The sequence below is a fragment of the Athene cunicularia genome, assembly GCF_003259725.1.
Source record: "Athene cunicularia isolate RWA chromosome Z unlocalized genomic scaffold, athCun1 chrZ_part1, whole genome shotgun sequence".
Classification (NCBI taxonomy): domain Eukaryota; kingdom Metazoa; phylum Chordata; class Aves; order Strigiformes; family Strigidae; genus Athene; species Athene cunicularia.
This window is the reverse complement of record NW_020799142.1, coordinates 20362314-20434402: the sequence shown is the minus strand read 5'-3', so window position 1 is coordinate 20434402 and position 72089 is coordinate 20362314. Positions and strand designations below refer to the sequence as shown.

The following is a 72089-nucleotide window of genomic DNA, read 5'->3' as shown; positions in this document are numbered from 1 at the left end:
CTGGTGAATTATACGTTTCAGTGAATAATCAGAATAATGTTTCAGGTCAGACACAGCATGATTGTAAATCTTTGTTATGAGTAAAGTGTATGTACACTGAAAAGTTGATGTCATGTAAACAAAGTCAAAAAGAGTGTGAAATTTTCTCTTGATTTAAAAACAAACTAACCAACCTTAGGGAGTTCTTGTTTAAGTGATGTTAAAAGCATATCAAAGGAACCTGGCAATTTTTCCCTTTAAAACTTTTTTGCTATAAAGCATGTTTCTCAAAATAATTTTTGTGTTGATTTTTTGAATATGAACGGTGTTCATATTTTGAACATTTGGGAGCACACATGTGACAATGTTTCTGCCATAATGCACATAGCTTTGAAGAATGGCTGCTGTTGTGAATCAAGAGATTTTATTGGACAAGTTGTGAGCCATCAAGGATTTTAGCTATTTCTTTTCCATGCTTACCTGAATTCTGTTTTCTGTTGGAAAGGCTATTGTCACTCCAAATATGTGTAGATCATATCTTGTGAAAGAATGGAAGCCTTAGAGAAACACATATTTTTAATGATTTCTTCTAACACATTTGCACATCCAGTTTCAAGACGTACTGGCAGGCTACTCTCATATTTGGTTAACAGGCTCTTAAAAAGCAGTCTTCTGGGAGTCACTTCAATATTTGTCTAAAAAGCTTTTGTATGAGCAGCTTTCTCAAACTTTGTGAATACACAGTATGTGGTTTCAAGCAGAATCTGTAAGAAGTCTCTAACTACTGATGGTTGATGCCATAACTGCCTGAATGAAGATAATTTGTCCCTTTCTTTTCTTCTTTCTTTGCCTTTTGCCAGGAATGGTGAAGTCAAAGGTGAATCTCTTGGCAGCTTAAGTTTTGTATAAGATTGTATGTGTATACAGTATTTAACAGAAACCTCACAAGCATTTTGTTTTGTGTATTGCCAAAGCAGCTTTTGGTCACAAAGATGCTCAAATAATTTAATTAGAAACAAAAGAGAATTTTGTTGGAAAATCTGTTTTCACTGCCAGAGGAGTGATGGGTTTTCTCAAGTGTACTTCAGAATAAGAGTTGTACTACTGTACTGTAAGTGATTGAATTTGGTACACTTAAGGACTGGCTGTGTACTAATCATAAGTTTGTCCTGTATATTTTCTCTCCCTTTTCTGATTCTAGCTATTATCCTTTGCAACAAGATCCCAAATGTTAACTAGCTGAATACAAATGCTTTGCGGAGTAAAAATCTGTCTGGGTGGCCGGGCCCAAAGAGTTGTGGTGAATGGAGTTAAATCCAGTTGGTGGCCGGTCACAAGTGGCGTCCCCCAGGGCTTGGTTTTGGGGCCACTCCTGTTTAACATCTTTATTGATGATCTAGACGAGGGGATCGAGCGCACCCTCAGTCAGTTTGCAGATGACCCCAGTTGGGTGGGAGTGTTGATCTGCTCGAGGGTGGGGAGGCTCTGCAGAGAGACCTGGACAGGCTGGAGCCATGGGCTGAGCCCAACTGGAGGAGTTTCACTAAGGGCAAATGCCGGGGGCTGCCCTTGGGCCACAACAACCCCCAGCAGTGCTACAGGCTTGGGGAGGAGTGGCTGGAGAGCTGCCAGTCAGAGAGGGACCAGGGGATGTTGATTGACAGCCCGATGAACAGGAGCCAGCAGTGTGCCCAGGTGGGCAAGAAGGCCAATGGCATCCTGGCTTGTGTCAGCAACAGCGTGGCCAGCAGGGACAGGGAAGGGATCTCACCCCTGTACTGGGCACTGGTGAGGCCGCCCCTCGATTCCTGTGTTCAGTTTTGGGCCCCTCACTCCAAAAAGGACATTGAATGACTGGAGCGTGTCCAGAGAAGGGCAACGGAGCTGGTGCAGGGTCTGGAGCACAGGTCGTACGGGGAGTGGCTGAGTGAACTGGGGGTGTTTAGTCTGGAGAAGAGGAGGCTGAGGGGAGACCTCATCGCCCTCTACAGCTCCCTGAAAGGAGGGTGCAGAGAGCTGGGGATGAGTCTTTTTAACCAAATAATAACCGACAGGACGAGGGAATGGCCTCAAGTTGCACCAGGGAAGGTTTAGACTGGATATTAGGAAGCATTTCTTTACAGAAGGAGTTGTTGGGCATTGGAGTGGTCTGCCCAGGGCAGTGGTGGAGTCCCCATCCCTGGAGGAGTTTGAGTTGGGTTGACACAGTGCCGCAGGATCTGGTGTAGTTGGGAACTGTCACTGTTAGGTTAATGGTTGGACTGGATGATCTGCAAGGTCTTTTTCAACCTAGATGATTCTGTGATTCTGTAATCTGTTATCTTTGTTTCTTTAAAAGCAGTCCTTTAAAAATGAGCTTTTATCCTGCTGTTTGACCTAGAACTTAAAATTGTAGTATATCTAGTGTTATGTGGATTAGTCATATGTCCTTAATTTTGTTGCTGGAGTTCCAGTTGTCTCATCTTTGTATTGTCTTAATGTTTTGTTGATGGAGCACTCAGTTGCCCTTTTAAGGATGTATTTCTACAGTGTTAAATTCAGAAGCAATCTGTGTTGACTGGACTATGACTTGTGGACTGTCACTTATGTGTTACCCACTTCTATTGCAATGACATTGAAAACACAAATATGTGACAATCCATCTGTCATGGCAAGTTGATTTATCAGTCTTTCCCTCCTTTCTGAAGAAGTCTGCAGTCATTTTATTGCATTCCTGACTCCCTTGGATTTCTGCTCAGAAATTAAAGCATTTATAGTTTTCTCTTGGGTATTTTCTGTCTCTTCCAAAATACATGTAGGCTTCCTCATTAAACATGTAACTTCAGCCATACATGACTTTCATCTGAAGCATTTCTGGTGTGCTTGAGTCAGTACTACATTTGATGATAGCTCCAGAGCTGGAAAGACAGAATATGCCAAGCACAGTAGACATTAATATTCCTAGTTTATGCAGGGCCTGTAGATGAGCAGAAGAGTACAATGTGCCCACAAGAAATAGTTTTGTATTTAACCAAAAGATGTTTTGGGGATTTGCAGATAAACCAGTTTAACATCTGAATTTTGACAGGATTTTACTCTTACAGAACTGCATGCTTGTCTTAGCATGCTGCTACCCTGTGTGTCTGTCTGAATTTTTAGTAATTCATAAGCAGTGTATTTTCTCTAAGTTGGTTTTGAGCTGTTCTGAAAACATTTCTTAAATTGTTATGCTTAAACTGCTATAGCTTCTTAGCTTTCCACCTTCTCACTCCCATTCCTTTTTTTTTTTTTTGTTTTTTTTGTTTTTTTTCCTTCTAAGACCAGTCATAAGAAGTGTTAATTCAGCAAAGCATTGTCTTGTGATTGAGGTTGAATCCCTGCTTATTTTTCTGTTGGATTGGAGTGTTAGACCATGCATACTCTAGAGATACCTGAATCAATAAGGTCATTTGCCAAGGGCTTTTCTGGGTTTAGGAGTGGTTTTTACTTCAGAAAGGCTGCACAGTCTTTTGGCATTTTCATGAAGAGTGTTACGTTGTTGCAAATTCATTTTCTCTGTCATGCTTTCACTTTTCAGTGATGTAAGGGATCTCCAGTGCATATTAATGTGGGTGGTGGTTTTGCAGCCAAAAAACTTATTAATGAAAAACTAAAGGTATCTGTCACATGGTTTTAAATACTGTACTGCTTGGAAGGTGGATGCAAATACTTAGTGTGTGATGTGGCTCAGACAGATAATTGTGGTCAGACAAAATGATAAAATAGTCCTATTACTTTCAAAAGTAATTGAAGAAAAGCTTATCGGTATAAGCTATTACTGGGTGGAAAATTTACTCTTATTGGTCTGTTTGCAGTGATGTGTTCCAGGCATTTCCGGCCATGAGTTCCGTGTTGTTACTAGAAATGTCCAGCATGCTCTCCAAAGCCACTTTGCAGGTGCAACAACTTTCTGAAAGAGTCGTCTTATTATGGATTGAAAATATATTCCTACTTATTTAGTTTTACTGGGAAATGAACATACTCTTTTCCGTACCTGCTGTGTCAGTCATACTTTTAACTTTGCAGGACAGGTGAAGTCAAGTCTACGGGCCTTCTTCCCTTTCACAATCAGTTCCCTGCAACACTGAAAAAGTAATTAAGTTATTCTTAAGGTTTAACCATTTCATTTTATTAATTTACATGTGGGCTTATACTTAAGAACTTCTCAGCTGTGTAGATCACAGGTGGCAATTTTAGTGTATAAAACAGAGTGGTCAGTACTTATTAATGGGGTTGGACTTTTTTTCCTGGTTTAGGTTTGGTATTCACCCTGTCGCTGGCCGTATGCCTGGTCAACTGAACGTACTCCTAGCGGAGGCTGGTGTTCCCTATGATATTGTACTGGAAATGGATGAGATCAACGAAGACTTTCCAGGTTAGTATGTGAGCTATAAGTTTCCAGTAGATCGGATATTATCTTGTCAGGTTTTTATTTGATTCTGTTTTTACATTACACAAGGATTTTAAAAATAGAAAATCTCAGTCAGGCTATTTAGTTTCAGTTTGTACCTGTTAACACTGTAGGTAAGTAAAAGTCTTTTTTTTTTTTGCACTTCTAAGTGCTCTCCCAGCTGATAGCAAGTGAGCACAGAGGAATATGAGAAGTAGCTTGACTCAGAAGCAGAAAACTGAGAAGCAGAGAGTACAGACAGGGAACTGTAGAAAACAGGAAATACTGGATGCAGGGGTACAGAAAACAGTAGATATTGAAGGGAGGTTAAACAAGCCTGTAAAACTTGTTTTCACCAGAACCAAGAGAACAGGTTGGGTTTTTAACCGCTTGTAGCTGTGAAATAAATTACAAATGTTGTGTCTTTTTTGTCCCTGTTACTGCTCTGTACATGGAAGATCTCTGTTACTTAGGTCAGATGTTGGGATGATTTGATCATGCAAACTAGTATAGCATTGTACAGACAACTTCTTGCTTTCTCCCATCTTTATTTAAAAATCAGAAAGGTACTGGTAAAAGGTGTTTTGAAAAAAAAGCCAGACAAATAAATTTGAAAGTGATGATACTATGTGTGCATGAAACTGCAATTACATATCAAAGGATTTAACTTTTGTGTGGCACAGTGGTCTAACCACTTGGAGTGGGGTTGTGGATGCTTGCAGTTTGCTAGAGCTAGTTGGTAGCACACTTGGACTCTCACATACAAGTTGTCTGATAAATTTGTGAAGTATTTGTGAATGAAGTCCCCATAAATGTTTATAGAGTGCTTAACGTAAGGGGTGGTTCTGCCTGTAAAGATGAGATTTAACACAAATTTATATCAGCCTCGCTGTTCAGATTTCAGGTAATTTTTCATCAGTTTTATTTTCTATGTCTTGCTGCAGAAACTGACTTGGTCCTTGTAATTGGTGCAAATGATACAGTTAATTCAGCAGCTCAGGAAGATCCAAACTCTATCATAGCTGGGATGCCAGTCCTTGAGGTCTGGAAGTCGAAACAGGTGAGGTTAACAGAGTTGTGTTAAGCACCTACCTTAGGTAGCATGCTTTTAAAAACATGGTTTATAGGGTAAGCTAACAAGATTCTCCTACTCTTCTGGTTTCCATGAGAAACTTTTCTGCAAGTTGTCCAACAAAACAGTCAATACTTTGCAAGTGTTATGCACTGTTCGTGATTTTATAATCATCAGCAAGTGCTTTAGTGAGACTAATGATGACTGCAGTAAAAAAAAAAAAAAACTAGTGAAAGTGCTTCTGCTAAAAAATGTGATTAGAATAAATTATGTTCTGCTCACATCTGCAGCCCAGAAGCATTTCTGCACAAATACATGCTTTTTAAAATTTATAGGAAAATTATTTAGAACTGTAAAATTAAGGTGAAAATACAAAAACTTAACATGCTTAAAAAAAAAAGTGACTGGGTTGACTAGAGAGCTTAGTCTGTCCAGATGGAATTGGCAATTTAGTTACGTCACCACTTTTACTCTTTGAAAGCAACATTGTCTGATCTAAAGTACATATACTTCCTTGATGTAGAATCTTTGCTATCTTGTTCTGAACCCAGTCGTAGCCTCAGTTCTTCTGTGGGTTAGGCATTCAAGTACTCAAGAGCCATAGGCACATTCATTTATCAGTGTTTGTGCATAGCTGTGTTGCTGTTTGAGAAATACAGATGTACATGTTAAAGTTGGTAAAGCTTCATGGTTTCTCTGCTGAAGGTGCCATGGTTAACAACATGACGTGTAATACCTAAAACTGGCTGAAATGTATTTTAGGATATTTTTTCAAATCCCATGTATGAAGTAATACAGAATAATAAATAGTCTGGAGAAATACCAGATAGCATTGCACCAAGTATTGATGTGAATGCTCATATGAATTGTGATGCTGTCAGGGAATTGGGTTCTTAAAACAGTTCAAAACTAAAAAAACTTCAAAAACCTTATAAGTTATAATCATCAGTGCCCATCTTGCTTTGACTTTATTACATGGATTAAATTAAGAGCATATATATGTGTACTGTCTATGGTCTCTTCATCTGACATGTAATATGTGCTGACCAATAAAATGCTTCTGAAACTGGTCAAGATATCGGATTGTTTGCTATATTAAAAATTGACATACAGTTTTGTTGCACTGAGCACCCTTTTTTTACCAGGGATTTCCCTTCCTCTCCTTTAATTTATTGAGGTTGGTTGTATGTTGACTTTCTGTCGGGGGGGGATGGTGGTTGATTTTTGCTGTTTCAAACATGAACTCTTTATGTGCAGGTCATTGTAATGAAGAGATCTTTGGGAGTTGGTTATGCAGCGGTGGACAATCCGATCTTCTATAAACCCAATACTGCCATGTTGTTGGGAGATGCTAAGAAGACTTGTGATGCCCTACAGGCCAAAGTCAGGGAGTCGTATCAAAGCTAAATACTGAGTTATGTTCCAGCCATGATTGAGACTACAATTCTGTTACAGAAGTCATGGAAAACAAGAGTTAGAAGAATCTGTCACTGTCATAATGCAGCTGACATTTGGAGAAGACTGCATTGACTCCTAGGAGATATAGTTCAGTCAGGGAATGTAGGCTTTTATGAAAGGATGGGCACATTAGCCCTTCAAACTAAATCTCCCATGAGGCAATGCATTAAAGAATGAATATGCGCTTTTTAAGGTTAATATTACACTGTTAAAAGCAGGAACTAATAACTTGCGGTCATCTTTAAGTAGTTATTGGTTTCCTACTCCTTACTGTCTGTACTGTCATGGAAATTCACTAAAAAATACTGTGCCAAAATTCTATCTTATCATTAAAGTTGTTCTTTGGCCAGTATGCACAAAACAATTATTTCATCAAAATTTAAAGTAAGATTACAACAGATGCAAGCAGATGCAGATAGATGCTTATATGACTTGAGATTCTAAACATAATGTTCTATTTCTTTTATGGATTGTATAGATGCTGCAAATAATCAGGAACATTTAGGAAAGATAGTTCTCTTTAAAATACAGTTCCACTTTTTTTGTAGTGCCCACTTACATTGTATAAAACAAAACACAAGATTTCAGGGACCTACCAAGTGATCTTCAAGCCTGACAAGGACTTGCACTGCTTAATCATTTTAAGCAGCTGCTAAATTCTTCGTCTTTTTCAGTTGTTGCCTTTTTAAGTGTCTGAGGAAAAATGTGATCCAATTCTGTACTGACAAAACACATACCTGATGTGTTCATGGAATTTTGACCACAGTGTTTCAGTTTATATTCACTTAGACTTTTAACTATATTTGCTACTTTAAAGTTTAGTGATGCTTTCTTAATTAACATTTATGTGATGCTGGAAAAAGGCACTTTTGAACATATTTAAGATTCTGGAGTTGATTAGAATGTTTCTAAATAAATAAGCTATTGTTTGGACAGGACAGAAGCATACCAAACTTAAAATCTAGTGTTTAGATTATTTGACTTCTCCCTAACCTAATTAAAAGCACTGCTAAATTTCCATAATAAGTTCAGCAAAGAATTGAATTATGACACAGATTGCTGTTTTGTTTTTATTAAGTGTACTTCAGTGGAACTCAAATATTTTCCTAATAAAATGAATTTATCATGTTGCTATAAGGATGTAGCAACTGTCCATAGTGATGAAGGCTAAATAGAAATAGCTGTACTTGTATTAGAAAGCATTCATATCTGGGGAGGACAAACTATTATGAAGTCTTGAAATTAATCCATGTTGATTGGTAGAACAAACATTTTTCATTACTGTATAGACACCTCATAAAATAAAGTATTTCTACTTAGCTACCTCTGTTTTTATGTGAAGATCACTTAAAACACAGATTTTTTGAACAAGTAATGCATTAAGAAATTAAATAAGTGTATGAAAGAAGCTACATTTTCTGCAAATCTCTTTCATATAATTTGAAATAAAAATTATCATGTAATCATTAATATGTTGTACACTGCAGGAAAAGACTTGTAACTAAATTTTAAAGCATCGTGGCAGCTATAGTTGAATGTAGCTTGTATGGCCTCTTGATTTCATTGTATTCAGCTTTTCTTTTAGGTCTGCAAAAAATAGGAGGGAAATGGGAGAAGGGGAAAGAAAAGGAAATAATTCTCTTTCTCCCTCCCAACTAAACAAAAAGGGGATTTGAAGGGATTTAGTATCCCAAAGCATTAATTTTTGTCTTGTCAGACTTGAAGTATCTAATAAGGTATGCAACGTGTTCTCTGCTTATAAGTAGCTAATATAAGACTTAGCTTTTCTTAAAAAAAAACCAGAACAAACAATGGGGATATGGAACAGTTTTCTTTTTTCCTTTGTATATGGGGAAAAAAAACCATACTGTCATGTTGGATCAGAGGTACCAGTGTTATCTTTAAAACTGTGCTTTACCATGGAACACCAGGCAATTGTTGAAGTGCTAATAAAAAGTCGATTATTTTTCTTTATTGATCACCGTTTCTTTGCTCTCCTGTTGTGTTTCGTGAGTAGGTAAGTAGTCTGAGGTTCTTTCTGGGAAAGAACCTGACCCTGCCAACTTCACTACAAGCTTTTCTAGTAAGTTAGACAACTGAGAGCAGCTGATCCCAGTGTGTGTTGCCTTTTTGGCTTAAAAAAAAATAATTCTCACTGCTTTTTCTTTTCCTTGCTTAACTTGGCTGAGTACTTAATTTTCCATTGGCTGAGGTGTGAGATGAATCCTATCCCTCTGAGCCTGATACCATGTAAGTTTGCTTCAGTTCTTAGTTACTTAGTTCTACAATATGGTCAGGCTGATAGTTGTGATGATTTCAGTTTTTACCAGCAAAGTTAATGATAAATGAATAATTTTTGCCATCTGATGGTCTGTTCAGTTGTATCATTGCACAAGTCTGACATGCAACTTTCATATTTTCTTCAAGCTTTGGTCAAGCTGAGAGCTGTGGTCTCTTTTCAGAGGCTGCAGGCTGGTGTTGATTCATGAGGTAACCTCTCATCCCTCATGATTGAGCAGCCCACCTGGAAAGCATATACCCACAGTGTATGAATTATAGTCTGACAAAACCAACTGAACAGAGATTAGCATCCTTCGTCCTCTCCTTTTTTTCTGCACTGCTTTGCCTCACCCAAGAGGTATTTTACTCTAGCCTGCTTCAAGCAGGCTATGAAAATCTGATCAGATCATGGCAAAGCAGTTCAGCAAGAACAAAAGGAGAGGATGAAAGACACTAATGTCTGTTCAGTTGGTGGAATTCTTCCATTTTGAAGTGTGTGTTCATGGCTGTGAGACATCTTGGATCTTTGTTTTTAATACAAGTTGCTACACTACTGTAATTACAGAGGAATTTCGTTGGAAGAGATGATTTGGTCCAGTCTACTGCTGAGAATAGATCCAGTTTGACCTGATTGCTACAGGCTTTGATTTCAACATTGGCTGGAGATTCCACAGCCATTCTGTTCCTCTATTCCAGTGCTTGATTCTTCCCTTTGTGAACAATTTTTTAAAAATATCTGATTGCAATTTCCTTTGTTGCAGCTTGTGTGCATTACCTAGCTTAGTCCTGTTGCTGTGTTCCTCTGAGAAGAATGTTTTTCATTACTGTCTCATGGAAAACAACAGGAAGATTCTGCCCTTAGAAGGATAAGGCTGACAAATCCAGTTCTTTGTTTCAGTTTGTATGCCATGTGTGAATGGTGGCTCCCTCTTTAGCTCACTGCAGTATGTCAATGGCTTCTTGTACTGGACACACTCATCCAGGCGCAGGGGAATCATCGCTTTCCTTAGCTGCAGGTGATGTGTTTACTGATGTTGCCCAATACGCAGTTGACATTTGCTGGAAGGTTGTTCTGCTGTTTCATGTTCCGTGATAGTCTAGTAGGACCATCTTCTTGTTTTCTGCAGAGCTGTTTTTCTAGCTAGTCAGCTCCCACTTGGTACTGTTGTATGGGGTTATTCCCCCCTGAGTAATGGGCTTCGCATTTGCCTTGGAACTTAATGATATTCCTGTCAACCTGTTTCTTAGCCTGCTGAGGTCCTTCTGGTAGTCATGCTCTACAGTATATAATTTGTTTCTGTGATTGATTAAAATCTGTGAGCTTGTTGTGAGTGCTTTCCTTCTAATTGTCCAGGCCAGTAATAAGGATATTAAAGAGTGTTGACTTCAGCACTGATGCTCTCATGAATGCTGCTTCTACTTCATCAGTAGCTGGGTGTCGTGCTGCGATCACAGCCATTTGAGTCTGTTTAATACTTTGCCTAGTTGATACTTTGCCTGTGCAAACTGTATGTCACTAATGTGCCCACATACTGTGGGAAACGTTGTCAAAGGCCTTGCTAAAAATCAAGTATGCAACATCCATTGCTCTTCCTGTGTCCACAGGGTCAGCCATCTCACTGTAGAAGGGAGGTTGGTCAGGCTTGATTTGCCTCTGGTAAAATTGTGCTGCCAGTTCCTAGTCACCTTGTCTGTAATGAAGTTTCCAGGGGAGTTGGCGACATAACCTTCCTAGGGTCATGGTTAGGCTGCCTGGCCTATTGTTTCCTTGTCCTCTCACTTGCTCTTCTTGAGCCAGTGACTTACCGCTGAGATCAGAAATTAAATTAGAACTTTGTAAAAGCTGCTGTTTCTAGCAAATACACTTTAATTTCTATCATGAGAAGTATGAAGTTTAGTGCTGGTAAATTTGCTTTGTAATTTCTTCTAAGTAGGAGAATTTCACTTATTGCAAAATGATGAGTTTGCAGTTATGTGATCTATTAATCCCTCAACCTGTTTCTCATGCTTGCTTTAGTCTAGAATTTTAGAAACTGTGTCATAACCTAAAGAGTCATACATGTCCTGCTATGTTGGTTCCTTGTAGCAAGCACGTAATTCTTGTCCATTCAAGTAGGTAAATCGAGGACTTGTACCTACTTTTGTGATACAGTTTGAATAAAAAAATGGGTTTTGCAGTGAATCACAGTTTCTTCTCCTTGCTAAGTTTTGGTTTCTCTTGCAGAGCAGCAGCACAAAAACTTGGATTCTTTTGAAACCAAACTAGAAGATGCATTAGAACTGTGAATGAACATTCAGTCTCTAGGATCAGATTAGAGATAGTCTGCATTAAAATCCCTCAGACATACAGCAGTGGATTTCATATCTTCAGCACTGAGTACCTTATTTGCCAGGTTTGATTCTGTTCTGCTGAAATAATTGCTAAGGTAGACTTCCAGATCTCCAGAGTGTAAGAGAGAAAGAGACTGTAGTTCACTTCATTCCATTCTAAGGCTTAATTATATGTAATAAATTAACTTAAAATTTAAGTTCAAAACAAAAAAAGCTTTTTGCTCCTCTAGCACATGTATACTTCGCTGTCAGCTTTCAAATTCTGTAGGAAAACTTTACAAGAAAGAATTTGAATACTGGAAGATCTGGCACTGTTCTGTGCCTAATCAGGGCAGTTCAAGTACTCATTTCATAAGACTTGCAGTGAGTGGTGTTCTAACAATATCACTAATGTGGGTTTTTTTTGGTTTGGTTTTTTTTTTTTTTGTTTGTTTTTAAAAAATCCCAAATTACAAAGGGTAATAAAGGCCAATGGCATCCTGGCTTGTGTCAGCACTAGCGTGGCCAGCAGGGACAGGGAAGGGATCTGACCCCTGTACTCGGCACTGGGGAGGCCGCCCCTCGATTCCTGTGTTCAGTTTTGGGCCCCTCACTCCAAAAAGGACATTGAATGACTCGAGAAGGGCAACGGAGCTGGTGCAGGGTCTGGAGCAACGGTCGTACGGGGAGTGGCTGAGTGAACTGGGGGTGTTTAGTCTGGAGAAGAGGAGGCTGAGGGGAGACCTCATCGCCCTCTACAGCTCCCTGAAAGGAGGGTGCAGAGAGCTGGGGATGAGTCTTTTTAACCAAATAATAACCGACAGGACGAGGGAATGGCCTCAAGTTGCACCAGGGAAGGTTTAGACTGGATATTAGGAAGCATTTCTTTCCAGAAGGGGTTGTTAGGCATTGGAAAAGGCTTCCCAGGCAGTGATGGAGTCCCCATCCCTGGAGGTGTTTAAGAGTTGACATAGCACTGAGGGATATGGTGTAGCTGGGAACTGTCAGGTTAAGGATTGGACTAGGTGATCTTCAAGGTCTTTTCCTCTTTTCCAACCTAGATGATTCTGTGATACTTGCATAATACATCTACTCTGTAGCTGCCCAGAGGATATATTCTATAACTGTTAGACTAATGTGATACATTTTAATACATATATCCTGAGTGGAAGATACATACTTTCACATTTTCATAAATGGGCTTAGAAACATTCAAAGCTCCAAGTTCCAAAAAGGTGATGGTTTGAAGTAGAAAAAACAGTACTAAAACATTAATTTAAAGTATTACTTGAGGAATTAGGGGTCTAATTTATAGTCTTTATTCAATGTGATCATCACATAACTTTTAAGGAAAGAACTTTTTCTCCTGTTGCAAGGATAATGAGACATGTTAGCTAATAAGAGAGCGAATGGAAAGAAGTGTTAAAGGAAACATAACTATTTTGCTTTCTTTGTTACACTTTTGCCTGGAGACATTTTCCCTGAGAATGAGAGGGATCATATGTGCTTTAATTGCACATATGCATAAGGTAGTTTGTGTTCTTCCCTTAATGACAGTTGATCAGTTTTATTTTTCCCTATAGACTCCCAAAACTGCATGAAGTCCTGTACATCACTGAAACCTGGCAGTCCACAGTCCAATTTTCTGCACAGCATATATAAATTAATACCTGTTTTACTTATCTGTTGTAGAATGGCTCTCTGAATTCTACATTGCTGATTTTTTTAGTTCACAACTCTTGACTCTTGAACTCTGCAGGTTGTACTTCTGCAAAGCAATTTCAGTTAGACAAGGATAGGTAAAATAACTCTTAATCCTTATTTACCAACTACCGCTGTCTTTGGAATATTATGTGAGCAAGGCTTACAAAATGTGTCTGTTACACTGTTTGAATATAGGGTCAAAGTGTGTCAGACAATATGGGGAAGAAATTATATGTCAGAAGTAAAGTAGTCATGCTGCAAAAATCAGACCTTTACTTCATATGTCAGTATAGCTTTGAAAATGAGGTTATACTTGATGCAGTTAGATGTGCTGAATATGACATTTACTAATAGTGTGATATTTTGCAATTAGGCATGTGACCAGGAAAAGGCCCTGTGTGTCTCTTGACCACCTTTCCTGTTCCTTGCTGACAAAACCCATAAAACTGATTATTATCCAAACTTCCCTATTGAAGGAAGGAGGCAACAAAGGAACTGGAGGACAAAAGGGCTGAGGGGGCTTCACACTCAGTAAGAAGTGCCTTCTGAAAGAAGGTTGTGGTTGAACTCTAGCCCAGCATGAAATGAAGTTGTTCTATTACATGGTCAGTCTAACCCATAATTTAAAAAATCCCTAGCAGAATGGAAACTAACAGCTAGCGAACATAAAATGCTCAACCAGATGTTAAAGCTGTCTCATGTAGTAATAACTAGCAGTTGCCCATACTCCCTATTAAAATATTACAGATGTGGATAGAAAAAACCATTTGGCTTTCTGATTTTACATTCTCAGAAGCTCATTGTTGTCATAGTCCATGGTACAATGAACTTTTCAAGTGTTTTATAGTGGATTTGTTAATGTGTGGACACAACACAGGAAGTTGTCCCTTGAATTTATAGGCACATCAACAATCCTTATTTTTCACCAGTGTTCTGTCTCAAATGTATCCATTGAATGTTAGTTTAGCAAACCATATAATATGAGGTCATCTAATTATATTTGATTTTTAAAACCATAGAAGTGTAATCAACTTAGTGCGATGTGCTAAGTATTGACATAATTTTCATGTTACATTTCTGATGTAACTGACTTATTTTTTTAAACTTTCAGAGATATCATAAACTACATTTTCTACCTGGTCAATTTGATCTGTGAAAAAACAGAGTTAGTTACCCATGGAGCTGCTGAATTTTGTCTGTAGACCTCAGAATCAATTTTTTTCTGCAGGGTGACAGAACAAGAAGTATATGTTACCTTTTAACCTACTTATGTCTTTTTTGGTTTGTGAAATCATTATAGCATTTGTATTTGACTGCTAACTCTGTCTGGGGGATCTAATTTCTGTTGTCCTCCTCCAGAGGTAGTTACCTTTGCATTTTTTGTGGAGTTGATCTTAGGAAACCATAGAGTAGCCCACCTTACTCTCCTGTATCACTAACTCTATTGCCGAGCTAGAAATAAGCTTTCCATCTCTGCTGTAGACTGACCATTGTGGTTGGTCCTAAAATGTTACTTGCTGCTCTAATATTTATTTTCAAATATAAATATGCTCAGTTTTCTTCAGTGTGAGGGTGGTGAGACACTGGCACAGGTTGCCCAGAGAAGCTGTGGCTGCCCCCTCCCTGGCAGTGTCCAAGGCCAGGCTGGACGGGGCTTTGAGCAACCTGGTCTAGTGGAAGGTGTCCCTGCCCATGGCAGGGGGCTGGGACTAGATGGTCTTTAAGGTCCCTTACAACCCAAAACATTCTATGACTCTGATGCATTTGGTCTTTAAGGAAGCTGTAAATCCCTCATGTTCATTAAAGATCTGAATATCATGAATATTGAATGGGAGGTGATAGAAAAGAAACTTCAGTTTTAGTTTGACAACATACCCTAGTGTATTACCTTGAGATTACCATAGTCCTCGTGTTTGACACACATTGAGATTCCTCAGACTTACTAAAATGCATTTTATTAAAAGGTTAAGCAAAACAATGTTGGGATGAAGCTGAGGTGACAGTGAAGACCAAAATACAGTTTGAAGAGCTCAGTGTTAGTGTAACATTGGAGGTAAAAAGACTTGTGTTGGTTGTCCTGTAGTTGTGCTGGATTGGTCTCCCAGATCAATTACAGGTATCCCTCTGGATAAGGAGGAGGCATCTGAAATTTTATGTCCTTTGTTGATGACATGGCAAATGAGAAAATTTTCAAGAGGTGGTGAGTTTGGCTTTTGTAACAATCAATTCTCTTTCATTCTATTTAGGGACCAGCTCTGTCACTTTGGGCTGAACAGATCAGTCTCAGTGTTTGAATGGGTATGATATTCTTCCATCTAAGAACATGTACAGTGGCTTACAAACAGCAATTTTTCAATAAAATAATTAGTAATCTTAGCAACACATTGTTTCTGTGCATACATTCTTCTCAAAACGGGCCAAAACAACCCCCAGCAGCGCTACAGGCTTGGGGAGGAGTGGCTGGAGAGCTGCCAGTCAGAGAGGGACCTGGGGGTATTGATTGACAGCCAGCTGAACAGGAGCCAGCAGTGTGCCCAGGTGGGCAAGAAGGCCAATGGCATCCTGGCTTGTGTCAGCACTGGCGTGGCCAGCAGGGACAGGGAAGGGATCTGACCCCTGTACTCGGCACTGGTGAGGCCGCCCCTCGATTCCCGTGTTCAGTTTTGGGCCCCTCACTACAAAAAGGACATTGAATGACTGGAGCGTGTCCAGAGAAGGGCAACGGAGCTGGTGCAGGATCTGGAGCACAGGTCGAACGGGGAGCGGCTGAGGGAACTGGCGGTGTTTAGTCTGGAGAAGAGGAGGCTGAGGGGAGACCTCATCGTCCTCTACAGCTCCCTGAAAGGAGGGTGCAGAGAGCTGGGGATGAGTCTCTTTAACCAAGTAACAAGCGACAGGACGAGGGAATGGTCTCAAGTTGCACCAGGGAAAGTTCAGACTAGATGTTAGGAATCATTTCTTTACAGAAGAGGTTGGAATGGGCTGCCCAGGGCAGTGGTGGAGTCCCCATCCCTGGAGGTGTTTAAGAGTCACGTTCACATAGCGCTGAGGAATCTGGTGTAGTTGGGAACTGTCAGTGTTATTTTAATGGTTGGACTGGATGATCTTCAAGGTCTTTTCTAATCTAGATGATTCTGTGATTCTGTGAAAATAATTGTCTTCAAAATTGTCATCTCTTAAGAAGAAAGATGGATTTTTTTTTATCAACCAGAACCTGGAACACATATAGCCTCCAGATTTCTCCTGTGTTGTTTTTGTGTTTGTTAGATGCTTTTCTGCCATTAGTTTTCAATAAACACAGCAAATCCTTCCATATAAGATAACCTCATTGTTATCTGTAAATAGTTGTAAAAGCATTTTAACCTGCTTGTCTCTTTAATTCAGAAATAAGTTACAGTATTTGGAAGACATTTCTTTGAGATGTTCTATTAGAATTGTTCCTGCAAGCAATGCTTTTTTTCCTAAAAAAAAAGTGTGTTGGTGAGGTGCAAAAGATTGTATTTGAACCTTAGTTTTCAACCAGTATCTCTTTTATTTTATCTTCAAAATATACCGATTTGACTCTCAGCCAGACTTACCAAATAATATATTAGGTTAGAACAGGGAAGAAGCTCAGGTTTTGATCAGTTTGACATTAAGTTTACTGTACCTGAAGACTTATGTTCTTTGCAGGAAATACCGAAGCATTCTGCCAGAGTTTAAATACATTGATGTTTTTCCATTTCCAAGCAGAGGTAATATCAACTCCCTTTTGTCCATTTAGCTCCAAAAATTGCTTTCCTTATGGCTTTTACTTTTAAGAATAGCTGTAACTGGTTTGGGAATTACTCTAATGAACTTGAATTATAACTTATATTGGATTCATTTTGTCAGTGAAAATTAGTTTCAGTTATTTTCTTAATTGTCTGCATTTTGTGTGGGAGGTGGTTAATGGGAATGGAAACACAAGAATGAATTACCATGGTTTGCAAGCATTAAATTGTGTTAAATACAAAGATAATAGGAAAGGAGCAGAGACAAACAGGAGTTGGGCACCTAAAGCAGCTTAAAAAAAGTTTAAAAAAATTAGGTTTTGTATATGAAAGTTTCATCAAAATAAAGACAGAAGTTGATAATTAATGTAGTCTGCATCTGATGTTCTATCCACAAATTTCAGTGCTCCTAATAGGAATTATTTGTGATTTATGTCAGTATTCACAAGCTGTCAAAATAGAAGCATTTAAGAAAAATAAATGTTGAGATTTTTATCTTTGAAATACAAAATTCATGGTTTTTTGATTAAAGTATAGATAAAACAGACCATTATCCCCTTACTGGATTGTATTTCTTGTGTTTAAAATGTTTTTGGGCAGTCCAAAATAGGAATGGTTGAAAAGCAAGCCACGTAAAGAAAGAACAGTATAATTCAGACCATTGTGCTCCAGTGAAGGTTTGATACTCAGGGGAGTCCCAGTTTGCCTCACGCCTACCGTGTGCCATTGATACCTCTACAAGAGTAGTTGCGATCTTTGTCACCCCAAGCACTACGGAAGTGTTCAGATTGTGGAATATGAGTTGCCACAAAATAAGCACATCTTTTAAGGCTAGTATTTTGCTATAATTTATTAAAAATCCTGTAGGGAATAAATACTGCTGTGGTCCAAGCAATAGGGGTAAAGCTCTGTTTGTATGTGTTGATGTATATAAATGTCAGTTTTCAAAATGTGGGTTTCTGCTGATACTTATCTATACAGACACATTTTGCTTGAACACTTAAGACTTCTATGTACGCTGCTACCTGGTTACACATTTAGAGATTTTTTTTTTTTTTGAAAGTTTGTGCCAGAGATGTCAAAGTTAGCTAGCTCTCTGGCTTCGTTTGTGTTCCCATTGCCATTAAGAAATAGTCCTCATGCAGAATGTGTAATGGAGCAGCTATGACATCATCTTCTGAAATAGACCTTTCCTCCTTTGGAAGATGGTTGTTGCTATTGTTTGGTGGCCTGTTGTTGTCATAACAGACTAGAAATGGAAAGGGAGAGTTGACATCTTTTATTAGGCAACTGATGTAGTTGGGAAAAGAATAGACACATTTTTCAGACCTCATATGCTTCTAGTCGGAAATGGCCTTGTACTCAGTTCTGAAGGCTGCATTAGCCTGAAAACTTGTCCTGTTATTTTCCCAGATACATTGTTTTGTTTTACATTATTGCTTCTCACAAAACTTGTTTCCTTTGGTATTAAAGCTATCTGATCTGTTTTTCTGGCGTTTATGATTAAATGTCATTGCCCATTTTCCTTTTTCTTTACCAGCAGTTTAACTTCTTTTTAAATGCTAAAATCTTGAGAATTTTTAGATAAGAACTTAAAATAGAATGCACATGTGTTTTGCCAGTTATCAGGCCTAGCATAAAGGGCACAACCAGCATAAAGATGAACCAGTAACCAAATTGTATTTGATACAAAAGGGTCAGTACATGGGTGAACACTGGGGGTACAAACAAGTCAGTCAGATTATACATAATTGACATCAATCCCCCTGACCCCAACACCACCACACAACCAACAATGGGTGGAATAAATGGTGAAATGCAGTCTCTCATAGAAGCAACAGAAGACAACCGAGTCAACAAGCCAAACACATAAGGCCAAGGAAACCACACACTGAATCTCTACAGAACTCATGTTTACAAAGGCCAGACCTGACTGGGGCCCAGTCCCAGGGAGGCAGAAGCTCCTTCCCCAACAGGCAACTCTGCAAAGTGCCTCCACCTCACAGACAGACACTGCCCCTTCCTGCAAGTGGTCCCAGCTTTTATCCCTCAGTGGGACACCTGACCCTTGTTTACTGAATGCAGACACCTGTGGCTCATTTACCCAATGGCTCTCCCTGCCAGGCTGCCGCACCCTGGAGGGAAGCCTAAAGGCAAAATCACCCCCTCTTTGGGAAGGGCTGTGGGAATCACCCATAGGTCAACCTTAAGTTGGGGCTTAGGGTTGAAACCCCAGCATTTCAACATGTTACTATTAACACAGCATAAGAATTAAGTATTTTATTGTAAGTAACCTACAGCAAATTAAAGGTGTGCATACATGGTGAATAGGTATGCAGGAGATTTCAAGATAGGAAAAAAAGAGAAAAGTTTTTAAAATACTATATTGTGTTTTCTATTTTTTGATGTCTTTCAGAGCAGAGTACTTGATTTGAAATTGTTATCAAATAATTCTTTAAAATTAGCTAAAATAGTTCAGTCTGTTACAGAAATACATAGTTAATAGCATTCTCTTACTATTTAACTGGACTCCAGCCTGTGTCTTGCTCACTGGTAATTAAATAATGTAAAATCAAGTGCCTGCTATCCCAAAGCTGTTTGATAATTATGCAATGTATTCATTATAGCAGTTTTCATGACACAAATGATCAGTGGCTTTTGATGGGACCCCAGCTTCTTTTCTGTGCTGTGTCCTTTTTTAGTTGAGTTCTGGTATCAGTAGTAAAAACAGCATCAACATCTGTTAAGTCCCTGATGCTGTGACTGGGCTTTATGTTTGAGACTGTTGTAGGGGATCTCCCATTTTCTTGTTCATTCTAGATTGTCCAGGTTGGAGATCTACCCAGCCCCATTTTCCCTGGTGTATAAATTCTGCCCATATGATGTTTTTGTGAGAAGCGTTCAGTAAAAACAGATTAAAGAGACGGTTTCCTAGGTCTTTTTGTAACATCACCTATGCTGAGCCAGTTAGTTTGTAAAGTTATGAGCTTATAAAAATGAGGTTCAATATAGTTTTATAAGTATGAAAGTACCTTTGGATATCAGATATTTGTAACAGTATTACTCACACAAAATGTCTAATGCTGCTTCTGTGTTCCCTTTACCAGTCCTAGCAGTCTCTTACTGGGATTTTTCAGAAACAATTTCTAAATACACCTATTCAAATAAGCTGTTAATATATGCTTTTTGAGAGTATTCTGTGTAGCACTTTAAGATTTGTTGTGTATCACAGGTAGCAGATTTCACTGGAGTATCTTTAGGAAATCAATTTTCATCTTGCTTTTTTGAGGATTAAAACAAGCTTCAACATAAATGGCTTTGCAATCAAATGTCAAACCTCAGCATCAAAATTCTCATTTGAATGTGATCTGGGCTTCCTGTCTACCTCCCTAATCCTTGTTCCATTCTTCCTGTGATTTTTTTCAGTGAGGGACAGAAAAACTGGTTGACTTGCTATGGACACTTGGAGTAAACAGGGAACAGAAGGGAGGGAGAAAGAAACTGGATGCTGGAGCACCTGTCTTGAGAGTTGAATAGTAATTGACTGTACCAGCCACTGGATGTCACTTGTTCCACATAAATATCTGTAAGAAGTTAATAGTCTGACATCAGAAGAAATAGTTTGCACGTCTGTTGTGAACACGGAAATGGTGGTTAGGTGAGCAGAGCCAGCAGAATTTTTCTTTCTCTGCCTTGTCTTTTTTGCATCTGAAAATCAAGAGAGGTTATTTTGAAGTGACATCTTGTTACCTTGGATCACAAGATGCTTGCAGCTGTATTTTTGCCTATGTTACCCTATAATGCTTCTTAAGTGAGGTTTAGATATTGGGTTTTCCTATGACATATAACCATGAGACAGTGATCAGGAAGGTCCTATTTCTGCCACTACTATGCCGATTTTCATCCCCTCTGTAGCACTAGCACTGACTTGCACCATGGGTCTGAGTCAACAGGAATGTGGTTTTCACAACAGTGCTTTTGATCTGTGCATTGGTAGGCTTGTCTTAAAGACAAAAATATGGATGTAGAGAAAGATACATCTTTCAGATGTATCAATTGATTTGCAGAAAAAGGAAATTTAGGAACAAAAACTAGACCTTACGAAATAAAAACAGGGAGAGAAAGAGAAAAAGAAGGAACAAAACCCAAGAGGAAGCATTCTCTTCTTTGGGTAGTGACCACTCACTGCAGAATATCTAGCTAAGGAAGTTCACATCTTGAAAAAATGTGTGGGCAACGTCAACATCAGTCAAATTCTAACTGGCATTCTGTGTACTGACATAGGTAGTTTTGGTCATGGGTTGTGCAAAAAGAATTGTGCCTATATATACAGCCTGTCTGTTATGTCAGTCCTGAGGGCAGCATCTGACAGCAGCATCAAAAGCCTGGAATAGACGGAAGAAGGGTCTTCTCTTGACTAAGCCACAGAGAACCGTGGAAGTCTTTTTCACTTATGAGTCAATGCCTATACAGGCAACCCACACTGTGCTATCACTTACTTTCTGTTTGGGGCTAAATTTTCATCTAGTAAGTATGTAAAATACTACAATATAACTAATATTCTAAAATAAATTTAAATAAAATATAATATAAAATATGTAAAATAAATAGCATATAAAATGCATAAGCAATATATATGCTAAATATCCCATAATTAATGAGTTAATATCATTGTCTTCTTTACAATATTAATCATACAGACTTTCTGTAGTGTCGCAATGTTCTTTTTCTACTGAAATGATTCCTGTCTTGGTGTCAGCTCTTAAAAATTTTACTGGTAATTAGGATGTAGAATGACATGTTGTCCTTATTGAAGTGAGGTGTACTTCTTTCAACGACTTTGTGTTGAGGCGGTTTTTCCCATATCTACTTAGTTGTTCTGAAGGGCTATGGCATTCTGACCAAAAAAAAAAAAAAAAAAGAAGAAAAGAGCCCAAACAATGTTCTCTGTCATCTGAGAAACAACGTTTAAAAAATCGTCCAAAGAAAAATCAGTTTTGATTTTTATTTCTAACCAAAATTTTTGTTCAAAATTAAAATACATGTTTTTCATCTTGCAAAATTCTGTATATTTAGGCTTGAAGAACAGAAGTTCAAGCATGGATCCAATGTAAAAACCAGCAATTATTATTAACAATTTTCTCCTACTTGTCATTCCCCTGAAACTTATGGCATAAACACTTAAGTGATAGCATTTTTGCAGGGAACATTTATACATTTTAAAAATATGTTTGTATTCGTAAATTTTTATTATGTTTCACTTATTTGTAGTAAATTACTGTCTTAAAGTTTTATTTAGTGCTCTGGAAAACTTTTTACAGTAATAGCTCGTTAGTATGCTTAAAACTGAAATGGTCTTTTTTTCCCTTTTAGTTGCATTTTCATCATCGGATATCATCTGCTATTAAAACTCAAGTACAGGTCACTACCTGGTAGGGTCTGAGGTGCCTGCTGGTTACCAACTCTACAGGCATTTTTGTTAAAGAATGGTCTCTTTCCAAGGATCTTTTAGTCAATCCAAGTGTTTTCATGTCTGGTTTTTGATCTCATCTTTTTTACAAAGACATTTTTGTCTGTTCAGTTCTTTTATATCTTAAAACTCTACAGTGAAGTTTTCAGTCCCAATTTTTCACTACTCTATATAGTATTAATTTGCCAACAGGATAGGCTGCCTCTGGTTATCATAAAACCGTATTAGATACCAATGGAGACTACAGAGCTTGTTTACTCTTAATTATATACAATTCAAGCAGTGTATAATACAAACCTTTCCTAATTTTGTTTTAACAGTTAAATGTATTGGTCAAATTTGGTAAATGATGCCCCAAAGGACTGTGATACAGATTACGTGAACTGAAGCAGTTTGTCAGCTGCTTTCTGGTACTCAGTATTTTAATTAAAAGTATGAGTGGATCTTTTGTAATCATACACATGTGAGGAATGAAAAAATGAAGAGAAATAAAAAATTGACCTTTAACTTATTGTGCACTTCACATCCTGTTTTCCCCATTTACCTTCTCTCCTTTGAGCTGTGTGTATTTCACCACAAGCAAGCCATTTCAAGTAGTTGTATTTTAGGGTTTTTTGCAACTTTTTTGTTTCACATGATGAGGATTTCAAGAAGAAGAATAGAGGTGGTGTCAGGGTTAGTGGTTAGTTTGTTGTGGAGACTTTACCTTTCTCTTGCTTTGCTGGATAACTAAGTGAGGGAGACCTTGCTGGTTGTTTTTATTCATGTATGTGTCTAGGAGTCCTGTGGTTCTTTTTGTTCTAGGGAATTATCTAGTTCTAAATTACATATGAGTAGACACAATCAGATTAATGTTAGGCTGCTTCCTTAGCTTGAATTGTATCAGCTTCTTCTAAATGAACTCTTCTACAAATTTCATAGAATGTCTCCTATGTTTGATATATAAGGTTTAAAACATACTCTAAGGAAACATTTGCTAGCTTTAAATTCATGATATGTGAAGTCACAAAGAATAGTATCCAAGAGAAACCTGTGTGTATAATGGTACCAAAAGTATAGCAGATTCTCAGGGCAGTAGTATTATTAATCATACAAGACCCCAGTGCTGTAAATTTTACTGCAGTCAGGTTGCAGGCACTGAAAGTGATGAAATGAAACAGTACCTACTAGAGTTCCTCTTCCTGCAAACATTTCAAACAAGCTGAGGCACAATGAATAATGCATGCATTAGTGTTACGTAGGGTGATACATTCATTAATTCTTTTAAAATGTATGGTGGACCTAGTTGTGAATCATGAGAAAAGATTAAGTAGTTCCAACCTCCTGAGTGTCAAAATCTACCTAAAAATGGTAGAAAAAGTTTTGTTTTGTTTTGTTTTTTTTTTTTGAAAGCTTGTGTATCTGTATACTTTATGCTTCTGTTAGGCTATAAACAAAATATTTTTTTTTTCTTTTTTGGTACAGCAAATAATGAAACAGGTCTGCCACTGACAACTCACAAAATAAGTAGAGAGAAAAAAAATCCAGGTAAAATAGTGTAGGTAGAAGTAATTTTATTAAAAGAAAATAGGCAAGAAGATGTGGCTTTTTTGCTGAGTTCTAGCAAGTGGCAAAATGACTCATGGTTTAACAGTGGGTACATTTGTGCTCCATGTTCACACCCAGGAGAAGCCCTGGGTTCCATGCTCTGATAGACTCACCATTAAATTAGAAAAAAAGTATTTGGAGTATAAGCAACCACTTTCTGAGTCTTAAAATGATCCAGGTTGGTGAGACGATCACAGTGTAAAAGGGCAACATGTTGCCTGAGCTGAGCTGAGTTCTCCCCACCCTTCTCCTTACAGTGAGACAGGTTTTGGCATCAACTCTATGATGTTTGTATGATGGACCCCTTTCCAGTAGAAAATATTTATGACTCTGGGCTCAACAGAGCAGGTCCAACCAAGAGCTTCAACCTGGCATTAACATACAATATTAACATGGGTAGTATGCTACTGCATAGAGTTAGTCCATAGCTGAACAGCATCTCAGAAGCACAGAAATCCTGCGCTTTGAGCTCAAGAGGAATTTCTGTACAAATAGCTGCTACGATTTGGAGAGGCTTCATTCCTCCCCAGGTCAGCCAATAGGGAAGGACCTGTTTGCTCACAGTTTGCGAAAGGCAGGCATTCCTTCTAGTGAAACTGCGTAACAAGACACTCAAATGAAGACATTTCAATAGGCAAGTCATGTGTAGTGTTTTCTGTAATTAGAAAATATTTACATGACTAATTTCTTAGGAAAATGGGGAAAAAACTATCAATTTTCCCACACTTCAAACTCTAAAATTGTGACCGCAATAGGAGAGTTACCTTTGCCAGCAGATTTCTTTTCATGAGCAATACTCTGGTTTGACATTTGAAACTTGTGCCGAAACCATTGAGGTCAAAAGGTAGAATTAAAAATCTCACACCCCCCCTTTTTTTTTTTTTTTTAATAAAGGCACAGGTATGTGTGTCTATACAGAAGATAGAGAGATGGAGTCTTGCCTTTCAAAAAGGTACTTATTCACTTGAAGTTTTACAGAAGAAAAAGTTATTTACATGCTGGTCAAATATGTTCTGTTTATCTGCCAAGACAATTCTTGCACCACAGTCATTCCTTTCTGAAGAAACAAATGTCCCCTTTCACATTACAGCTATGGACAGTTTACATGAATTTTTCCAGGACTCCACTTTAGAAAAACTGCAGTAACACTTACATGTTTTTCTTTTCCCTCGTGTAAGCTGTGACCTTTTTAGCATGGGCCCATGCTTATACAAGCCAAGGCACTAGTAGGTGACAACCTGTAGGTGTTATGAAAAGTACTCTGCTAAACTGGAGGGCTGCAAGTTTTGTCAAGGAAAATAAAGTTTTACAACATCCGTGTTAGAAGGGCAGACCAAAACAGGATTTAGGAGCTCAGGCTTGATGTGAATGTGGGACTGTCTGATCCATGAAACACATCCAGCCTTGATTGTTTCCCTTCTTTTGGGTCTCAAAATATTTGAGAAAAAAATATTTTCATGTTTGTTGTGCCAAGAATTCTATTATTGCCTACCAATAAATTCTTTAAATAGAATAACTTTTAAAGCTCACCCACTTCAGCTAATAAAAAACAAACAACCAACAAACAAAACAAAAAACACCAACTCCTGCTGAACAGGGGTTATAACACTTCCATAGATTCCTTTACCTTTGTGGCACATCTGACGGTTACCAGGAAGATGTGGAGTTAGGTATAGATTCAGAGTTACAGAGCATCCTTTGACCTAACAGTTGATGGTATTGTTAATTATATTACAATACCTGGAATGGACTCTTTGTGCTGTTGTCCCTCATTTAGAGACGCAAGACTAGCAACAGGGAACCAAATTTGAAGGTAGTGCAAGCTAAATCCTAAATAACCCTATTTAGCTGCTACCTAATACTAGAAATGCCTAATCTCATAAGAGACTGCATTTTTTAAACATAAAAGTCTGAGCTTTTTTTTTTTTTTTTTTTTTTTAAATCAGTGTGAAAATTAACACCTATCTCCTTCTGAGGGGTCTTGAGCCTGGACTGAGTGATGCCTGATTCCCCTTGGATGCCAGTCCACTGGGAAGTCTCCCAGGGCACTTAACCCCACGGGCCCAATGAAACCAGATACCTCTGGAAATACAGTTATACAGATGCTGTGTTTGAAAACAAGATCAGCACACAGAATGTCAGCAAATAGCCTGCATAAAATAATCTGCTGCTCGGAGCACAAGCTCTGGAAGTAGAGGCTGTAAGCCATGAGGAGACATCTTCCTCCTCGGAAGACTAAGGCATGTCTCCAAGGAATTTCCTAAACTATGGACTTAAGAAAATCTTAGACGTTTTTCTGTTTTACTTAATTTTGACTGTAACAGCAGCAGGCACAGACTTCTAGAAAAGAGGTGGAAAAGTTTGAGTTGTGAAGGAGGGAATTGGATCCTCTTCTCCTTTGGTGAATGTAGTGCTGTAATCACATGTATTGCTTCTGCTGGCCACGTCTGGAGATAGCCCAGACCGATTCAGCACAAATAAACATCTAGAAGGGCAGAGTCTCTAAAGGGACTAGGCTAGAGAAACACCAGTCTGGAAGTCAGACTTTTAATTTTTAAGTACTTTTTAACCATATGGGTACCTGTAAGTATAAATCCATCTAGAGACAGACTGGATTTAGTGCCATAAAAATCTTCCTTGAAGATCTAAATTGTAGCCGTTTGCCTGAGGTAACTCAGTGTGTGGTGCAGCAGCGGAGAGGGCTTCCTTAAGCTATGTCCTCCATGGGTGTCTTGCACTAGTAGGACCCTATAGCTCTGCAACCATTCTCCTTTAATACCTTGCTGTGCAGAGCTCCAGGCAGGAGGTCTGTTTATCACTACTGGTTGCCTAAAGGGACAACGTTCGTTTCCTCCTAGAAGAACAGAACCCTCCTGCCAATTTCGACGGTTGCAGTGGGTGCTGAAGGCAGTTTCTGAGGCTGCAGCACATGACCAAGGAAAGCACCTCAAGCTGCCCCTGCTACCCATCCTTCCAGGAGTCAGACCTCTCTGGCCTGATGAGTGGTTGCAATAAAGTTGTTATTGCTGGACTAACATCCCACAGGTGCATCACTTCCACCAAGAATTCTCAATAAAATCCAAGAAGCATTTTTTTAAAAACTCATAACTGCTCAGATATTCACAATGGCAAATCTTTAAAATATTTTGCATATCACTGGGATTAAGTGTTTTTTGCTTTGAGTTACCCATGCCTTGGAGGTTAACAGTTACAGGTTTGCTTGTACTCTTGATAGTGCCTTTATTGAAAAACTGGGGTTTTTTTTGCTAGTAAGTTCCTCTTCTATTGGAACTGATGTATCATGTCATTCACAAAAGACCTGTGACATTATTTATGTGATATATAAGACATCATTCACAGAAAACCTTTATAGGTGTTAGCTGTGTAGGGTAATATTATCTTGATAAGCTGCATTTTCTAAACACCTTGTGGAATTTGTAACTTTCCTATGTTGTCCTATGTTTTAAAAGCAAGCTAAACATAAACAGAAATTAAATGTACAACACAAGTTTTATGCAGTGAGTTCAAATGGAGATATTTCCTGTAACAAATATGTGCCATTTTAAAAACATATTTCCTTTTATCCTGGAGAAGAATTTGGTCAATATTTCCTGTATTTTAAGACTCTTGATGTATTTGCTATGACTGGTCATAGGAAAAGTAGTTAGACCTTTGGCTAGTGGAAATGGAAGGTATATTACTGTTTTCATTACCAATTGTAACTGAAGTGTTAGGACAAAGGCATGTATTTTCTTTTAAAGGGCTGTTGGTTACCAGGTTTTAAGTGCTGTAATAAAAACTGATATCTGTATGGTGTATGATTAATATACGATAAAGCATTAAAAATGAAAATTCCAAATATTTTTTTTTTTCCTTTGCATTTTTCTCTGCTTAGGCAGTGAGACCAGGACAAAGTGTTGGACTTTAAAAAAATCTATTCAGCTTCACTTACTAGCTTTTATAGAGTGAGACATTTCTTAGAAATGCAACAACATTAGGGGCCTCTTAAAATATGAACTGCTCTTTTTGCTGAGACAGTTTAAAATCATCTTAAATTTTGTATTAACTTTATGTTTTTGTTTAAAAGTTTTTATTAAATCCAGAATTTAGGCCTAAGTTATTCTGACACCATCCCTTTAAGAAAATGTCAGCATATAGTAAGCACTCTGGGTGCACTTCAAATTTTATTATTGTAGAGGTTTTTGGGGGGGAGGGGGAGGCAGGGGGGATGTTGGACAATTCAGAGCAAAGGGGAAGAAAACCTAACAAATTCTTGGGTAGTGTCCAATTCCTGAGCTAAGCCATGAACTCCATATTTGGCTTGAAATAAGGAATTTTGTCCTCAACAGCTGTCCCTGGAGTCAATATAAACTGTTCTAAAATATTTAGTTACCAGCAGAGAGATACTACAGGAGACACTAAAACAAACTGTTTTGAAGCACTGGCCATTGTAAGGGAGCCCTGATTCATAGACTGTACTGTACATTGCATAATGGTGCAGCTATTCCCCTACATGTTTTCAGTGTTACAGCACGTTACATAATGAGAGGGCTTCCAAGGCACCAAAGTAGCTCTTTCAGGAGGAATGGCACAAAGGTCAATAATGATGTTTTTTGTGAGGAAGGAATGCAAATCCAGGCATGACGGTAGAGGCTGAATTACCTTTCCTTTATTCCCTATAAGACTTTTAGAAAGAACATAGTGTTCAATTCTTTGCCTGTCCTTTGTACTTTTTAAACACTTACTGCTCTAATAAATGATGATTTTGGAAACAATACTTCCTGATAATGGAAGAAAGCCAAAACCCCCTTAAAACCTAACTGCAGCATCAGAAATAAAAGTACCCTTTGAGTAAAATGTTACCATTTTGAATGAACTATGTATTCAATCAAAGTCTTGAAATGCTACTTAAAATGAAGCCTTATGAAAGACATTATTTTTCTTCTTTCATTTATAAATCATCATAAAAGCAGGATAAAAAGTTCTTTGTACAATGCTGCTTGACTCCTCAGCTGCTGAACTGAAATCCTATGGTAATCCAGTGTATGCAACTGAATAATGAACAGAGACTGAGATTACCTTCTCTAGGTTGTACACTTATACTCCTACAAAAGCGGCAATCTTACTGTATATTTAAACAATGTATAAAAGGGATTGCATGCAAATAAAGAATGTCAGGTAGATATAAACCAGAACTGGCTAGAGTAAGGGGGCTGTGGTGCTATATCTTTTCTTATAGAACATTTTGCAGTCTGCTAAGGACCCTGTGTGTTTTATCATCATCACGAATGATGACTGTTGTTGAAATCTGAAGTATCAACATAGAAAGTTTGGATGTAACTTCTGCAGAGAAAGTACTACCAGACTGCATCACAGTTCAGAATGGTCTTTGCAAGATTTCTTCCTTCAAGGAAGTGGTAACCTCTGAATGAAGTCCATTCTCTGGAGATAAATCAACTTTTTGCATGCATGTTCTTCCAGTGAAGCACTGATATTTGCTGAGTCTACTTGCATGATCTGTTTCCCTCTAGGAATCTATGCAGCATGAGAATATCCAACATTTTGACTGAAGTCTCCTTGAGGAGTAGATTGTCTTCAAGTTTTATTTTGCATAATTCAAAACAGGTTGTTAAGACTTGACAAATAATAAAAATACTAATTTAAATATTCTGATAACTTTACTAAAAATTATTAATAAAGTTCAGTTCTGAGAAGTTTTGAATTCAGGGGTTTAATTTAAATATATTACTTTATATATTATTTAACATTTCTGTGCAAAGTTTAAAATTAATAATGTGTGGTTTTCAAGTTTCAGACAATTGCTTATTAGTTTTCTTAAGGAACTCTGCAGTGAAAGCAGTCGTTTAAAGCTGTCAATCTGCAGTCTCCAGTAAATTAGATCTTATTTCTGTGAATTTTACTGAACATACACTTACAAATAAAAATTAACTCACAGCTGTCAAATGTTGATAATTCATATCTGTTGAAACAACTGATTTTATAAAAATGTTCAGTAGAATGTATACTTAGCAGTTGGGCACAATCTGTACTCAATATGAAAACAGATTTATAAGTTTTAATGTAATAAAATTTATGATGCCTGTAACTTTTCATTTCTGTGAGTGTAAAAACTTGAGTTTTAAAATTGTTTGCTGTTAGGAACAAAATGATCTGGAAGGAATTTGGTTTCATACTCAGAAAAAGGTTTTATGGGATGGTTAGGGGGATTTTTTTATCTCACTCTAAGGAGGACAGTAGTGTGTCCACAAGGTCTTGAGTGGATCTGGTTACCTTCGTTTGGTCCAAGCTTGCTCTAAGTGGCTATGGCTATATTAATAGGATATACAGCTGTATTAGTAAAACTGGTCTCGTATTCCTGGCTGTGCCCCAAGTCAGATGGTACATTGACAGAGGACACCTGGCCGTGGGATTACCCAGGGGCTGTTCCCAGAAGCTAGTTTGGATGCTGCTACCCCGGTTTCAAGGGTGTATGGGGAAGGGGACACATGTGATGGACTCTGTGTGTGGCCAGGTGGCTTCAGGGCTATCAAACAGTCCTGGGCCTGTTGTGGATAAAGCCAAAGCATCTAGCAAGGCTGAATTGACAACTCTTTGTTATCAGAGAACTCTCTGGGCAATAACAATTTGTCTATACCTTCTGGAAAGATACCGAATGGTAAATTTTGTTATGCCCCAGAAAAAAAATGTGCACAGTGCTTTAGCAGAGATATGTTCAGCAGAGATCTGCTCCTTAGCAGCCTGTCTTCTCACTGCTCTGCTCAAAGCCTTCTCTCTTAGAAAGTGCAGTGTATCTATCTTCCGGGCCTTATTTCACCACTGATGTGAGTTGGAACTGTTTCTTTGCTGATTGTGGAGACTTAACATACCCCAACATATTACCCTGCAGAGTTTCCCCATAAACACGGGTGGACAGACTGCTCCATTTATCTCTCCAGCAGACATACTGTCTCTTCAGTAGCTCATCCTAGTGAAAAACATGGTTTCTCACCCACTTTTTATCTCTTTCAGAAGAAAGAGGGAACAAAACATTCCTGAAATCCTATGACAGCAGTACTGTGGCTAGAAAAATAATGTATAACCATGAATTTAGCCCATTAAATGTTTAAGGTGAACTCTTAAGATTCTTTCCCCTGGGCTTGATTTCATATTAATGTGTGCCAAAATCAGGTCCTGCAGCAAGGTCTACTGACGAATTTAGTCTCCCAGAGAGGTAGGTCCCCAGGGCACCGATTATTTGAGTTAATATATTTGGCATCCAGTACATCCATCTGAAATTCATAATCTCCAGGACTAAGAGGTCAAAAAAACATTTGGAAACAACTGACAAAGGCATTTTCTCGTTAATCCCAGAAGCAATAACAACACAGAGGCATTTGTCTTCTTGCAAACATTAGTTCGAAGTGTTCTGCAATTACATCTCTAGTACAAAACCTTTTGTGAAGAAATTAGTATCACTTGCCTAGACCTTAAAATGGAGACTATCTGTGGCCATACCACCTTCTTGCCAGATCTGACAGGTTAAATAGGGTAGGGCGTGTTGGGAATCTTCTGAGGAGAGTTTGCAGTTGAACCTACTGGCAATTCGCAAGTCAGTTTTTGTCATAGGTTTCCTGGCCTCACACGCAGTTTTTCATGTGACTTCTTGTTTCTCAGTATGAGTGAAGCAGTGTCTGGCCACGTGCCCAACTTCAGCTGCCAATTTTTTGGGGCACTCAGTGATGTGGCAAAATGGTTTGGGCCCACACTACCCTTGTCCTTACCACAGCATCATATGGTAGACATTGTGTAAGTAAGTGGGTTGTGAGGCTTTCAGTGAGTGGATCCCCAAATTATGGGGCCCAGGACTATCCTGAGCTGTTGCCTAATGGTGTGGTTGTGTGTCACTGCACTGAGGTATGTATGCTTTGGTTCCAGGAACCTGCACAGGGAGCACGGTTGGAGAAAACAAGTGTGTTCATCACCCTCTTGCTTGCACTCCTCTGGGCTGCAAATGCAGCTTTATGGGACTTCTCTCCCTTTGGCACAGAAGTTAAGGGCAAACGTGTCTCCATTGTGTCTGCAAAGTTAGGTATCTTTCCAAATCTCTTGCTTTGTGCATCAGTTTCCCACTGATTAAAAATATCATGTCTCAGAGAGAAGTTTTGAGAACAAATCTATGAATGTGATATTCTAGGGTACCACTGCAATAGATGCTGTCAGTGTGTTTTCTTTTTTCCCGTGGCAAGTGTAAGATTTCAGATGTCCTTTATTAATTTCCTGGCTTTTAAGTGTTTCACTTTGTAAATGATGTGATAAGTAAGTACACTGCCATTTAGCAGTATTCACTCTTTTTACATGAAATTCATTTTCCCTGTTAGTAAAAACATCAATTTGGACCTACTAAGATACTATGGAAGGCCTAGTTAGTTCTTGTATTTGTTGTATGTTAGCCACCAAATGACATCTGTCTACAATACAAGTAGTTTTCCAGTTTTTGAAATGATGGGAGGTTTTTCCCCCACCACCAATATGGCCTAAATTTTGTTAAACAAAAGTTTTGAGTCTGTCTGTGTTTGTATTTTCCCAGGCTCTTTTAATGCCTGAGGGGGTAATTTATAGGGCTATAATTTTGTGGGTTACTGTGCTGTGACCATTTATGAATGGCTCCTTAGGGCACTAAAGGGCCAAGAAAATGTAAATACAAACACAAAACAGAAACAAATACCTGCAACATGAAGAAAACGACAAGGACTGAGGCCATATGGCCTAAAAATTCACCTCCATTTAATGACTCCATTCACCTCCTATTGAAGTAAAAGCACATTTTACTACTACTACCATAGTGAAAGAACAATCAAATGTTAAAACCTCACCTGTAACATGACAGTCACCTAACTCTGTGTTTAATAATATCCATACTAATTTATTTATTATTTTTAAATATTGGGCTGCAGTTCTTTACTACCAAATATAACTCCTTACTCTCCCTTCCCTCCAAATTTAATAATGAATGATTTAAAATACTCCTGTAGCTTTAGGCTTGGCTGATTAATAAGCTCTTTATAACTTTTTATGTTGCAGTAGTTAAAGGGAATTGTTGGCTAGGACACCTGATGGGAGCCAGGCACTGTGGGTCCTGGTCAGTTTTTATTGGAGGCAGACATGTGCTCCCATGGGGAGGAATGGGAGCTTTTCAAGGTTGAGCTGCACTATGGAAACACACATCTTATTGTCAAGAGCATCTGAGCGTCTCATCAGCAAAACATCTCTACTCAGGTTATTTTTACTTAATTTATGTCCAGTTAACATCAACTTCTGGTCACTGATTTGGTATAGAGAAAAAAAACATCAGCAAATAAAAAGATCACTTGAGCAAAACAACTTTTGCTCCCTCTTTCCCAGGCTCAACTTCCCCTGTGTTTACAGGGAGATTAACTCAGTCTATCCCCCTTACTCCGGTCAGGTGATGAGATGATGCAGGAGGTCTGTGGTTGTGTGCATAACGGTTTTTTCTGCTAGTTTGTTGTGTGTTTTTTTTTTTTTTTTTTCTGTTCTGTTGCATTTTGCTTCTTACTGCTTTTCCTCTGCTGCTCTTTACTTCTTCAGATTTTCTTGCTATGCTGTTTTTTAGCACTTTTCCTCTGATGTGGGTTGCCTGTGGGCCATAATCACTCAGAGTTGTCCTTGCCTCAGGGTGGGTCCCCTGTGGGCTGCAGTCCCACAGGGGTGTCCCTGCTGCAGCGTGGGTCACCCGAGGGCCACCGTCCCTTAGGGGACTGTAGGGTATTTACAATACTGTGCTGGCTTTGCGTGTGTGTGGTTGGGGGTTTTGGTATTGGGGGAGGGGGCTACAGCAGTGGCTGGCCCTTGGAGAAGCTTCATGAAGCTCCCCCGGCTCCAAGCTGGACTGCCCTGGCCAGGGCCGAGCCAATTAGTGATGGTGACTGCACCTCTGTGATAACGTGTTTAAGAAGCAGAACCTGGGAGGAAGAGTGGGAGGTGTGAGGAAGGGCTGAGAGGAGAATTCCTACACAAACACTGATGTCGGTGAAAGAAAGGAGGAGGAAGGGAGGGAGGCGCGCAGAGCAGATACCCTTGCTCTGTATCCTGTGGTGAGACAGCAGGGCTGCCCCCACTGCCATCCATGGAGGTCTGCAGTGGAGCAGATACCAACCCACAGGCCATGGAAGGGCCCCATGCTGGAGCACATGACTCTGACTGAAGAAGGCTGGGACTCTGTGGAGTGAAGCCCCTGCTTTGTAGTTCAGTGCTGGGAGGACGGCAACATGTGGAAGGGAGCATCTTGAGAAGAATGTATCCCTTGGGAAGGACTCACAGGAGAGAAAGTTCATGGAGGATTGTCTCCTGTGATAGGGACTCCATGCTGGAGCAGAGGAAGAATGCGAGGAGTCCTCCCCCCAAGAAGGAAGGAGCAGTGGACTGACCACTTCCCTGCCCCCTGCACTGCTGTGGGGACAGGTGGTAGAGAGGTCATCAGCGAAACTGAGCCAGGGAAGAAGGGAGGGGTGGGAGAAGGTGTTTTTAAGATATGACAGTGCTTCTCACTGTCCTACCCTGCTTGTTAAGCATTGTTGTTAGTGTTTGAATTAAACTGATGTTCTTTTTCACACAGAATCACACAGAATCATCTAGGTTGGAAAGGACCCTGGAGATCTAGTCCAACTGTTCTCCTAGCACAGTTCCCACCTACAGCATATCCTTAAGCTCTAAATCGACCCGACTCTTGAACACCTCCAGGGATGGGGACTCCACCACCTCCCTGGGCAGCCCATTCCAATGCCTGACAAGCCCTTCTGGAAAGAAATGCTTCCTAATATCTAGTCTGAACTTCCCCTGGTGCAACTTGAGGCCATTACCTCTTGTTTTATCACTTGTTACTTGGTTCAAGAGACTCATCCCCAGCTCTCTGCACCCTCCTTTCAGGGAGCTGTAGAGGGCGATGAGGTCTCCCCTCAGCCTCCTCTTCTCCAGACTAAACACCCCCAGTTCCCTCAGCCGCTCCCCGTACGACCTGTGCTCCAGACCCTGCACCAGCTCCGTTGCCCTTCTCTGGACACGCTCCAGTCATTCAATGTCCTTTTTGGAGTGAGGGGCCCAAAACTGAACACAGAAATCGAGGGGCGGCCTCCCCAGTGCCGAGTACAGGGGTCAGATCCCTTCCCTGTCCCTGCTGGCCACACTAGTGCTGACACAAACCAGGATGCCATTGGCCTTCTTGCCCACCTGGGCACACTGCTGGCTCCTGTTCATCGGGCTGTCAATCAACACCCCCAGGTCCCTTTCTTCCCCTAACGAATCTGTATTTTACCCATGACCGTAATGGGTGAGTCATCCCTTCCTGTCTTTATCTTGATTCCTGAGCCTTTTGCTTTAATTTTTCCTTCCCATTCCTGAGGAAAAGGGCTGAGCGAGTGGCTGCATGATGCTCAGTTCCCCTCTGGGCTCAAACCACAACAAATATCTAAGTGAGCCTCTTCCTCTGCATCATGCCTTGTGAAACTCCTTTCTCTCCTCTGTGAAGTGAGAATTTCTGTGTTTCTAATTCCTCTGAAATTAGGTTCCTGAATATATCTGAAAAGGTATTCCTTTGCTCTTTAATTCTTCACTGTTAAGAATGGGTACACTACATATACATACAATTGACATACACACCCCACAGATCTTGAGGAACTCTGAGAGTGCAGCTGTAAGGACAAATGTCTCATTTTGAAGAGGTCTTTTCCTTTATTGTGTGACAGATTTTTGTGAATAGCCACCTGCATAGGCATTATGGGCCAAATCATGGGCAGTAATCCTGCACAGGAGAGCTTCCTGGCTTCATAGAGACAAATATTGCACAAGCTAAGCTCTGTGATTTAATGATTTAAGACAGTGTTTTCTATAAGGAGTCTGTAAAAGACAGCTAATGAAATCAAGGTTTTGCTCAGTTTATGTTTGCTATACATGCCTCCCACCTCCCCTGCAGAAATGTTGAAAATCCAGAAATAGAAAAAGCCAAAAAAATCACTGGTTTGGGCCATTCTTCCTCACATTAAATCTAGTATGAGTTTTGCCAATAAATCTATTCGAATTGGGACAGGAGGCTGTGTGAGAACATCTAATATGGCTTCAACAAGAAATCCTACCTTTTTCCCACCAGAGGAAACTTTTACTAAATGGTAAGAAAATGAAAAGATTTGATGTGATCAGGAAGTTTTTTCAGCCACACTGATGGTTTCCAGAAGGGTGCCATACAAACAATGCTGCATGAGCCTTGAAATCTCCTGGCAGGAAAGTCAGTTCTGAATGAAAAATCCTTGCCAAATGTACCCCGTCATGTTTTCCATCAGTAGAGCTGGATATTTGTGTATAATTCCTGTGGAATTGGAGGATGGTAATGTATACAGACAGAAAAAGTTCAATTTCAAGTAGCTGCTAACATCCAGTAAACAATATGTTCCAAATTCCTTTCAAGGCTCCTAGCACACTGATTTTTTTTTTTTTTCTAAACGCTGCCATTCTTTGTGATTTTCAAGACTATTGGTGAGAATCGTCGTAACTATAAAAAGAAAAGTATCAGAAACAAAATATTTTGTATTGAAGCTGCAACAGACCATGTGCCTTCCTCCTAGCCACAGTCCTCTGTTTTCTCTGTGGCCGTCACCATAATGTTTCAGCAAAAGAAGATTTCAGCCTACTTCAAACCTTTGTGCCTCGTTATCGTATTTGATAATACTAGATGGCCTTGTGACAGTTAATTTTTATAATCAGAAAATGAGGAGATTCTAGGCCCTTGTACCGTGGGATTTTATGACAGAGGCAGACAAAACACACAAAGCTTCTGTTAGTACTAAAAAGGCACTGAGTGGCAGAGACACTCTCATGTACCTGTGAGTTCACTGACTTTTTAAAAAGGAAATAAAATCCCTGCTCGGGGGCTTTAAAAAGCATCACATGCATGTGTTTGTGTTTCTGTGTCCTTGTAATATGCAGAACCTTCACTCAGGCACATAGCAGCATTGCAATCCCTATCATCAACACTGAGGTTACAAAGGAAAAGTCCTCCGTGTTTAACCCACAGTTTGTTTCTTCACACAGCACAGGCCATAAACATCAGCCACTGTAGCTCATTCAAACACTGAACCACCTTTCAGCTTGAAGAGTGCACGGATGCATGCATACAGCCCTTGTTACTCTCAGACAGCCTCTTGCACACTTGCCATTAATGCCATCAAGCAAAGAAGCTGCTTGGGCTTCGTTTAAAGAGGAAAACATACTTATGCAGTGCTTCCAGATATAAAATAAACAGACTTTAAAAAATTGTGACTTAGCACGTCACAAAATGTACAATGCTTTGTGCTTGGACTTTGAACTTTTAAACATGAGGAATGTTCATCTTTAACCTCAGCACAAGAAACTTCCTTTGATACCCAGGCCACCCTAACCTGTGGCTTCATTTTAACCACATCTGGACACTCCTCTAGGATCCTGTTTTCATCAAGGGAGAGAAGGAAGTGTCTTTGGAAGCCTGTAGAGGGAGATCCTGTCTGCTTAAATTATGCAGAAAGGATGTATTCTTTGAGTCCTTTAGGGTTTCCATGCAAGTTGAGTGCCGAAGGTAAACACCAAATGCTCCTGCTTGAAAGCCACAAACTGAGATTCTTCATGTACTTGTTTTAAAGAAAAATATATGTACTGGAATATTCTTGATAAAATCCTGTAAGCTGACAAATGCAAGAGCAGATGAAATAAAAAATACAGTTTTGTTTGGATTACTTAGGGTCATTAAATCCCTACAACTGCAAATACAATTTCCTTACCTTCTCCTTGCTTTCTTCCTTAACCACAAATGATGATTAAAAGGTTTGTTATATTATGATGAAATACTACTAATTGTCAAACCACAAACTACACTCCAGAGTAGTTTCATACATGGCTAGTGTGTGTTTATAAGTTGATTTTCCAATATATTCTCAAAGTGCTAATGATGAACGGGTTTGTAGCATTGCACTGTTTCTGTAGAGAAGCAAGATGGTTACTGACCGCATCCATCACACTGGATGAACACATTACATTCTGCGTGTTCACGTGCATTTGGATAATCTTGTGAGTCTTATGGAGACCTTGCTAAGAATTTGCAATGCAGTTGTTTCCAGTCCTCAGAAGTTTATCACGCCCTTATGCAAATAAAACAGGAACTCAGCCTCCTGACTCCTATCAGCTAACATCACTAGGTACTTCTACCCCCTGCCTGGAGGCTAAATGGTCTTTTTAAGAGTCAATATGTGATTATGAGGTGAATATGTGTGACAGAGGTTGTATTTAGCTAGCAACAGACAGTACATATAAGAAAGGAAATGTTCCCATCAGTTATAACTGAAATGATTCAACCTTGAGGTCTGTGAGTATAAATCAATACTTTATTGTACAATCAAATATTTATTTTTTGTTTCTTCGGTAGGAATTTTCACAGGTTGAAAATTAATCATTTGCATTGCATTACTGCTTTCAGTCTCTGACTGTCTGGGCAATGCTGGAGTCAAGCATCTTCTGCTATTAGTCTCTATCTTTCAAATAGGAAATGATTTCCGTAAAGGGGATACAGTTTGCCTTGTAAAAGCTGTCATTGTAATGCTAGCTACTATATCACTGCTAACATTGTATACTCTCCCATGAACAGCTAAAGCCCATAACATTTTTCCTACATGTCACACCTCCAATGACTTAATCCTTTGACTTTGTGCAGGACTTCAAACACAGAAGTAAAAAGGAGGATCCAAAAAGGGTGACATTACACTAAGTGGGAGAAAAAACTATTTTGAACTTTACTAGTAAAAACTGAATTTCTATCCTAACAGAGGAAAGGCATTGCCTTTCCCTCAGTAAACTGTGAACTGAAAGAAAGAAAAATTGCCACGTTTTAAAATATGGAATCAATCTTTATGACCTGTGAGCAGGAGGGCTCATCAATCTGGTAGTTTTATATGTTGTGCAAGCAGTCTAACTTCTATTGACAAGATAACAAAAGTGCCTAATCATGATTCCATCACAAGATATAGCATAATGGTGATTTGTGAAGCAGCTTTAATAGGTGTGATAATACTTGGCATTTCAGCGGTGCCTGTTATCTAAACCAGAAGACGTGTAAATATTAATTGAACTTTACAAAATTCTTGCGAATTAAATATAGGAAATAGAGTGATATTAAGTTTAGAAGAAAGACTATCTGAAAAGTTAAGCAACTTGCCAAAAGTCATATAGTAACCCAGTGCCTGACCTAGGAATACAGCTCTGAGTCATTAGGCTGCACTATACTGCAGTTCACTGGAACTATAAATTAAGTTGGAACAGTCCTAACACACACAGAAAAGATGCCTTAATGTCTTCTGTCAGCAAATTACAAGTCAGCAAGTCAGCTACACTGGAACTTTCCAGAGAATTTGATGCTGGAGCAGTTGGATTCAATAATCTCACTAATTATAAGTGATGTGGCATTATGTGAGAGGGTTCTCCAGCACAGACAGAAATTATATGTTTGTTTTGAGAGTAGGAGAATCCCGTCTTGGGAAAGTCAGTTGAATATTCTGGCTTGACTTTGAAGCCTTTGATGAGAGAAGCATATCTGGTCTAATCTTTGGTGACAGGTTCATAAACGCACACACTACAGTTGCTACGCTAATGACTGTATTATGCTCTGCTGATTTTCTTTGCCCTGCTCATCCAATTTCTTTAGAGGCATCCTTTAGAGATGAAAGAGAATAATGCACAGTATGTTGTAAAGACCAAAAAGAGTTTTTGTTTGCAAACTCTCTTGTCATCAAACAAAGCATTAGAAGTGTACAGCAGCTCCTGTAACTTAAAGAGGCCACGTAGTATGAAAGAATACCAGTCTTTTAGATTAAATCCTGTCAGTGTCCATGGGAGGTATATGTAGATCAGTGAAGATACAATGTCACTGAGAACTGCAGGCTTCTGTCCTAGCTCACTTTGATGGTCACATCTGTGGAAATAATTTACTATCAGTTATGACTCCCTCTCCTGCTTTATGTCATGATGTGACTTATAAGCACAGGAACAACTGGCTTCCTTCTTACTAGAGAATTCTTCCAGGGTAGAATGAAGGAAGTCTTCAACAAGTTCAAACTGATGGTGAAAACAAGGATTGCTATGATCTATATCTCTTACTGGTAGCTGCCACAGCTGCACTGAAGCTCTGGGCAGCTGGGACAAAACTCAGGGTAGCCTATGAGCTGTGTGAATATGAGCAGTGCTTTTGACTGGCTCTCTTTGAGTGAAGCCTGCTGATTTTCTGTGCATTCAGCAGACTAGAAAACTGTCTCTGTAGTGAAGCAGGGTAGAAAACTGTATCTCTCTAGCCATAAACAGCAGTTAGTACAGAACATCAGGTGCATCACAAGAAATGTTTGGAATCTTTGTATATTCTGCTTCAAAATCAAGTAATTTTGTAATGATAGTTTCACGTCCCATCAGAAACTCATCTGTCTTTAAGATCTCTAAGTTTATTCTTGGTATATGTTTTCCTCTTACAAAAGATAAAGTAAAAATGTTAAGTCTTGCATTCATAGGCAAGATGTTCTTGTCAGTTTCATAGATATAAAAACGTTAATCTTTCCATTAATGATTAAAAAAAATTAATGTATTAGAGCCTGGGTTGCAAGAAAATTTTATATAGCTTTTGTAGCTCTATTTTCTCATTTTAAAAAGTCCTCTCATGTGTCAAAAACTTAACTGCATTAATTCAGGTATATGTCATGGAAAAGGGCACTGAGCTGGGATGCTGGGTTTTATCCTCAGCAGTGCCACTCTTCGGTGGCCTGTGGTGAGTGACCTTCTGTGACATGTACAGCATAGTATGTCTGAATGCTCCCTGCCCTTTGCCCACTCAGAGCCAATGCACTCTCTTCGTCGTGCTGGAAAAAATGGGATTCTATCCTGATTAGGCATTAAAAAAATGAACAGCAATGTTTATTTGTGCGTGTTGATAGTGAAAAGTAAGACAATAGGTAGGAATTCACTTTATGCTCTAAGCTCCCCTCTCTCACTCCATGCTCCTATTCTCCCTCTTCCTCCTCTCACTCCTGCCAGAGTGTAAAAGGGACCAAAAAGACTCCAAACAGCAGCTCTGCTCTGCCCTGTGACCTCAGTGGGAACTGAAAAACTGAAAATCCAGCTTACAGCTCATAATGGGTTTGGAAGCTGACTCCTTACTGAAAACATGCTGCTCCTCCTCGGCCCTTTCTTCAGTTTGTATGTATCTGTTAACTGCCCAAGGGAGCTGCATTCTTCTCTAATGTCTTGAAAACCTTCACCTTAGTGCAATACTGCACGACTATGAGATTTGCAGCCTGTTTTATTTTTTTATTTTTTTTTTTATACATGCTGTTGTGCCCATAAATGCTCATTGAATATTTGCTTTTTGCTGTCTGTTGTAACTGTCCCCAAAAGTTATAAATCTAAAGGATTATTACAGCACTATAAAATTGCCTTCAGCTGACTAGGTCAGAGCAGTATATAAGTTGTGATCATTTTTACATGTATTCTCTGTTTGACAACTGTATGCCTCGGATTCTTGTTGCAGAGTCTAGACACAGACAGAAAAAAATGCATATGGATTAGTTAATATTCGTGTGATCCCTTTGTGCTGTTTCATCCACCTGTTTAGGTGATTACATGCATGGTGTGGTCCTAATGATGTGTAAGGTACTTCATTCTTCAGTGCAGACTGTCCTTATATGCACTCTGTCTTGATGATCTGCTTTTGCATCTATCTTGCTAGCAAAACATTTGTTCCATTTCTTCGTGCTCTTTGGAAGTCAGCTAGATAACAAACAGCTTGTGTTGCCTGATGGTCCTGCCCCCTCAGTGAACTTGACGCCTCAGCCAAGTGACATTTCATTTCCAGTCAGTGTGGAACAGTGAGAGCTGGACACAGGACACCACACAGTTCTGTTCTCATCCTTAGGCTCACTCTGGTCTCTAGGTCAGTAGATACTGAGACTGAAGTGAAACTGGTGTATGTCATGTGCAGGGCCTCAGAGACCTTCTTGGCAACCTAAGAAATGGATCATCCTAATGGACTTTGAAGATCCTTGTAATCATTAGTAGGCAGAGTATGATGATGGTTAAAAATGGTTTTGTGGATGGGTATGAGAAGGCAGAATAGCTTTCTCAGAGCTCTGATTATCCCAATTAATTATCACTGAACTGTTATAACTGGAAGTGTTTAGTAATTCAACCTATTTTGCATAATAGTAATAAATTAACATAGTAAGTTATAAAAAAGAATGAGACGCCACTCCAAACTACTTTTTTCAGGCAAATATTTTATTGATGAAAGTGCATTTGTAAACTAAAATAATGTAACATCTTCCTCCCATGTTGTAATCACAAAAATTGCATCAATAGCAAAGAAAGAAAAAAAATGATGTTCAAGCTCAGACAGATGAACACCTTTGTGGAGATGGATGGAACCCTGAAAGAAAGAGATCAAGAAATAGCATTCAGAAAGAAAATATCTTTTAGTTGTATATACTTGCTTTATAGGAGACCAGGCTAGGAAACAGAAAGATAGAAATCCTAAATCCTGCTGTGTAGATGTCTCTAAGTTTGCAGTCTTCAAAGCCATAATTACAAGGCCTACAGTGATCTTAATACACTGCATGATCAAAGAATGTGTAGTAACAACTTAGAAAACAAGTGAATAGAGAGGTTTCAGAAGGTTATGTCTTCCAAACAAAGCAAGATAAAGGGTTTGCTTACAAAACAGGTGATGTGAAATTTGTTTCAATTGATCATTGTCTTGCTTTTGTGATACAGGTTTATAACTGAAGTGAGAAGCATGCCTAATAAGAGAGAGTACAAGAGTGCTTTGTTTTTAGAACTTAGACATAATTAAGCCATCAGTGAGTCAAATAATAAAAGAAAAAAGAGTATTTACATTGTACCAGAGGAAAGTTTATTAGCATGAAAGAAAAGTTTACAAGATGGGATAAAATGCTTGAAGGGATAAACAGAAGATATAGAATAAAGAAATAATGAGTATCTAGAGGATTGGCATTGTCATCAGTACATGCTGTCCCTCATACTCTGAACAGAGTGCCACAGTTTGTCATTGATAATAATCAGAATAGAGGCTGAGTCCTTCATGGGAGCTGACTTTGCAGAAGCTAACAAACTAGAAGGCCCTGTGAAACGGAGAATCAGGAAAAATAATGCAGAGCAAAGAGGAGATACAGCCATGGAATCAAACTTTAAATGCAGAGGAGAAATGGAACGATTATATAGCAAAGTCAAGAGTGTAAAAGATAAGAAAAGCAATAATGGCAATTGAAATGAATACTCTGACATTAAGGTAATAGAATTTCCATGCCAGCAGATAGCACATGAGAGATGAGAAGTCAGTAAAGGAAGAAGAGCCTCCAAGAGCAGTCTAGATTAATTTACTAGTAGAAAAGTTATAATTGCTAAAATCTCTTCTAAAGCCTGTGCCCCTGCAAAAGGAATTCAGCATGAATAAAGAATGTAGCAAACTGTGCCCCACTTGAAATATTATGTAAAAATGCTCCTGACACTTAGAGTGAAATAATAGTTATCCTGTATGTTCACTGAGAGAGAGGAGTTAACTTCTTTTGAATGAAGGCCTAGATTGGAAGCAGGATGCTATGACAAAGCCCTTTCCTCCCTGTGAGAGTGGACCTTCAGTGACCAAATCAGTTTGACTGAACTTCTGTTTTGGGGACTGAGCAGTCTAGTTGTGTGCCTCAGGATTCTGAGGCAGCCTGCATAGAGAGTCTGGGTCTTCCAGAGACTTTGCTGACAGTAGGTTTTCCCAGCACCATGCTGCTCAGATGCATTTCCAGAGAGACTACCTGGTGGTGGAGCTCTTGTTTCTACTCTTTAGGGGTAAGTAGTGGGCAGGCGAGGAGCTTGGGTTTAGCCAAGCCACAATCACTTTTACTCAGGAAAACACTAGATGGTTACAAAACAATATCCTGCATGTACCCTCTTCCCCCGCTTAGTGTGATCTCATCTCTCCTGGGAGTCCTGGTTTGGACAATATCTTTCCTGCCTTTTCATGAGGCATGTGGTAGTGGTTTGGCCTTTTTACTCACACGATCAACTTTTATCATGGTTTCTGTCATGCTTTTGTTCACATACTTCAACCGGGAGCAGCCTAGTTTGCATACTCCCCACCCTTCACTGGCTTCTTTATACTATATCTCAAAGCAATGATCTTACTGGTGGAAAACCCCCTTTCCAACAAAGAAATATTATCAGACACCAATGGGCTTTGACTCCTCTCTCATTGTTAATCCCCTCTGAGGTCTCAAGATGCCAGCATGAGTGTTGTCAATATTGAGAAGAGTGGACTTGAGGCCTAGCTGGTCAGTGGAGATATTGCAAAGCATGGATCTGTGTAAAAGGTATGGCAAAATGACATTTCCCAAAGGAGGAGTCATCCTGGGATAATGCGGACAGTTCCCAGTGCAGAAGTCCACTTCTTTTCCGTATATTAAAAGAGGAAGAACCTCACCATTTCAGTACAAGTATTGCACAGCGGTACAGCATAAAGATTTGCCCACACAACCCACCTGTTTTACCCTTTTCAAACAATAAAATTAGTCTTCACATTTTGTCAACTTCTTGATATATTTACAAATGGCGCTAGTCAAATGCTAACCCGCTTTACACCATTCAGGTGCTTTCCAAGTCACTGAACAGGCTGATGCGCTCTCAGGTTTTCTAGAGAACGTGTTTTTGCTTGCAGTGACTGTATTGTAATTATTTCCTCTATTTTTTTTTTTTCCATCTTGGTTTGACTTATTTTCTTTCAAAATGTTATTTTTTGTAGGTAATTGAAAATCTCTTAGATTGTCTTGATCCAGATCATTGTGAAGATGACTTTCCATCACAGAGAAACACTGCTACTGTGTTTGGTTTTAACTGAGATCCTTGCTAGCTGTTTGAAGAGAGAGGCCAAGGATTTAATTTTTCAAGGGAATGAATTTTTTTGTACCTCTCCCATAACTTGGTCTCTACTCAGTGGAGGACTCCATCCAACACTAAGTCTGGCATTGTTTTCAAGCAGTGTAACACTTGCATCAAAGAAGAAAGGGAGGAAAAAATGCACTTAAAATGTTCTTTCACCTTTTACTTGTAAACACTCCTGTGGGAGTAACTTACTGTGATGATCCAAACGTTATTTTGTAGTAGCATTATAGAACTCTACTGCAGAACTGGTTAACAGAGGATTAAACTTTCCTAAATTGAGATGAGTGGACCAAGGCTGGAAATCCAGAACAGGTCAGTGCAGATGAAGGTGATGGAGAGTGTGACAGGTGAACATCTTTCCCCTATAGTGTTAGTTTACTTACCTACTGCTGTGTTTACACAGAGAAGTGTTTAGTAAAAAAATTATTCCAGTGGGGAAAAAAAATCCCAAGTGTTTTGCCACTTTTATTTTTTGGCTTTATGGAGAGTGCTGACTGCTAGAAGGGACATAGGGATTGTTGAAGAACTGTGCTGTCTCAGTGTACAGAAAACATTGCATTTTTTTCTGCTCAGCTAGTGAAAAGACTACAGTAATGTTGGTCATGTCTGGTAGAAAAAACATAAACAGGTACTTGTTTCATATTTGGAGAGCTATCTATACTTTTTGTATTCTAATATTTAAGGATTTTTTTCTCCATGTCTTTTCAAACAAGCAATGGAGACTTCTTTTAGCTACATTCCACATTACAGATATTTGAGGTTAAAGTGACTGCAGTGGAAACAGCTGATACTGGGGAAAGAGTATTATAAATCATTCCTGTCTCTAAATCAGTTTTGTCTCAGACATATTTTTGTCTCTATCAAATTGATTCTAGAGCCATTCATGACTATCTCCTGAGTTTGGTAATTTTCTGTGGTGAAAGCTAAGATGGATAACTTTTTAATAGCTGTAAGAAAACAAAAATGACTCCACTGCACACATCTGGATGAACTGAAATCCAGCTTTCCAGGCAATCCATTCTCTCTACTGCTATTTTGAGAAATAATCATGCTGTCTCATTTAGGATTATTTTAAATACTCGGGGCTTATTTGTAAGAAATATTATTTCCTGATTTATAACTCTTGCAGCCCTATTGACTTATATGGAGAGAGAGAGACAGTGTCAGACTCACTGCAATTCTCAAAGGTATGTAAATAGCAGCTGTCAGTACAAACAAGACTGCAAAGGACCTTCCTTTGGATGCCATGCATGAAGTATGGCTGTTTACTTACTGCTGGAAGGAAAGTAGCTAATGTGTGTTCCCATCAGGCACTGATCCAAAGCTGGTCTGTCACGACAAAGCATCTCTCTCTCAGAGCATTTGGAGGGATGTTTGGTCCAGGAGTGCATTTTACTGTTTTTATAGAGTATAAACTCATGCCTGGAATAACCCTGCTGTAGGCAACAGAGCTGTCCTGGGAAGCTGAGCTCTTTTTGCCATATGCACAGTCTTTGTTGTGTGTGGTATGTAGATAGTAGAGAGTTGGAAACCGGAGGATCACAGTCTGCTTGTGTGGTACACTGTAAAAATTGTAATTCTATGATATATGGTATTGGACGCAATTTCTGACTAGAAAGCAGAACTGAATTACTTCATTTGAAAATATAGCTCAGCATTTGGTCTTATAGAATCTCTTGTAAAGTTGTTGTTTCATTTTGAGATGAATTGCATGCTTAACCAGGTAGGAGATGGGAGCATTGCATAAGCAACAGTATCAAACCATGGCAGTGCTGTGTAAAGGAAAGGAGACCGTACTGATGTCTTACCCAGGAAGACACGTGTGAAACTGATCTGGTGGAGTCAGAAAGCATGGAAGACACTTGAGGAGGCAGTGAAAGCTGGCTTTTATTCACAGCTCCTTTGGCAGAAAGCAGAGAATTAAAAGGTTTTTTTTGTTTGTTTGTTTTTTTTTTTTTTTTAAAAAAAGAAAACTTCTTATTGGCAAAAAAATATGATAGAAATTGACTAGTTATTCAGAGGAGAGATGAAATGAGGGAAAGAAAAGAAGGTGACTTATGTAAATGTGAAATTATTTTGGTTACCCATTTGATGTACACACTTGTAAAAAAATCACCGTAACGCCAGTAGTAGTTCCCAGTGTTGACAACAGTTTGTGTATTTGTAACATATTATATATTGTGCATAGTATTGGTAGGAGACCAATGGTCCAAGATATATCACAGAATCGCAGAACCATCTAGGTTGAAAAAGACCTTGCAGATCATCCAGTCCAACCATTAACCTAACAGTGACAGTTCCCAACTACACCAGATCCCTCAGCATTGTGTCAACCTGACTCAATGGATGGGGACTCCACCACCTCCCTGGGCAGCCCATTCCAAAGCCTAACAACCCCTTCTGGAAAGAAATGCTTCCTAATATCCAGTCTAAACCTTCCCTGGTGCAACTTGAGGCCATTACCTCTTGTCCTCTCACTTTCTACTAGGTTAAAGAGACTCATCCCCAGCTCTCCGCACCCTCCTTTCAGGGAGCTGTAGAGGGCGATGAGGTCTCCCCTCAGCCTCCTCTTCTCCAGACTAAACACCCCCAGTTCCCTCAGCCGCTCCCCATACGACCTGTGCTCCAGACCCTGCACCAGCTCCGTTGCCCTTCTCTGGACACGCTCCAGTCATTCAATGTCCTTTTTGGAGTGAGGGGCCCAAAACTGAACACAGGAATCGAGGTGCGGCCTCACCAGTGCCCAGTACAGGGGTCAGATCCCTTCCCTGTCCCTGCTGGCCACGCTATTGCTGACACAAGCCAGGATGCCATTGGCCTTCTTGCCCACCTGGGCACACTGCTGGCTCCTGTTCATCGGGCTGTCAATCAACACCCCCAGGTCCCTCTCTGACTGGCAGCTCTCCAGCCACTCCTCCCCAAGCCTGTAGCACTGCTGGGGGTTGTTGTGGCCCAAGGGCAGCCCCCGGCATTTGCCCTTAGTGAAACTCCTCCAGTTGGGCTCAGCCCATGGCTTCAGCCTGTCCAGGTCTCTCTGCAGAGCCTCCCCACCCTCGAGCAGATCAACACTCCCACCCAACCTGGTGTCATCTGCAAACTGACTGAGGGTGCACTCGATCCCCTTGTCTAGATCATCAATAAAGATGTTAAACAGGAGTGGACCCAAAACCGAGCCCTGGGGGACACCACTCCTGACCGGCTACCAGCTGGATTTAACTCCATTCACCACAACCCTTTGGACCCGGTATCCAGACAGATTTTTACCCAGCGAAGCCTGTGCCCATACAAACTGTAAGTGGCCAGTTTCTCCAGGAGAATGTTATGGGAAACGTTGTCAAAGGCCTCACTAAAGTCAAGGTAAACAACATCCACAGCCTTTCCCTCATCCAATAAGCAGGTTGTCCTGTAGTAGAAGCTGGATACAGCCACATGCTGCTAGAGGGAAACAGGTGATTTATGACATAGTGTTGCAAAAGGTGACAGTCCAACTCATGAATAGACAAGAATCACTGTTGAGAGGAAAACGGTTGCTCTTGCAAAGTAGTACACAAACCTGCATGTGAGACTTCAGAATTATAGTGCTTTGTTTCATCTTCTTTTTCATATGTTGCCAGGATTTGCTTTCTTGTTCCAAAGCACTCTGCTTGGCGAGCCTCCTGTTTCGATTTTGGCAGGGTGTTTCTTCCTCAAGGCTTCTACCAGAATCAGAGGATTCACTCTTTACTATTTTTCCTACCCTTATATACAGAAGTTCCAGCTAGATTAAAGGCAAGCTGTAAAGTAAATCACATGTACACTTTTTACTTAAAGGGCAGTCATACCACAAGGTAGGTACAAGCTAGTACACAAATGCAGACATCTGTGCCAATATGCTTCTGACCAGGTGAAGGTTTTCTAGAATAAACCTTCTTTACATCTCTGCCTATTGTTAGTCCTGAAAATGCTTTGCAACATTACAGAATCAACAAGATATCAGGTAAAGATGTGATAGGGAAACTACAGATGTTGCTGAATTCTTTCATTTTGGAATCTCTCACAAATTGCCTCCAAACCTTGTATGTTTATTTTCTGCCATTTGCAAGTCGCCATCATTGTTGTTACCAATTTATCTGTAGGTGAAACAGAGCCAGTGAGTTTTCCCCTTTTTTCTCTTTGTGCAGTTGAAGACAGTCCTCCTAGGGGATGTGTGTTCTTCACTGTATGTCTTTCATTCTTCATCATCTGCTGGGTGAGCTATTCTGTAAAATATGTAGAGGTACACATTGTAAAGTTTCCTTTTTCTTTTAGAATTGAGAATCTAAATAGCCTTAATACCTGATCTCTCCACACCTGTAAATTTCCATAAATTATTTTATTGATTTCCCCCCCCTTTTTCTAGCATAAAATTATCTTTATGTTGTACATCCTATGTATAAAATGATCAACAAAAGTGTCCATGGACCATTCTTTTCTACATACATAAGCCACTTAAACAATTTTAGTGTGCTTTAGTTGATGACAACATTTTCAAGAAGGAAGAAATATGTAAGGATTGAAAGAGGAAAAGATGTGGGCATCAGTGTGGAACAGGATGAGGAAAACTTGGAAAATAAAGAGGTCATGGAGGAATTCATTTGGACAAAGAAGTATATTAAAATACTTTTTAAAAGTAGACGAAGTTAAAGACAGAGCTTAATAAGGAGATAAGGGATTTTGCAGAGAAAGACTGGCAAAACCTTACAGCATTATTCTAAATTATATTTAGGGACTAAACCAAAATCTTTTTCAGAGTCATGATCTGCAGGATACATATTTAGTTCTTCATAGTTTTCCTTTCAAACTGTTACATCAGTTATTCTTACTAAAGTAAATTCTGTTTGCTTCAGTTGGGCTGTATGAGTGAATAAAGGGTTTGTAAGATCAGATATATGTCTATGGAACTGGAAGAAATGTTTCCTCATGAAATTTCTATCAAGTAGTTTTGCACCCTGTTCTATAATTAAATGAAGCTTAAGGCTGCTTTTCAGTCTCCAGTGTAGACTTAGGAACAGGATCAGGCTATAGTGGTGTGGTAGGACGAAAGCTGTAGCTATCTTTTAGATACCTTTTGCTGTGGCTTCTCTAAATTTTAGTTTCCTGTTCTTATGAAGGGTTCCCTAACATACTTTCAGCTGCATATTGTTTTTAGATCCAAATTCTTAAAGCTGCTGTTTCTCCTTTCTTCTGTAGAAGTAATGGGTTAATTATGATTTTAAGTGATTCTTAGCCAAAGGCAGGCTCTTCCTAAACATATACAGAGCTCCTAGATGGAGTAGCAAGGAAAGAAGTTGAACAACATTCATATGGAGGGAGTTGAAGTTGTAGTATTTTCTAGGTTTTCAGTAAAAATTCACTCTGGGTTGTTGAAATCTAAAATTGTTGCTATGAATGTGAATGAGAACTCACTGGGGTCATACAGGAGTCGCACTATGCCACGCTCTATTTAGAGGCCAAATTAGAGAATAGACCTTGTGTTGTCAGTTCAGTGTATGTATGATGTCCTGTGTTTGCTCCATGGATAAAGAAGACATTCCATTTTAATGGGTACTAGATACCTATGTTGCATAGTAGCTTTAGGTCATGAAGAGAATCTTGACAACTGTATCATTCATAGACTGAGAAGAGGAAAGTGATGTGTGGCTCTTCATTTCTCTCTGAAATAATGTCATCACAAAGATACACCTTAGCTGCAATATAAGCATCTTTTTCAAAGGGGTTTGAAAGTGTGCCACAAAGAGGACAATAAACTATTGCAGGGTCACTGGAAGCAATGAGTTTATGTGTTCCAAAATGTAATTAGAAAACAGAGATAGCAGCAGCAATGGTGACCCTGTCATTATAAAAAAAAATATATATATATTGGTGTAGATTATGGCTTTGGTTTTACCATGTCTCTTTAGTGATAGTGCCAACAGAGTGCTGTCTCAGTAAATTAAAGCTTGCTCTTAAATGCGTAGTCCAGAACTAAGCACCCTTGGAATTTGTTAATAATGGTTTGGACTCCTCTATCAGTTCCTTAAAATGTGTCCAAAAAATTTCCAAGTTAAACTTAATTTTAGGATCAGGTCAGGACCTGCAATCAGATTTTTTCATCATTCATGTTTAATTAAACTTAGTATAGATTATAAATGAGTGTGCTCATCATGACCTACCTGCTCTGGTTTACTTTATGAAATCTGAACAAATCAAACACAAGGTAGTCAAGGTGTAATTGTAATCTTTCAGTGATAATTATCTTCCATGTCCATTCTATTTATTAACAGAAGTTTTCTCTTAAAAGAAACAAGCAAACAAGCTGCAATTTTGAATCATTACCTCAATGTTAATAAAAGTCCTGATGTACTGCATGTGCAACCCGTAAATATCGGTCAACTAAGTGTTCACCATCTGTTCTGTTACCCTTACAGTAAATAATCTCTGTTGCAGCTTTTAAATCAAAAACATGCTTAGAAATCTCTGTGCTCATTATCAGACAGAGTTCAGTTCAGCTCATCACACTGTTTTGAAATAGGTCTTCATTATCTTCCACCTGGGAATATTACTAGCAAGCAATAAAACAAGTGTGTACACTCTTGGGGCATCTGAGAACATTTTTAAAACTCAAGTATTTCTGCTTATGCTAGTTAGACTTTCTGTAGTATTTTTTTATACAACCAGTAATGATGAACCATTTGGTAATTGTGCCAGTGCCAGAAAGAAAAGCAACAGCCTTTCAATGGATTGCACAGGGACTCAGTTCAGCTTAGCCAGCTCAGCCTGAAAGCCACACAGTTTATACTGGGCGCATTTAGTGGTTTAGTATAGGTATTAGCTTAGTCACTGCCATCCTAATATGACTTCATTATCTCATTGGTACAGTCCTGCCAGTAACTGGATATCTAACCTATACTGGAGAAGACAGAAATGATTTCTTTAAACCCACTTCCAATTTTCCAGTAATTTTGATTTTTGGCCAGTTTGCAATATTAGGAATATGTAATTGGAAATGAATGGTTAAGATTATAAAATAATTGTGCTTTCAGTGCTGCAGCATTTTTAGTGAATTAGCCTCAGTGTTTACAAGAGACTCACAAAGTTAATCCTACAAAGCTTCAAAGAAAATTGCACAGTTTGTATAATTCTCTGAGGAAAAAGTTTTTGCAAGGTTCTTGGCACAACTTTCTTTGAAATTGTTAGAGCCTTTTATTTACAAAACAGTGTACATAGAATTAAAACTTCCCCTGTGCTCTAATTTTTGGCCCAGTCAATCCTTCAGGAGTGCTGAAAATGGGGCTTTAATTAGCAAGTTAACCCAGTCACTCATCCCAGTGCTTATCAGATACCTTGTCCATGCAGGCACCTGAGGACATCAGAAAAAGGCCAACTTGTCAGTGGGACAGTTGAGAAGACCTCAGTGGCAGGGGGAAAAAAGAGACCACAGAAATGGATGGCTTTAAATGTAATTTGATACAAATCCAAAAGACCACAGAAGCCTAGGACAGGTGTGGATTTCTCTTGTATTTCTCCCTGATCTTCACTGGAATGTCACCCACAGGAAGAGAGAGGAAGCCAGTGGCCTCTTGCAGTGTGAACATAGGGTCCAGTGTGATTAAAGTCCCTCACTGCGGAGGTGCTGACTGAGCTGAGAATAAAACCACACTGATGCTGTCGTCGCAGGAGCAACTGACTTAAGCCAGCATGGGGCTCTTGGCCAAGACACTCATTAAGGTCTTTTGCTGTCTTCAGCAGCAAAGATTTAGTGAAAAATCTCCTCTCCCTATTGCCTCTGTTTTTTCTGTTTTTTGTTTAAGGGAAAGAGGGTGTGTGTATATATGAGTGCAGTTGAAGGGGTGACGTTGGTGTTAGAGAGAGTGGACCGAATATTGTACACGCTTGCCTGTAAAGGGAACTGGGAACAGTAATGGATGAAGACTTTCCGGTGGATGGCCAGAGCAGAGGAAACCCATGCTGATTTGTCTTGGAGACAAAAAGGGAAGACATCTTGTTTCCTCAGGGTGAGCCTGTCATCACAGAACTCTCCTAGCAGAAAGAGGCTTGTGCTCCAGTTCATGAAGCACTCAATCATTAGCAGTAATTTTCATGAGAGTACTTCAGTCTGTGCCTGGTGAACTCTCTGACCAGTCAGGCAGGGCTTATCCTTAGAGGCTGTGTCTGGTCCTCTGAAACAATTACATAACTATACCCAGGGATTTAGGGGGAAGATAAACCAAATCAAAAGAACTTAGATGATCTGCATGAGGTACTCTTGCTCAGTAATAAACATGGAAATCAAAAAAGAAAATAAAAAATAAACATGGAAATATAGACTAAATTGCAAAGAATGAAGGCTATTTAGAAAAAAAAAAGAATGGGGGAGAGCTGGGTTTTCATTTTATTCTTCACTTTATTTCATTTGCATTTGTGAAGTGGTCTGTAATGCTTCTTGCACTCAGTTTAGTCTTTCACATGGCATCATTTGTGGTTCAGAATTCTTACTCACCTCATTTTTTTCCCTAAACAAAGATGTACCATTCATGTAGTTCTAAAACTGTTTTGTCAGCAAAAAATCTATAGCTGTCACCAATGCAAGGAAGTCTGATATTAGAAACATGCATTGCTTTGCTATCTTAAGATGAACCCATTAGCATGTGGCTGAAAAGTAGGTTCGAGAGAAAGAAATCGCGTTAAGAGGACAGAGTGACTACCTGGTGCCAAGAAGATATTTTATGCTTGCTCAAGCAGTTCTGATGAGTTGATAGCTGAAATGTTTATGCTTTTATTCACATAGATAGCATACTAAAGACGTCTATTTTAAACAACAGATAATCCGAGTTCTGCATTTAGTTTGTGATGTAAGTGTGGCTCATGTTCTAAGGCTTGTAGGGTTTGCTCCTGCTCTTATTGACTTCTAGCTGGGACCAGAAAAACTAGGCCCTTGACTTCTTTCCAACCTGAAAACAAAGACAGAAAACAAGAAAAACAGGAAGACATGTACTGACTGTAAGTTTTCTGTTCCTGGTGATGCAGAATACAAATGCAAAGCATTGTAATAATTTTCATTCCAGTGCTAAAATGTGTGAAGTCACAAAGAGTTCTAAATAGAAAATCTGGGTCTCAGGAATGTCTGTGTACCTCTGTGATATACAGGATTTAATGAAGTCCAGTTCCAAATTGTTGTTTTATTTGATGCAAGAATTTAAATGTCATCAGCAACTTCACTCTGGGGGATCCTTCAGACCTAATTTCTTAATTTTTCTTATACACTGTCACCTCCTTCAAACTGCCCTCATAGCTACCTTTGATTGCTAGTTTCCTCCAACAGCACTTTTCTTGTTTTTCTTGTTCTTTCTTTGGAAAAAAAGGAATAGTCTTCCCACAACATTATCCTTTTAAAAAAAAAGAAAGCTACATTTTTTTTCCCCTTGCCTGGATCACTTACTATCCTCAGTATCACATCTTGGCTGCCTATTGAGACCAGTAGTTTATGTGTCCAGTCTTACATTCTTAGTATTTTTCTTCACTTTATTGTAATCCTAGAATGTGTAAGGAACTTTTTAACATGGAGCCTACATAAAAAGAGCCTAGATACTTCTTGCAGGCTCTAGGCATTATCGACTTTCTGTGGAGGGATATTTATTTTGATATAGCTTCTGAGACATTCAGAAGGTACAGTAAACCAGAGTAGTCAGAATGAAACAAGAAGAAAAGCAACATTAAAATATTTATTTGACAACTGTTTATCCTACCTTAACCACCTTTTTCCTGTCTTACAAATCCTCTCCACCTGCTAATCGTAAATTAATAGGCCTTTATAATAATTTCTAGGTGTATGTAACTGTCCAGACTATTCCAAAAACACAAGAAGCTGGTCCAGCTTCTTGTATTTGCTGCAACTGGAGGAAACTTTCATTGTGATCAGCTTCCCAAGCAAACAAATTCAAAGTGTCTTTATAGAAAATCTAGTTGAAAAATTAAGTTGTGTAAATTTTTCACTTTTTTTCTGCAAAGTGGTGACATTTTACCAAGCCACTTGATAGTTTCCGTGATTAGCTAGCTAATGTTATGACAGCTTCTCAGTTTGTATCATATATGTCTGCTCATTGCTATTAGTATCTGTCAAAGGCTGCCCAACAGTGACTGCCATGTGCCATGTCTATTGAGGATTGCTGACGATGTCCTAGGAATTTGGCTTCTTGGTGCTCTTGGTCTAGGACTTGCTCTGGGTGTTTTTCAATTTGATGTCTCCTGTGACACAGAGCTACAGCCATTTTTTACTCTCTCCCATTCAGAGACCTATTGTTGAAATTCTAAGGAGTGGGTATTTATTAACAGTGATGGCACACTCAAAGCGGGGGAAGGGAAAGAAGTAATTCAGTCCATTCCTGGTTTATGTCATTCATGAAATATATTTGTCTAAACTGTTCTTAAATGCTTCCGTGGTCCTAATACCACAATTTTTCTAGGCAACTGATTGACAGTGGGTAGTACTAGAAGATTTATCCTAATGCCTTCTCAAATATCCCTTGTGGTATATCTTTTCCTACTGACCATCTCAACAACAGCCTAGATGCTGGATGATTGTTATTCTGTTTTCCACAAGTTTCCTCTTACCTAAGCTAAACAGTCCCAGGGTCTTTCAATCATTTCTTCCAGGTCATGTTTTTAGATGTCTGTTTACCCTTGCAGACTTCCTCTGGATTTTTCCTTCATCTGGCCCATATATGCAAGTGACAGCCAGTATTCCAGTTGAGGCCTTACCACAATGGAAAAACTATACTTTGTGTCTTCTGCAGGGTAAACTGCTCTATAAATGCCTTGAATTGGAATTGTTTTTTTCTTAGCATGACATTTTTGACTGGTGTGCAGTTTGTGATCTGCTACCTGTTGTTCAGATCCTTTACCCTTTCCTAAGACCACTGTCATTCCCTTGTCTGTTATATAAATATTTTTTTAATATAATTTCTCCAAATTGCAAAGATCATATTGAATTCTGCCATATCCCTCAAGGTAGATCTTAACCATAAATTAGAAAGACAGTTTCTTTCATCGTCCATGTCAATCTTTGTAGTATCAGCCCCAGGACAGACTCCTTCATAAAGCTCAATCCAGTCTTATTTATTGTTAGCTTTTTGATATCAGTTGCCTGTGCACATTCTTCTTAGTAGTTGTGATCCCACATTTTAGTCACTTTTTTTCAGACCAGGCTTGATCAAATGGTGATCTGTGACCGTGTTAATTCTGTTAGGATTTATTAGATCAGGCATAACATTTTGAAAACTAGTCTGGAAACTAAGGTGACAGATGACTTCATGCTGTCCCAGAACATCATTGGAAGCAGTGTCAGCAAACAGCCTACTGAAGTCAAGACAGACAGTACTTCTGCTTTTTCCCCATCTAAACAATCTCTTACTCATCACAGAAGAAAATTAGGTGGGAACTTGAGTGATCTGCCTTAGCTGTTACTTGTGTCCTTATTTCTTTCAGGTGCTTGCAAACTGTTACCTTTATGATGTTTGGCAGTTGTGTTTTTTTTTTTTTTTTTTTTTTTTTTTTTTTTTTTTTTTTTTTTTTTTTTTTTTTTTTTTTTTTTTTTTTTTTTTTTTTTTCTGGAAAGTGAAGTTAAGCTGACTAGTGTAACGTTCTTAGATTCCCTTTGTCCCTGTATTTAAGGATAAACATAATATTTCCCATTCCTGGAAATTCACTGATCCCTGCAGTCTTTAAAAGATTATTGGAAACTGTGATGAGCGCTCCAGACAGATCTTCAAGTATTCTAGGACTAGATTTAAAATCCAGATTATTTGAAATAATCAATCTAATGACTCTCTGCTATTCTGATAGTGTAAGCATGACTGAGCCTTTTAGAAGAATCTGAAACAAAGTAAATGTTACTTGCCATGATCTATACTACATTCAGTGTATTCTGTCTTTCTCATTAGGCAGCAAACCAATTTTTCTTCTGGTTATCCTCTGACTTCTAATAGATTTGTAGAACCAGTGAGATAGTTTCCTTTCAGCCCACATTTGAGCTGTAGTTGTACTTCATTTTGTATGCGTACCATAGTGCCTTGTCCGTTCCTCTCAAATACTCCTTTACATTCCTCTCAAATACTCCCTGTTTTCACTTTCTATAGACTTCTCTTCATGTGAAGTTTTTATTTGAAGTCAGTAAATGCCTTCTGCTTCACTATATATTTTTTTGACAATTCCTTGAAATTGATTTTGCTATTTTCAATGAAAGAGAATAATGAAAATAATCTGATACTTTACGACAGGTTGCTAGACTTCATGACAGTATTGCCACAGCCCTTCATCCAAGTGTAGCATCTACACTGTTTATACTTTGCTCCATACACACGCACTCACCTCCCCACCTTTAACACAGAGGGGTTGTGGTGATGGGTGTTGGCTTTGTTTTCTCCTGTGCAGGAAATATTATACAGTCAGATTTCATATAACAAACTTTGTCACTGAATTTCTGGTTTTCAGGAAGTCTTCATACTTAATATTTTTTTATATTAAGAAAATAGAAAGCACTAATTTCTTTTTAAGTGAAGCATAAAAAATTGATGTTACTTTATGAGTGAAACTAGAACAGTGAATGTATTATCCAATCTTATATTGTATTTTGAGTGCTAATCAAATTCTTAATCTCTTTTGACTCCGATCATAGGTTTACTGAGATAAAAATTAGTTTTCATCTTTACTCCAGCAGTGCCAAGATTCACCTGGAAGTGTATTCTAACTATCTTTTCACACTGTGGATCCTAGCTGAGAATGATCCCAGCTGTTGTGATTCTAGCAACAGAAATTGCTGCATTTTCACTTTGGCCAGAGAACACTTTGCTGTTGTTATGTTGGTAAATAATTCATGTTGCTTACCTCTGAAGACAATGGTTTATATGAAAGCCACAAGGGTAAAATAGCCTCTCTCACTTTACCATGAAATATGTCACAGACCTTCCCTTTTCAGTGTAGCACAGACACTGTGTGAATAAACTTAAATATGTAAGAATGAAACACTGAATGACGAGAAGTATATGGAAAAATACAGAGGGAGCAAAACCAGAGAGACAATAAAGCAGGGTAGAAAGATTTTTATTCCAGGTTATTGTAGAAAATGTCCTATTCTGTCAGATAAACTCTCAAGAATAGCTCCTGGAAAGAGGAAGTTTTTGTCTTAGAAATGGCAATACAGTCAGTAACTATGTGGACTCCAAGGAGTCTCACAAGCCAACAAGTTTTCATGTTGGCAGACTGCTGCTCTTAAAACTTTGGGTGAATGTGGAATGTAGTGGTTTTATCTGCTTCTGATGCAACACTTACTTGTGTGTCTCTCCCAGACGTACGGCATTGCAAGTGGAATTATTTAGGGTTTCATCAGATGTGATTAATTCTTCTGGGCTTTCCTGTCTAACCACATGGAGGTTATTACCCATGTACCCTTTTTTCAAAAACCATCTACATATAATCTTTTTATAGAATAAGAACAAAAGAGAGCATAGTCTCACAGTGCTTTTTTTCTTTTCTTCTTATGAATACAAGATATTCGATAATTTATTTCTATGTACATTGTATTTTCATTTACTTCTTGGTGCCAAGTCCCAAAGGCTTGTGACCAGCTCTGTAGACTGGGTTTCCACAGGATGCAGAGAAACAAATTCGCATGGCAGAATATCTTTCTAGAATATCTAGGGCTTGAAGTAATCTCCTGTGGGATGGTACTTCTGAATACAAATAAAGAAAAGTTACCAATCTTGATTCTACTGAAAATTCTTCCCAGTAGAAATTTTTGACACCTACTTATTCTTTCTTACCTTTGTCTCATACAAGTTCTTCCAGAACAGAGCAGTGAAAACATGACCGTAAAGATACAGTTGTAAAAGATAATGTGCCATTATGGTTTTATTTTTAACAAATAGGTTACTAGGAGTGACCTGGAAACTGGAGGCTATGTGGAATTCATGTGTCCAAATAAAATGTGTGGCAGATGCCTCAAGACCATGGCATGAATATTTGTACATTGCTTATTTTGGTGCTGGAAACTGTACCAAATATAGCTGTGAAGTGGTATGAAATCCTCCAAAAAGCAAATTTAACTTGAAAACTTGAAGTCATCTTGAAAGACTTGGCTCATGGTTAACAGCTCAAAAAACCCCATCTGATCATTACTGTGAGACAAATACTTAAGACAGTTCAGTCAATTCTATATATAATCCTGATCATCAGGCCTCCTGGGACATCTAAGGCAAGAAGGGAGAGAACATTGTTAGGCTGCCATCTGAAAAATACACATATCTTCTCCTTACTAAGAGCCCTTGGATTACAATTATTGTTTTTTTCTCACTGAACACTGAATTTAGACTGTTTTGGGTTATACTTATGTCTCTTTTGGGAGTGATGGTCATTGCAGAACTCCAATCTTCTTTTCCAAAATACTCTGACTTGCATAAAAACATGTGTCCCATCAAGGATGACAGTATTTTCAGACGTTTTCCATGGTTTTATGTCTTTCCTTCCAAAACCAGATTTTTTTTTTGCGTTCACTGAAGTGCGTACACTGGGTCAAGTGCATTGCTATAACATCATATCTTCAGCACTTAAATGATTATTACTTTTATCATCAGCTAGATGAGAAAAGAAAAAAAGCCCTACAATTTTTCTGTATCTGGGTGATATTATAAATAATTAAAAATGTCTACTTCATTTCTTACAAAAGTAATATCAGATTCTAGGAGTGAAATTCCAGTTTTCTTATCTTGTGGTTCAGTGCAAAATAAGACAAATTAATCACCTTTACAGAGGATATTTAGGATATCCGAGAGGCAATAGACTACTGTGCCTTGGCAGCTTCTTTCTGTTCAATAAATGTATAAATCTATAGTCTGCTGTGTAATTTAGAGTGCTCCCTTCCCATCCTGACACATTCCTGCTTTTCCTGCTCTGAACTACCTGAGACACTTTTATGTATCATGTATCTTAACATTTAAAACAGCCTTTCAACAGATTGTGATTAAGAATTGCATAATAAGGTGCAGATTTTTCTAGGTAGTTTATTGTATGCATTTGAATCATTTACTGGGAAAAAAAACATTTAGATGTGTATGTAGAAAATATGTGGTAGAAATTCTTGAGTTCCTTTTCAAGCAGAAAATAGATCAGACCAACGTGTTTTGACTGGACATGATCTGTGTTTTCAAGCACATCACATGCTTAGTTACTCATTTGACTGATCATAACTCAGTAGTATAGCTCAAATCTCAGGTATAGAAAAATACTTGATTGGATTTGAACTAAGCAAGTGTCTAAATTCAGTGAATATCAACTAAGTTCAGTGAAAATTATCTATATTATGTCTACTTAAGTGTAAAATTTGGAATGGGGTCAATTCATTGGTCATTCTATTACAACAAAATAAAATCCTCTCTGAACATATTAAAGTTTAGACAAAGTCCCATGTTTAATTTAAGGGAAAACCAGTGCCAATTTAGGGTCTTTCAAGATGCACTGAAGTTAAATAAAAAGACAAGGTAAGTTTGGAACAGACCAACATTCCCTAAATGGCCCCTCTACCTTTATGGCAGTCCTTAAGATTAATCATAAAGGCTCTGTTTACATCAATGGGCTGGAGCAGCCCAAAGGTTGAACTGGAGACTAAATTCACCACCTGTCATAGTATTTTCCAGTAGGAGCAAGAATAGGCAGTAGATTTGTCTCTGAAATAAATTCAGAAATTCTATGGAAAAGTCTTATCAGATGAATGGGAAGGCCAAATCCTTTCAAAAAATAAATACTATAGTTAGCACATACACAATGTGATGTGCAGGTATTCAGAAGATAATTTCATGCCTGCGTCAGTCTTCATTGAAATGGTGCTTTTTTGTCCAATTTCAGTGCATTTTGATAAGTGTGCTATTTTATCAAGCTAATATTGTTTCAAGTATGAAACTGGGTTTCTGTTTATCCAGCTTCATTTGATGTTGATCATAGCATGTCTCCAGATACACAGGAGGATGGTTTTCTCCTCAGCAGTGCATTAGTGCACCTTTGTGGATAAAAGGGATCCTCTTCAATGTGCATTGGTGAGGCTTTTCTTTGACTTTGAGGTTTTGACTTATACCTGCAAATGCCCCTTGGCTGTGAACATACAAATCATACTGGGTCCTGAATCTTGCCTGATAGGAAACATGCTGTGTGTATGGGTGCCCAGGCTACAAATGCAGCTTCTGTGGCTCTGACAGACTCTGGGGTGACAGACTGAAGATCAGCATTTGAAAACAAGTTTCTTAGTGTCCTTATATTTCAACTCTTACCTATGACAAACTTCCTGCTTGAGTGGCAAGCAGCAACACGATTTGAAAAGGGAAGCAAGAGACTGTGCTTGCACATCTGACTTTCTTCCACTGAAATCATGGTCCAAGCATATAGATGTGCCCATATGGTAATTGTTTTTCATGTCCTGCCTGCTTGGAGGCAGAAGGCACACAAACTTGGAGAGAGCTCTGGCTCCCACTCTGGGTCTGTAAAACAGCCTATGTAGTTATTTCATGAGCAAGTCGTATGACACCTAATTCACAAATGTGAAAAAAGCATAGAAGTTCAGGGAATGGAGAAAGCTTTTAGGAAGGGAAAACAGCAAAGATAGATCACATAACAGCCTAAATATGTGACATATCCTTAGATAAAGTTGAAACTACAGCCAACAACTGCTGCTGGAGTCTGCCAGGGAGTAGGTGCCATGACTAGCAGATATGCTTCCCCTGCTTGGTGTCTCAGTAGTGCTGACTGTTGAGACCAGAAGTGCTTGAGAGGACCAGGAGAAATGGGTCAATAAGGCCAAAGACATAATATTTCATCGTTGAGAAGAGTGCTTATTGATGCTATTTTACTTCAAAAACCCTGTTAGAATCACATTTTCAGCTGTGACTGCACCAGACTTCCACATTAGCAAGTGCAAGTGATGATCATCCCCAGCTCAGCAGAGCACTCAGGCACAGCTGAACCTCAATTATTAACACAACTGAGTTTAGTACCACCTAACTAAATTCTCTAAGTAGTCTGTTGAAGCGTGTCTTTGTGTTATGTACACAGTGCATCCCAAATAATTTTTTCATAGACTTTAGAAATATAAACCTAGCTGTTTAAAATTTAGATATTTAGATTTCAGAATATCCACAAAATATCAGTCATTAGTGATGTTTAAATATTCAGCTGTTTACAGTAAGTGACCTAAATGCCCTTTCTTGCTCTTGCAGTTAGTTGTGCCTGGGGCTACACTACTCTAAAAACTAAAAAAGAAATTGGTTTTAAGGTAAACAAACTCCTGATGCCCAGTTAGAATACACAGATCCAGTTATTAATAGGAACTGTTAGTTTTCTTTATTTTTTTGTAAATTAAAACGTGATAAACTAGTAGGAAAATGTCTGGCTATTAAACAAATGTGATCTTGACAGTACATCTTGACAAATATACTTCAAATTATCAGTCTGGTAACAGATGAAGACTACTTTGATTATTTCATGTCCTAAGCTATTGAATAAGTGTTAAAACAATTACTCAGCAATGTTTATGTCTGGTATAAAGTTTTTGATCACTATTCTTTCGTTATAAGCACTATGAAAGTATTAAATAATTTTGAAAAAACTTGAAACTACACAATGAGTGTTAGTTATATCACTTGCTTTGTTGAACTGTTGAATAATATATGCCTGTGGAACCTCACTGAATTTTATTGATAAGTAGTTGGAGTGCAGACCTTGGGCATGGATGAAACCTTTTACATCCAAGAATCTCAGGCACTGTTAAATGAAATCAGACCTCTGAATCAATTCCTTTTGATGCAAACGGTAACATTCCTATGTTACAGGTAGATAAGACAACATATCTATAGATATAAGATGTCTGCTGAAAGTCACAAAGCAAATAACTGGATAGGAACCAGGAATGTAGGTCTTGGGGCTTCACTATGTAGGTATGCACCATATCCAAGATCTAGAGTTCAAAACATCAGCCTCTTATTTTTATTAAAATGATTTAAAATAAAATGGGGGTTCTTACAGATTTATTACTTATATCTCATCAGTGCTGATACATTTTTATGGGCATTTTGTACCTAGAAAGAATACAATCTCTGTGCTGAAGGGAGACATAATAAAGATATGCTGCGTCTTTTGCGGTGTGGTGCAAGGTCATTACTCTGATCTTTTTACTTTTTAAACCTTGAAATCATACTATTTTGAACTGAATAATGATTACATGGGCAAAGTAACACAACATGCATATGTTAGATTTGCAAGGTGCCTTATCTAGGAATAATCCTCTTACATTTTTTCTCCAGTGCCAGGACACCATAACGCACAAGCAATGTACTATAAATATATCTTTTGCTGGGCTCCCTTCATTCTTTTGTTTAACAAAGAGTGGTTTCCATCACTTGCAAGGTAAACTATAAAAACTCCCTGCTAATGCTATCTGACGCAATACTGAAAAGTGAGCTGCAATATTTCAGCAGAGGGCTCTTGCTTTATACATTTGTATCAGAGAATCCCAAAACACTAATGGGATCTTTACAAGGAGGGAAAAAAAAGTAGTAGCTGACAACTCAAAGACATACCTTATCTGAATAGTGTTATTGTGAAGAGAATAGACTTGTGAACAAAAGATGGAAATTACAGAAACAGGAATCGGATGTCACGGGTCCAGAATAAGAATGGTGAATAGAATATGGGGCAAAAGACTCAAAGCCTGAGTGACAGCTCAAAGACAAGATGGGATTTCATACATTTTCTAAACACTGCTTCTGTGCTTCCTTCAAAGAAATTTTCAAATCCCAGCTGGCCTTCCTAATTAAAGAACAGTGAGTGTTCTATAGATAGGAAATGTGTGTGTGTGTAAGTAGGAAGGGGTTGGATTCTATTTACCCTTTTTTCACTATGATCATTTCTATTTAAAAGTATGTGAATCTTTGGGGATGTAAATGTATACTAACTTGAAACTGAATAGCTTAAGCATTGCAGATAATTTTTTTTTTTTTTTTTTTTTTTTGGGGTGGTGGGGAGTGACCAAGAGGAAGGGAAAAAAGCAAATGTGTGTGGAAATAGGTTGAGGCCTTGCAAATTAATGGCATAACTCTTTTCTGATACTATAGTCCAGTATAGATGCTTTGAGGCACATTTTCTTATGTTACTTCCTCTCAGGGTTTAGTCCCTTGTAATGATACTCTCTTTGAGCAGGGACAGAAATGTTTTAGGAGAGTTTCCATTGAGTTAGTATTCATTTGACAAAACTTAGGTCAGTCATCTCTGAAAGAGTTGTATGTTTTGCACAGGGTGTTTTTTAAAAGAAAATCTCTCAGTAACTCATTTAATTATTATTAATTTGGACTATTTACTCAGATTTACACAACATTACAGACAAGTGGTGACTGGCAAGTTATGAAAGTTGAGGAAACAGGCTGACGAACAAGAAAACATACAGGATTTGTACCCAGAAAAGAGATATTAATTTCCATTCATAATGGAAAAAAGTAGTGTAATAGATTAAATCTGTTTTGTGTCACAATATTTGTTGCATTATGTCATCTATGTCCTCCTATGAAACTCAGAATATCTAAAAAATGATATCCCAAAGCATTTTCAGACTTAAAAACAAGAGCAGACAATGAGGCAGGGAGAAACAAATAAACTTTTCAAGATGGCAGGTTCTGGTATGAGTAGTAGCAAGACAACAGATAATAAACTAGTTGTAGAAAGTGGTTAAGCAAAATTATATGGAGGAATAACGACATGTAGGACATACACGTAGGATGCAACAAATCTATGAAAGTGGCTTAAAACTATTGTAAATACTGCTAAATAGAAAGTGGAATTGTCTGATCCAGGGGAAGACATGTTCAAAATTATTTCTGTGAAAACCAGCATGTCAAAATAGGCAGTGACATTCCCCGTGTGCTGCTATCTGATGAACTATGACTGGAGAAAATACTGGGAGGACTTTCATGGTTAAGACAGTGGGAGGGTATATGCTGAGGAACAGTTTAGAATCAGAAAGTCAAACACTGAAAAGATTCAAGGTTAAGGGTGAATCAAAAATGGTAGAAACAAATGCCTGGCTTTCACAGCCAGCATCCATTAGAAGGGTTCGTTAGAAGAATATGTGGCAATGAATCTGAAAAAGGGAAAGTAACAAAGAGAGAGTTGTGGAAGGTTCTCTCACTTTATTATATTGTTCCTCTATTTTCAGACCTGATCTGAAAATATTTTCCCTAGTTATTTTTTTATTTCTCTCTCTTCTTAACTACTGCAAGATTTACAGTTGTTTTATTTATCTTTTAATGTATTTGGAGTGATATTATATATGTAACGTGTTATCTAAAAAAAGATATACAACATATTTATAACTTCTTTGATGACACAAGGCCAAATTCTGCCAATATATAAACAGGTGCAACTCAGTTTGAGGACTACAGTTTTCATACTGAATTGTATCAAGACTGAAATTGGTCCAGACCATATCTGTAAAAATCTATGCCTCTTATCTTGTGGACTCAGTCCTCATGCATCATTAACCTAATATATTTCTGTTTTTACAATGATTATAAAAATTTCTGCTTTATTTTAACAAAAGCTTGGCGGTAGGAAATAGACCATAGAGCCTAATAAAATCCAACTTTCAGGCAAACTCTTTTGTATATAAAATTGAAGAGTACAAAGTGCCAAGGGCTTGTATTAGTACCATCCATTTTGTTAGCATTTTTCCAATTTATCTTGCATTACGAACCCTCAGAGTACTATGTCTATTGTAAATATTTAAGCATTACTGTTGACATAAAGATAATACTGACAAATTGAGTTAACATTTCTGCTAGGGATTACTGACCATGTGTAGTGTAGAACAACTTTAACACCCACACCAAACCCTATGCTCATGCCAAACTCTGTTTAGTCTACAATACGGCAGTGTCCCTCATGAATTTTTAGCTTTGATTTACACAAAACATGAAACAACCTTTCTTGGATCAATTAATTGTTTGACTTTCCTAATACATTTCCATTTTAACTAGATTATGTCTGTATCACAGGACAAGTAATGGGTGCAAGTTGTTAGTGCTCTCACATGGGTGGGTGTCTGCGTACACGTGTGCATGGTGCCATTGCTCTTGCTCCAAGTTAGTATCTTCTGTCTTTTGAATATCAGCCTACAGTGTAGTTGATCACTCATATCTGCCTTCACTTGCAGTAACACCTAGATGTATATAGTTAAAAACATGGAGATGCTCTTTGATCTGTTGCTTTGTCTTCCAAGTACAAAGCTTCTGTGGCATCTTCTTCCTTCTGAAAAAGCACATACAGTGCAGAATCAAGGCAGAAGTTTGAAATTATTTACTCCAGTAGTGTGGTATTTACATGCTGTATTTAGATATTTGCTTTTGGCACTTGCAACTAGTAGTGTTCCAAAATGTCAAGACATTTTTGTTCTTGCCCTTGCATGTTACATGTTACATATATGCATGTTACTTGCCCTTACATAATTTGCATCCTGGACATCACCGACATATTTTGATTTGAAGAGAGTTAAAAGGTATTCATTTGTAACCTCAATTTACGAAAAACTTGAAGCCTAAGCCATTTTCTGCTTTGCAATAGTCAAGAATGGTGCATGTTAAAATTTCTCTACTTGAGGAATTGGCTAGGCACATTATGAGATGAATTATTTCTTAGGTGTAGTTATGATTCAAGCATGAGTTAATACCAAGCCCTGTTTTTGTAATTCTGGACTGTGGAAAAACTAACAGAACTGATGTGGATCAGGATGCCATGTTGTAGTCTGGTTACACAGCATCATTCTTACTTGCCTCAGTATCAAATTCCCCACATTGCTTCATTATGTTGATGAGAGATTTCCAAAATGTGTTTTACTATGAGGCAACTAAAACAATCGTTTTCACATGACTTCCTTTCTTCAACTGACAGGCAATATTTTCCACTCTTACAATGTCTCCAATTATGGCAATAACAGTACTCCTAATAGCTAAAAGATGTTTTACAGGGTGTGGGTAAAACCGTTTTCTTAGCTTTATAGGTGAGGAGACCCAGGCACAAGTGAGGAATTGACCTGCTAGGTTGTCTGCCTCTCTGGCTAGTGGCCTAACAAGGACACGGGTCTTCTCCAGCTCCTAGTCATAATCCTAAACCCAGAGAGAAGTAAGTCCTATAATATGAAACCAGGAGAAACCTGAGACTGAAACCACTGTGGTTTCTTGAGCAATGAAAGCCAACTGAAATTCTGAAGATACAGGCATTGGTAAACATGGTATCTGACATGATTGTCCTAGGTAAAATAACATCACTGTTGTTAAAACAAAGTTGAAACACCCAACCAAGCCATTGTCATATTCAGCTGTATTCATACATGGGACTTCTCTTCATGTAAACTTGGAGGCAGCCTTAGAGCTTGAATCAGAAAGTTTTTGGCCACTGATCTAGTGAGATGAGTGCTTATGGGCCCATAATACTAGTACTCAAGGCTTAACATAAGTTGCAAGGTGAAAATTCCTGTGCCAGTCCAGAAATCAGAAGTAGTTCAGAAAGGGTATGGAAATACCTACTGTGGTAGTTGTAGCTAGCTCATGTGATTTAAACAAGTTTCTATATATTGTATTATTCAGTATCAGCAATGGAGATTTCACAACTTTTAACCTTAATTTGCTTGGCCACCTGATTCTTCTGGTTCCTCTGGAAATCATAGCCTCACTTGGAAAGGACTGTGGTGCTGAAGAGACCCTAGCACAAGACTATGAGAACAAATAATATTTGTATTCAGGCCTGAAGAATGAAGATCTCTGCAACATAGAAGGTAGCAGTCCTAATTAGGATAATTTTACTCTAACAATATAAAGACAATGGTTTGTCAGAGCCGGTGATAACTAAGCTGATCTGGAAATCAGTTTGCAAGAGCAGTATGTTTCTCTACATTTAGCAAAGAAATGGAGGAATACAGCTTAAGTGTAATAGAGCAACTGCCTGTCAGAAGTAAATACCTGGAATTTAGGCATTTTACATCCTACCTCAATCTCTACGTAGGGAACTATTATAGCACCTGAGCTCTTTACAACCTTAATGTGTGTCTGATCTCAGTACAGCCCTGAAAAGCTGGCAAATAAAGAACTAAACGCACACTAGAAGAAATGAGATATCCTTAGTACGACAAAGGATCAATGGTACGTTAAGATCTAACTGCCAGCATTTAACAGGAAATATTAAAAACTAACATTAGCCTAAGAGACCAGTTTTATAGCTTCTTTACTTCAACCATCTTTTGTTTCAGTTAATTGTCTCTTGTCATGTGTTCCTGTCCCTTCTGCTCTTACTTTTCTCCCCTTCCTTTGCAATTCCATTGCCTCCCTCCCTTAAAACATTTTACCCTTCCTTTTTTTCTTCATCTGGGTGGAATGGGCTTCTAACTACTCACACATGACTCAGTTTGCAGACAAGCCATGATAAAATGATCAGCAGTCTGTAATTTCTTTATAAGATGTTTTTCTGCTATAGCCTTTGCCCTTGTGATGTTAATGTAAGGGAAATCATCTGATGTGGGATCAGATGGGAAGTCTCATTGGCTAATTCACCTGCTTACAGGGAAAACTCAGACCAGGTCATGAAAACCCATGTTTAGACAGCTTTATATAGGGACAGGTGTAATACAGACAAAGATTTGTTGTTTTTGTACTAAATTCTTTATTTGTGTTTGGCTACAGATTAGTGTATAATGAGTGCATTCACTTTCTGGTTGAGTCTTTGCAGAACTTTCTCTTTAGAGGTCTTATATTACACTAGTGGTAGCTTCTAACTTAGAATGAATCAAGCTCTCAAGATCCATTTCTTCGTCTTTCTTAAATCACTGCTTAAAACTGTGGGAAACTTATCCTAGCTAGGAGTCCTAGGGATCTTTTCATATCTAGTTAAAGACTTTCAGAGATATTTACATCCCCTTAAGATTATACAAAATAAAACATATTTTTAAATGTGTCATCCTTTCCCACATGGCATGGTTCTTCTCTTGGAAAAGAGCTGGCTAGGAAACCTTGCATCTCTGACAATGTCCTTTCCCTGTGGAGAGGCAAAAGCAAAGGTTATGGCTTCTGGAAAAGTACTGTAGGAGGAGGTGTCTTTAATCATCTTTACTAGGATCAAGGATTATTGTGGGTTCAAATTGGTACTGTAATTGGTGACTGAAGAGGAGAAGTAATGAGCTTGGTATCAACATTTATGAGTAATACTTAAGTGCGTGGGAGGAACTGAGTGCATAGTGAGACTACAGAACTACTGCAGCAGAAGGTGGAGAGACTGAAAAAAAATTCTTAGGAAAAAATGCAAACCACTTAACAATGTGGAAAGATAGCCTGAAACATTTATCCAGTCAGAGGCGGGGGAGCTAGAGTGGGTGTTGGTCCAGAGTTAGCTAGTTGTGTAATGTGAATTAGACTTTTCCACGAAAGTTTTGTCATGTCCTTTGTGGCCTAAATTACAAAATGCATATAAAGGAGCCTCTGTGCTGAGTCTCAAAGAATTGTTTACAGGCATGGAAGAGACTGTTACCTACTGCTGTTGAGGCTTACAACAGCATCTAACAAACAAACAACAGAGAACTCTTTTTCAACATTCACAGATTCTTATTACTCAGTTTGTGGTTATCACACATTTACCTATGCATAAAACATGCTGTTGAAATAGGACTGAGTACAGACTCATGTCAAAAAGGGAGACAGTAATAACCCCTCTGACAGTAAGATACAATGATGGCACCTGAAGTATGATCTGGGCGATGCACTGCACAAAATGGTACTGACAGAAGTGGGAATTCAGCATTAAGGAGGGCTGCTGTGGAAATGGAGCACAGATATTTTTATTGAAGAATTTTAAAAGTTTTTAAAATACAACTTAACTGTTGAAGGAGGAGAAACTGTGGTGAGCTTACACATGCATATATGTAGAGATGGACTCATCAACAGTACAGAGGAGTTACTTACAATGGCCTAGCAATAGGAGAGTCAGTAAGAACAGTAGGAGAGATTTTAGAGGAGGAAATCTCTTGGCCATGAGAGCTATTAGTTTTGGAATAATCTCCCTGGGGAGGGGCAGATACTCTGTCCCATGGAACATGAAAAGCCAGACCGGATAAAATGCTGGTGGAAATACAAAAGGGGTCAGTGCTCCTGCACTGAAAGAACAGAGGAGCCTGTAGGTTATTATTTGCAGATCCTATGATTACTGAAAGGATTGATAGCTCTCCCCTACCCCTGCAAAATGGCACCCTGCAGCTCTTTTTGGACAGTGGGATAAAACTGATCCTTTCTGCACAGGAGGGAGGCTCAGATGTGTACAATCAGTCACTCCACCTGGATTAATGCCCAACCATATTTTTGTTGGTGGTAGAGTTTGTTTTTAAGCCTGAAGGCAGATCTCTGCTTCCTCTACCCTGTCTACTGCAGCTTAACTAGATGGGTTGTACATTTCAGAGGTTTACAGCTTGGTGCTGCTATTCAGACTCAAAGCTTTTGACTAGATCTGTCATATTTTCAGAGAAATGATGGCTTTCAGGCATCTTCCTCAAGCAATTCAACAAATTCTGGATCTAACCATGCCATTCTGAGAACTGAGTGGTTATAAATCAGGTCAGAACTTGCCAGAATGCTTTGAGACTCAGCATGGGGAAAAAAGATGTTTCAATAAACGGAGCATCTTATTTGATTTGAAACAGAATTAACACTCTTCAATTCTGTAAAACTTGCTAGCAAATATATGGACAATGTTAAAATTTGCTGACCAGAGGACAAATTCTATACAGCCTTGTGTTTTCTGCATTTTATAATTCTCAATGCGTGAACATAAGGCGTATGCTTTATTCTTTAGAAAGGTGTAAGTCTATGAAAATGGAACTGAGGCTTCCTCATAACTGATTGATAAATGTATAAACCAACAGTTGTGGGAATTTTAAAAATTAACATAATTTTAGATACTATAAAGGATCAGTAACTACTCCTATATATAGGGTAGGAATAAAACAACACTTGCATCCTGGTAAATCTGCTCTTTCTGGATCAGAAAGTTTCTTTGTGAAACCTCACACATATTCCCAGCAAGTAATCCACCTGCAGGAAGAGTAAGTTCTCTTCAGAGATTCACTTTTAGTGTAGTTCTTGATTGAGAGAGTTCCTGTAGGCTCGTTTCCACTGAAAATGAGATGATCATGCACTCAAGGTGTTTTCAGAGCATATAGCAAATGTTTAAAATGGACTTGTATACTTCAACAAATGGGAAACTCCAGAACTGCACCTTATGGATATATACAACTTAAAATAAATTAATTTGGAGTAGCTCAAATTGTCACTATGACTTCTCTGTTTCACGCAATGAAGATTTCCCTTCACCCCTGTTATTGTAAAATTATGCTAGGCAGAGTGTGCTCTTTGCAGTTCAGGAATCATTGAAGAAAGGAGCAGGATGAGGGGAAATAACTTCTCTGTCACTTGGGAGAACATAAATAGTTGTCTATAATCTTAAAAAAAAATGCATTAACAAAAAGAAAGAAGGTGAAACCATCTTTTCAACCTAGCATATTTGGGAGTTCCCTGATCTTCCTGTAGATGAATAAAATTTTAAGCCAAGACCAGAAGCAAAGGCAAAACTGCAAGGGCTAGGTTACAGTTTCTGAATGCACAAAAGCCAGGTTAATCTACTTTTCATAGCTGATATGAGAGTTCTCCATGACTCAACTTCCTTCTGTTGCCTCATGAAAATAAGCACTAGTGGAAAAAAAGTTTTTGGAGACCTAGAGCCAAACACAATCAGTGGGATGTCAAGAGAATAAAATTAGCAAGAACTCTGCAAGTTAAAAGTCCCAGAATCTAAACCCACATCACACCTGTCAACCCTGTGTGCTTTCACCAGGGGTGTCAACCCTGTGTGCTTTAGGGGTGTCAGAGTTGCAAACAGGGATGAAAGGAGGAACATTTTGGCAAACAGGGAAATACTCATACAGTAACTGAAAACAGGATGATG

At 38.6% G+C, this 72089-nt stretch overlaps 1 protein-coding gene and 1 long non-coding RNA gene across 2 annotated transcripts in view; both read left to right on the top strand.

Moving 5' to 3' along the window:
- The window catches only part of NNT (nicotinamide nucleotide transhydrogenase), a 58740-nt gene extending 49849 nt beyond the window's left edge, over positions 1–8891 (top strand). Inside the window, exons 20-22 of the mRNA XM_026865923.1 lie at positions 4254–4372; positions 5332–5447; positions 6717–8891. Coding sequence (XP_026721724.1) covers positions 4254–4372; positions 5332–5447; positions 6717–6866 — 385 coding nt within the window. The 3' untranslated portion in view covers positions 6867–8891. The remainder of the gene's footprint in view (positions 1–4253; positions 4373–5331; positions 5448–6716) is intronic.
- A 23192-nt stretch (positions 8892–32083) lies between these two features.
- LOC113489749 lies at positions 32084–47367 on the top strand. The gene is made up of 3 exons (XR_003400095.1): positions 32084–32095; positions 46523–46537; positions 47247–47367. It is a non-coding gene; the product is annotated as an uncharacterized LOC113489749 (long non-coding RNA).
- Positions 47368–72089: the final 24722 nt, after the last annotated feature.